Genomic DNA, 53842 nt, shown 5'->3' with positions numbered 1-53842 from the left:
CCGGCTGTTAGTGGCGCCGCCTTGTGGCATCAGCGTAAACACAATTTATAATTTATTCCAACCCAACAGCTTTGAAATTGCTCAGTATTTAACCGGTTAAAATGTTCTCTTTCTCTGGCATTTGTATGATTTCCAGTTTACACATGGGGTGGCACATTGATCATGTTTTTATGTGGCACTGTGTCAAAGTCACAAAATTCATATACGTATATGATGCATACTACAGAAAGGTTGGAACTTGGCAGTGTGGCTCATGCCCCACCCGAGACATAAAAGCTTTCTTGTCTTTCCTGTCACTCCTGTTCGGGGTCTCATAGGAACTGGAGGATGCAATTCTCAGAGAGCAGTTGGGCCCGAGCATAAAAGCCCATCAATAAGGAGCGGGTGACACTGCCACAGCTGGGTAATTTGTCTCTTTGCTCTTCTGCAGCCCATTCGGTGATGATCTATTTGTCCCAGGGAATAGATGATGGCAGGTTTGTCCATATTTTACACTTATGAACCTGCCTGATCCTCTTCGCCTGGCTCTGCCCATCTGTCTTTTTCCCTGCTCCTCTCATTTCACTTCACAGATTGGGCAGTAGGTCTTGGCAATGAGTTATGAAGGTAGATCACATGAGGGCATCTTTGGGAAACGAGGGAGGGAGAAGAAGAAATGGGTCAGCTCCCTGCAGAGAGGGGAGGCTGAACAGGTTCAGGAGAAAGAGATGCCACAGACTCCGTGGTGAGCAGGAAGGGACCTCAGAGAGGAAGGGGAAGGGGAGATCCTAGAACAGAAGACAATGATGCTGGGGAGGCCTGCTCATAGAAGATGGCTTGAAGAGCTGAGTCCAATCCCAATAACTAAGTTGGGCCTAGTGCAGAACATAATTGTGGTAGCCAGCCTCCAAGAATCTCGCGTGTAGATATTCACACCCTTGTAATGTCCCCTCCCACACTGAGCAGGGCTGACAGGTGTAACCAATGGGATATTCAGAAATGACAGAGTGTGATTTCCAAGGCCAATTCATAAAAGTCCTTGGGGGACTTCCCTGGCGGTCCAGTGGTTACGACTCTGTGCTTCCACTGCAGGGGGCACGGGTTTGATCCCTGTTCGGTGGAACTAAGATCCCACATGCTGCACGGCCTGGCCGAATTTAAAAAAAAAAAAAAGTCCTTGAAGTTTCCACCTTACTCTCTCTTGGATCACTTGCGCTTGGGGAAGCCACCTGCCATGGGGTGAAGACACCCAAGCAGCATCTGGAGAAGCACACGTGGCAAGGAACCGAGGCACCTGGCCAACAACCAGCACTGACTTGCCAGGTGTGTGAGCGGCCCATCTTGGAAGCAGATCTCACAGCCTCCGTCAGGCCTTCAGATGACCACAGCCCAAGACAATAACTTGACTGCAAAATTGTGGGAGACCCTGAGCCAGAAACAGCCCAGCTAATCACTCATTCCTGAATTCCTGACCCATTTGGAACCGTATGAGATCATAAATGTTTATTGTTTCAAGCTGCTAAATTTGGGGGTAATTTATTCTGCAGTAATTGGAAATGGTCTAATTATATAACTCCTTATTTGCAGAATTGTCATCCAACATCCATCTGGTTACTGCTCAGAATGCACGGTCCATGGGGCAGGGACCCATTCATACCAGGTGCTCAGTTAACGAGCATTGCATGTCACTGAGTGCCATAAAGACAGCCCCCCTGGGCTTCCCTGGTGGAGCAGTGGTTGAGAGTCTGCCTGCCGATGCAGGGGACACGGGTTCGTGCCCCGGTCCAGGAGGATCCCACATGCCGCGGAGCGGCCGGGCCCGTGAGCCATGGCCGCTGAGCCTGCGCGTCCAGAGCCTGTGCTCCGCAACGGGATGAGGCCACCACGGTGAGAGGCCCGCGTACCGCAAAAAAAAAAAAAAAAAAAAAAAAAAAGACAGCCCCCCTGCCCTGCCACTTCAAACAGGGTAAATGGGGTTAGTTAAGCAAGGAAAAGATTCTGGGGTGGAGTGGATGTGTGTCCTGGGGAGAGGGAAAGGGCCACAGTTAGGATAACCATACATCTCAGTTTGCCCAGGATAGAGGGGTTTCCTGGGATAGGGGACATCTAGTGCCCAAACTGGGAAAGTCTGGGGTAAACTGGAATGAGCTGATCACCCTAGCTGGGGTGGGGGTGGAGATCTCGAAGCTGAGTTTCCAGTGAGCCAGCCGCACTGGTTCACATGGCCTGGGTATGGAGACTCATCTCCCATCTCTCCCGGTCAGGGGTGAGACCGTGCTCCCGGAGGACCTAGTTTGATCCTCCTATCCCACTCGAATAGGGAGAGGTGGGAAGCATCTTAGAAATGCCTAGACCCGTGTGAGGAGGCTGCAGGTCCGCCCTCCCTTGTTTTCTCCAGAAGAGGTGGCTAGAAACACCAAGAATTTGGTGAGGACTCTCACCCTAGACCAGGAGGGCCAGCCCTTCCCTGTCCAGGGGTCCTGGCTTCCTGTGGCTTGATTGCCAAATGCCCTCCACCACATGGCCAATAAGTTGCTGTGCAGCCTCTGTTGGCACAATCCAGTGACAGGTCACCAAGGCTGCCCACTCCATCGTTAGGAAAGTATTCCTTGTACTGAGAGAGAAGATGCCTCCACATCATCTCCACCCTCTGATGACATTCGATGGTGCTGAACAATCCGAACCCATTCCTTCCTGGGGGCCCTTTCGCGTACTGGGCACACATTGCTTCCTCTGCCTGAGTCTCTCCTTGCCCTGCTCCCTTCTGGCCGACTCTCCCTGCTTAGCCTTTAAAGCTTAGGTCTAAAATCAGGCCACCTGTGAGGCCCGATCAAGATGGTCACACCCACCTCTACACGCCTGCCACACCTGGTTTCTCCACCGCATGACACCAGTGTCACGTTACTTGCTACACTTCCATCTACCCATCAGGGCTTTTCCTGAGTGTCTGTGTCTGGGAACCCTCCAATCATGCTGACTTCCAGAATGAGGAGGTCACTCTCTTTTTGTCCCTCTGATAAACCCAAGGAGCAACTGGGCCCAGCTGTGTCTTCTTTGTTAACACAGAGAGCAGGCCCCAGGCTCATGGCCCTCTGCCTTAGCTTCAAGGTACGGGCGATACTGTTATCTGTTGCAGTATCTGTTGCAAATACTTTTGCATTTATTTTGATGGTCCTGCCTGTGTATTAACAGTTGATTTCGGTTTTTTATTTATCATGATGATATACAGTATCCTTTTAAAATAAATCATGCAAAGAATACATGTTCATTGTAGCAACTTTAGAAAACACAAGAAAAAAAAATCATAGTTCAAGCCTCACTTCCTTATAGAAGTTATCATTGACCCTCAAGGTCTATATAGGACCTCGAATTTTCTCTTTCCCACTGCCCATTATAAGTCCTCATAACTCCACATACTTCTTCATGGACTCTATCACAGTTGGCAAAAAATATTTTTGTGCATATTTTTCACTTATTCAGTAAATATTTAGTATGTCAGGCAGGAGAGGGGAGGGGAGGGGTAGGCCTAAGGTCTCTGCCCAGGAGGTTAGTACCAGCTTGATTTTGTCTCCCTGGCCAGGCCTTAAGTTCCAAGAGGGCTGGGGGCTTGTTGCTCTGGCCGCCTTTGGTGTCTCAGAGCTAACCACATGGCCTAGCCACGTGGACTCAATATTTGCTGAAGGAATCACAAAATCAAAGCCTGTCCTCACTCCTCCACCCCAGGCACACCACGGTGACCGTCAGCGTCAGCCTCAGCGGGTGGACATACTTTTAGGCACACATCCAGTCTCTCTGGAAGTTATTAGGCTCCTGGGCCCCCCTGTGGGGTCTGCAGGCCCTCTGCTTCTGCTGAGGTCTGTGACCTGGGGGACTGTGAGCCGAGAGGAGACTAGTTTGGAAGTTAGGCACAAGACCTGGGCAGAGCAGGAGAAGGGCGTGGGGCCCCAGGAGGCCCAGGCATCGATGGTAGGGGGGGATGGAAAGGGAAAAGGAGATGATGGAGAGAAAGTGTCCCTGCAACCCAGAGCCTTGCCCATCTGTCTTAAATTGTTAGGGGGTTTTCCTTTCATAATATGATAAACGCTACCTGTGCCGCCACCCCGCCCCCGCCCCCGCCCCCGCCCCCGCCCAGGAACGCACAGGCGCACATAACTGTATACGATTTCAGGGGGCTTACTCGCCCTCTGCCGCTCATCCTTGAGTGCCCCGTTAAGAACCCCTGGTATTATTATTGTTCAATGCTCCCATTTTACCGGGGTGGACACTGAGGCCCAGGGTGGGCAAAGGGTTTGCTCTAGGTCACAGAGCAAGTCTGTAGCAGGGCTGCAGAGGCTCAGAGGACAAGAATCCGGACTTCTGCCCAGCATCTAAGTTGCTGAATTCACAGGGACTACGCCCACCTGTTTGGGTGGAGAGGGGGCGGGCGACCAGGTGGGGCGGGGCTTACTCACGTTCCGCCTCCGCTGCTGGGTTCGGGGGCGGGGCCTTCCTCCAAGCAGCCGCGCTCCAACATGGCTCCGCGTCTGTGCAGCATCTCTGCGGCGGCTCGGCGGCTGCTGGGGCGCCCGGGGCCCGGAGGCCGGGACGTTGCGGCCGTGGCTGCAGCGCGGTATGAGCCGGGCCGGGCCAGGCGGGGGCGGCGCGCGTAGGGGGTACACGCGTGGGGGCCAGGGTCTGGGCTTGGGGGATGGGCAGAGACTCGGGCTTGTAATCTAGTGGTTAGAGGCGGAGCCATGGGGAGGAGGTCTGGTCAAAGAACGGAGGAGGTGGGAAAGGTATGCGCAGGGTCTTTGTCCTATTGGGTCCCTGGCTCTGGGCTGAGAATGAAGGGTAGGGTGAATGAGAGGGGCAGGTCCAGGGCCCTGGGGAGTGGGAGCTGTCAGAGGGCAGGAGGAGTGGCCCCTTCCGGGGCCTCTGCGGTGATTGTGAGATAGTCCCCCTGGGGGCTTCTAGGAGAGGCAGCACCTCCTTCCAGAAGTTCTGGGGGTAAGAGATATGGGGAGCAATAGGAGATCCCTAAAGGCCGTGGCTGCACAGATCCTTTGCTCCCCAACCCTGAACAGTAGAAGTGGGGCAAAGGAGGCCTGAGAAAGGATGGGAGTTGCCCAAGGTCACTCCCCCTGCCATCCTGTGGCAGCACTGGGTCTGGTCTGGACCCAGGCCTTCTGACACCCCTGTGCTCTTTGCACCACAACTGGTGGCCTCCTGGGAGGCCATGGGCTGGGCCTGGGCTTTTGTTTGGTCCCTGCTCTGGGCTGAGGCAGGGCTGGGCCTCCCTGACTGGCCCTGGGGGACCCCTCCCTTCTCCGTCTCTAGCACCATGTACTTCCCCCATCTCTGCTCTTACCACCCTGTACACACTTGCCTGTCCCTGCCATTAGAGCATCACCTCATATTTCTGTTTCCCCAGCCCCTGGCACAGGTCTCACAACAGTGTATGCTCAAGAACATTGGCCAAAGAAGTGAGGACACCTGTCCCCCCACCTGTGGAAAGGAGGGGTCTGTCCTGCCCAGCAGCGCAGGCATGAAGCTGCAGAGTTCTGTTAGGCTTTGCTGTGAGATGTTCTAGAGCGCTGTGCAGTGGGGGTCAGGGGAGGCTGGGTAAGAGGAGCCAGGCGTGTGCCCCCAACCTGACTGCCCAGTAATTGGGGAGAAAGCTGATAACATGGAGAGAGCCTAGAGTTTGCCCGGCACCAGCACATCTAACTCAGCCTTTTTCAGTGGGGTGACCTTGCATGAGTCATTTGGCCTCTTGAAGTCTCAGATTCCTAATCTGTAAAATGGGGGTGATAAAGTAGGATGTATTTCATAGAGTTGTTGAGGATTAACAAGGCCATGTGTGCGACGTACCCAGCCCCTGATGAATTTGCTGCAAATGTTGCCCCTCGCCCAAACCTGTGTCTCAAGCAATTTCTTCATGAACCCCCAAGATGTCAGGGCTGAAGGGGCTTTGGGGAGGTCACCTCCTGTGAGCCCCTTGTTTTCCAGATAAGGAAATGGAAGCTGGGGGCGGGACCACACTTCCCCAGCGTTACAAAATTGGTTGGTGGTAAAGCCATTTGTGTGGCGAATAGCCAGAGGCCACAAAAGGAGCATATGGGACATTAAGGCAGCCTGCTGCTCCTCACTTATCCACTCCTTAACCTTGGATGGGGCACTGAACCGCTGTGATCCTTGGTTTCCTTCTCTGTAAAGTGGGGATGGGGATCCCTGCCTGGTGTTTTTCGTAGGATTGCTGTGCAGGTACTTGGATTAATACTTATCAAGTCCCTAAAGGACTGCTTCAAAGTTACTTACTCCCTGGCCCCACCTTGGATACCTGGGAATCCTACCGACCCTCCATCTGCCCCGTATCTCTCTGGAGTCACTAGAGGGGCCCTCTGGCCTCTGAGCTTTGGGGGCCACTGGGGTATAGACACAGTGTGGGCTTTGAAATCGGATAGACCTGGATTGGAATCCTCTTGGCCATTGATTAATTGTTCTCGAATAAGGCCTGGTACATCTCTGAGCCTCATATTTCTCTATTTTGTTTTTGAGCCTCATTTTTCTCAAGAACATATTGTGAGGATCAGTTCTCAGCACATAGAAAGTGCTCAGTACACAGCAGTTGCTGCCACTGCATCAGTAATGCTCTCGTTAACAGAACTTTAGTTCTTCCAGTTTGTCTTCTAAAGACACACTTCAGGAACAATAAGCAGAAATGTGGCCCCTTTCTTTTTTTTTTTTTTTTAATTTATTATTTTTGGCTGCATTGGGTCTTCGTTGCTACGCACGGGCTTTCTCTAGTTGTGGCGAGCGGGGGCTGCTCTTCGTTGCAGCGTGCGGACTTCTCATTGCCATGGCTTCTCTTGTGGAGCACAGGCTCTAGGCGCGCGGGCTTCAGTAGTTGCAGCATGTGGGCTCAGTAGTTGTGGTGCACAGGCTCTAGGGCACATGGGCTTCAGTAGTTGTGGCATGCGGGCTCGGTAGTTGTGGTACACAGACTTAGTTGCTCCGCGGCATGTGGAATCTTCCCGGACCAGGGCTCGAACCTGTGTCCCCTGCATTGGCAGGCAGATTCTTTTTTTAAAAAAATTAATTTATTTATTTATTTATTTATTTTTGGCTGTGTTGGGTCTTCGTTGCTGCGTGTGGGCCCTCTCTAGTTGCGGCGAGCAGGGGCTACTCTTCATTGTGGTGCGTGGGCTTCTTATTGCCGTGGCTTCTCTTGTTGTGGAGCACGAGCTCTAGGCACGTGGGCCTCAGTAGTTGTGGCACGTGAGCTCAGTAGTTGTGGCTCTCAGGCTCAGTAGTTATGACTCTCAGGCTCAGTAGTTGTAGCACATGGGCTTAATTGCTCCGTGGCATGTGGGATCTTCCTGGACCAGGGATCGAACCCGTGTCCTCTGCATTGGCAGGAGGGTTCTTAATCACTGCACCACCAGGGAAGCCCCACCCTTGGGGCTTGATATATTCTTTTTTTTTTTTTTTTTTTCTTTTTGCGGTATGCGGGCCTCTCACTGTTGTGGCCTCTCCCGCTGCGGAGCACAGGCTCCGGACGCGCAGGCCCAGCGGCCATGGCTCACGGGCCCAGCCGCTCCGCGGCATATGGGATCCTCCCAGACTGGGGCACGAACCCGTATCCCCTGCATCGGCAGGCAGACTCTCAACCACTGCGCCACCAGGGAGGCCCTTGATATATTCTTAATATAGTTTAGATACCAGAATCTTTGGTGTTTCTGGGATGATTTACTGAGATTACATGAAGAAAAGAAGGAAAGAAAGTAAGTTGGGACTGCCTTAGAGCAGTGATTTTCGGGCCTGAGTGTGCATCAGAATCCCTTGGCAGGCTTGTTAAAACACAGATTACTAGGCCCACCCCCAGAATTTCTGTTGCAGTGGGTCTGGGATGGGGCCTGAAAACTTCTAACATGTTCTCAGGTGTTGCTAACGATAGGGAGTCTTGGCTCTGTGGTCACCAAATTTAAGAGGGAATTGGGGACTTCCCCGGCAGTCCAGTGGTTAAGACTCCGCACTTCCACTGCTGGGGGCATGGGTTCAGTCCCCGGTCGGGGAACGAAGATCCCACGTGCTGCGTGGGGTGGCCAAAAAAATAAATAAATAAAAATTAAAAATTTTAAAAAAAGGAGAATTGACTCTGGAAAGCTTGGCAAAATAGATTAGAGCTAGAATCCCAAGTGGAGACATCCAGCCTTGTTTTATGAGCAGTAGGGATCCATAGAAGATTTTCAAGTGGACGAATAGCATCACAACCATGGTGCATTACAAAATTGATGGGCAGGTTAGGAAAAAAGGGAAAGAATGGGAGCCAGGAGTTCAGTTAGGAAGTTAGGTAGGAAGAGTGATATTAGCTGCACTGCTGTGTCTGTCCCATTCTCTACAGGCGATCCTATTGCTCTTATTTTATGGATGAGGTAAATGAGGCTCAGAGAGATGACGCTGGGCTGGGATTAGTCCTGGATTTGTCCAGAACCTGTGTTCTTAAGCACTAATTCTGCTGGTGGTGGTGGGGATGGAAAGGGCCCCTGAGTCCTGAGTCCACACTCTGAGCCAAGGTCCACACTTTCTCTCCATTCTAACCTCTCAGATTTCATCATTTTCATGCACCTCTGTCTTAGCTTCCCCCACACGCCTGCACTCATTCCCCAAACGTGGTCTGAGCATGTGCCACGTCCCCAGCACTGTTCCAGGCACTGGGGCTACAGCAGGGATACACGAGACAGACAAGATCCCTATCCTCCTGGGGCTCTGCTTCTAGTGGGAGACAATAAACAAGGCACATAATAAACAAAAAAAGTCTATAACGTGTTAGAAGGAGCTACAGAAAAATAGAGAGCAGGGTGAGAAGAGTTGGGGAGTTCAGGGACAGGAGAATGTTGTGATTTCATTGAGAAAGTGAAATTTGAACTCTTGAAAATGTGAACCCTCGGATGCTAGCTTCAAGTTCAGACCCTGCCCTGGGATATTCTTGGGACCTGTAGGGGGCATGGGTAGAAAAGGTCTTTAGAGATAGGCTGCTCTACCCTGCTCTTTTGACATGTGGGGAAACGGAGACCCAGAGGCAGGAAAGATTAGACAGTGGTGGGAGGAGATGGGAGCCCATCAGAGCTCCTGGACCCCCTCACTCCCCAGCCCCCGGGGTCCCAGGCTCTCTCTTCAGGGCTGGCCACTTGGCTGTTTATCTTGGTCAGTGCTGATGTTAATAAATTAGTCAAAGCCCAGTCCTGGAGCAAAGGTCTTGGTTGACAAATAGTAGGAGTGGCTGCCCTCCCTGTCACCACCCCTTCCAGCAGAAGCAGCCTCTCTACATTCAGACCAAAGGTCAGGTCCCTCTGCCAGTGGCTTTGTTAAAAACACCTGGTTCTTCACAGTATCTACCTGATGCTAGTTCCCCAGGTTGCTGCCAGATCTGAGGTGGGGCTGACTTTAGAGGAAAGAGCTCTGGGTTCTTTCCTGAGCTCTCTGCCCCTGATTTGCTATGTGACCTGGGGACAAGTTTCTTAACCCTCCCACCTCCGACCTTCTATTTTCTCATCTTGAAAATGGGGCCATTAATAATATCAACATTATGATATCCTTACATAGATTCAGCGGGATCATGTTAAGCTGATCACAGGTCCCTGGCCCAGAGGATATCCTCAGCCAACGTTAGCCATAGTGAGGCTCCCTTATTCTGGCCCCGAATTTTTCAGACTGCGTCGACCATCTGATGATAACAGTCTGTTTTTTGTTAATGAAACAAATACACACAAAATGATAGAAAGCCTATGAATTTGGAAATACTTTAAACAGTTTTTTTTACCTTTACAAAAAATTATAATGAATAACGAAAAGTTTAACCATCTTCCTCTTGCCTCTCCCAGGTAAGCAGTATTAACAGTTTGGGACTGGGAGTTCCTGGGCAGTTCAGTGGTTGGGACTCGGCACTGTCACTGCTGTGGCCCGGGTTCAGTCCCTGGTTGGGGAACTAGGATCCCACAGGCTGCTTGGCGTGGCCAAAAACCAACCAACCAACCAACCAACAAAAAGCAGTCTGGGACAGATTGTTACTTATCTTTCTCTATGATTATACAAATACTTCACCACTTTAAGATGCTTTTTAAATTTTATCAGTCCCAGTACTTGCTCCATATTTTGGAGAAAAGCAATACTTTGATTTGCAAAACACTTATCCTAGCCACAGAAAAGGCTTGAAAAAAGAGAGGACTTGCTGATGGGGCCCCCACTGCCAGGCTCCTTGGCTAGAAATCATCCAGCGGGAGGCTAGTGTTTCAGGCCTGGCTACAAGCTGCACCACTGCTGTTAAGTAAGATGATTTACCACTTCTGGCAGCCTAAAAGTAATCCCCACCCCTGCTGGGACCTTGTGTGGGGAGTGCAGTTATGATCTGGCAGGACCTGGTGGTTGGTCCCCCTGCTCTGAACAAGGCACGTCATTCATTCATTCATTCTCACAGCAACATAGCAATGTGCACAGGGCAGATATTTGTCAGTTAAGTGTTGGCTGGATGAGTGAATGAATCTTGCCTTGTGATGCCTTTGACCCCCTCTACCTGCCTTTATCTGCCAAATCAGCCCTGGAGATTTGGAGACTGGCCAGATCACCTCCTCTAGAGAGCCAACCCAGACTTCCAGAGGCCAAGTTCAGGCTCACACATCTGGGCTCTCCCAGAGACCTCTGGCTGTAACTGTGTTCCAAGGTCCACTTCTCCCAGCAGACTGTGACCTCCTCAAGGACAAAGTGTGCTTGTCTTGGGCTCTCCATTTGTGGGGCTGGGATTGGGCACAGGCCAGGTGTAGTGTGAGCACTAGGGAGGACGCTGAGTACAGCCCTCCCATCAGAGGGGACAGAAATTGCAAAGAAAGCACAGAGTGAAAGAGCCTGGTGTGTTCAGGGAGAAGCATAGCTGGAGAGCGGGATACACAGGTTGGGGATGGACAGGATGGGAGGCTGCCAAGGTAGGTTGGGCTGTCATGGGCTTTGGACATCAGGCAAGACGGGTGTGGGGTTGATCCTCTTGGCAAGGGATGCAGTTGTGTGGTCCAAGTGGAGGACCTCTTGGAAAGGGTTGAAGTGGAGGCAGGGAGGCTGGAGAGAGAGGCAGGAGGTGGGGCTGCCTCTCCTGGCCTCCTGAGGCTCTGCAGAGCTTCAAGAAGCAAACTGGGCAGCCAGGATGTTTGTAGAAAGGACCAGCTGTGCTCAGCTGGCTCCAATGATATGACATATTCTGGAGCTGCCATGGGATTCCGTGGCTTCATTCCCAGAAATGTGTGTCACTGGCCTTGGGGAGCAAGGCTTCTGAGCAGATGTAAGCAGGTCCCCCCTGAACTCTGTCCCGCAGCTTCTATTCCAAGGACAATGAAGGCAGCTGGTTCCGTTCTCTGTTCGTACACAAGGTGGATCCCCGGAAGGACGCCCACTCCACCCTGCTGTCCAAGAAGGAGACCAGCAACCTCTACAAGATCCAGTGTGAGTGGCTGCTGAGTTGGCCAGCCCTCCCTCCCAGGGCCTCTGGGGGCCTGCAAGGCTCTGGCTGGGACTTGAGAAGGTCTGGGACATCCCGAGCTGTCCTGGAAGCCCAGGCCCTGTGCAGCTACCCCTAGCGCAGCTCCCCACAGACACCCTGCTCCCCCTCGCTTCACCTCCTGCTCTCTGTCCTCTGTTGCAGTTCACAATGTGAAGCCCGAGTGTCTGGATGCCTACAACAGCCTGACGTGAGCTGACCCTAACCCTAACCCTCCTGTCCCAGTCCCTGCTTGGGTGGGGGCCTCTATCCCAGCCCTGTTCTCCGTGCAGAAATCCAGGGGGGTGTAGATTTCAGAGCCACAAGTCCTCTCGTGCCGCCTCTGCATCTTAGAGATGGGGAGACTGAGACCCAACTCTGTGGGCCTGAGTTGGAAGCCTAATCTCAGGGGCTCTGGTGGCTGGTGTGAGCCCTCCCCCTTCTCTGTGCCCCTCCCACAGGGAGGCTGTGCTGCCCAAGCTGCACCTGGATGAGGATTACCCCTGCTCGCTCGTGGGCAACTGGAACACGTGGTACGGGGAGCAGGACCAGGCAGGTGAGCTGCGCACCCCCCAGCGCCACTGCTTCCCAGCCCAGGTGGCTGCCCTCCACTTCCTCTGCAGCGGCACCCAGAGGGGTCTTTCTAAGTGCAGCCTCTGTCAGCTCACTCCCCTGACAAACATCTGTGGCAGCTCCCTCTGCTCTTGGGGTGCCCCACGAGGCTCTCGAGCCCTTCCCTGCCCAGCGTCAAGCCTTGTCTCACCACGTCCTCCTGCTTGCTGCACCATCCCACCCAGGACTTCTTTCTGTTCTTCAGATGGATAGTTTTTCCCTCTAGCTCTTGTTCATGCTGTTTCGTCAGCCTGAAGCATTCTTTCTCCTTTGCCTCCTCTACTTGGCTCACTCCCCTACTCACCTTTTATTTTGGTGTAGACATCACTTCCTCCTGGAGGCCTCCCCTGATTCCCTCCACCGCAGCTGGGTGAGGCACCTCTCCTGGCTCCCCAGCCCCCAGGACTTGCCTCTTCACAGCCCTGATCATGTGCCCTGTTCTGTCTCCCCGTGGAGGTGGTGAGTTCCGGGAGGGCGGGGGCCCTGCCTTTCTTCACCACTGAACCCCCGGTATGCCGTACATATTTGTGGAGTAAAAGGGACTCTTATCCGAGCTGGTTCCTTACAGCTTCCCAGCGGTACCCCAAGCACGCCCCATCCTACCCCAACATGCCCACCTCAGTTGGCACCAGCTGTGAGGACCCACACATGAATTTGGTTCACTCACAACATCCCAGCCACTTACAGGGGCCTTGGCATTTAGATCTGCACTGTCCAGGAAAGTAACCACTAACCACATGTAGCTACTTAAATTTAAATTGGGTAAAGTTAAATAAAATGAAAAATTCAGTTGCTCAGTCACACTAGCCACATTTCAAGTGCCCATTGATAGAAATATGTGGCTCGTGGCTACCATCTTGGATGGCACGGCTGTAGAACTTTTTCGTCATAGTATAAAGTCCTTTTGGACAGTGCTGATTAGACTGCGTACAGCACAGGGAGCTCCTCTGGTGCAGCCCTGATAGAGGGTCCTCTATGCTTCCCTTGAACACTCACAGCTATGGGGAGCTCACTACCACATAAGCCAACTTATCTCATCCTTCAACTGCCCTGATAATTGTATGTGGTTTTTTTGTTTGTTTTTTAAATCTGTGATCTGCAGTTAGGTAGATTCTCTTAATCATTTATTCTGTTTCAGTAACGGTCACTGACACATTAATAGTGGGGTAGGAGAAAAGCTGTCTTCCGTTCCAGCCCCTACAGTTTTCCCATTTTAGGTACAACCTAATCAGTTCCAGCAGTACTTCTTGGATTCTTCTAAGTATCTGCTAATTGAGAAATGAACTTTGAGGAATGGGAGCGTGAATTTTAAAGCATGTCCTATATTTTGTGTATCTTGAGGGGTTGTCCCCTATGTAGAATCATCTGGGGAGCAGATCCACTGAGCCACCTCCTGGGAGTAGGGCTCAAGAATCTACATTTTAATGAATTTGTAGATTTGGGTTTTTTGTAAAAAACCTCCAATCCATCTTCTAGATGGAACACTATCATTGTTAGAAAATTCTTTCTTCTCATGGGCCTTGGATGCCCTCCTTGTACCTTTTACCTCTTGGCCCCTAGAATTAGGCTAATGCCTCTTCCACAGGTCAGCATTCCTGGTCTTAATAGACTGCCATCCATACAGTACTTTTGCTGTTTCCCTTGGGAAAGAGGCCTTTAAACCATAGGGTCAGACCATTTTGCAGATGGGAAAATCAAGGCAGAGATGGAGTCAAAAGGCAGGTGAGCGACCAGCTGGGGATAAGTAACAAGAGTCTGAAATGCCAAGCCACTGGCCAGCCAAATGCTCTCAGCCTTAGCCTGCCCGATTGACCTTTTAGGGACCTTGCTCCCTTGGCCCCAGCCATGCTCCCAAGCATGACAAGACTGTTCCTTCTCTTGCACACAGACTAGGTTTCTTTATTACTGGAAAGTGTATCAGGGTTTTCCTGGGGATGCTGTAAAAAGTACCAACCACTGGTGGGCTTAAAACAACAGAAATCTATTCTCTCAAGTTCTGGAGCCCAGAAGTCTGAAATCAAGGTGTCGGTAGGGGCGTGCTCCCTCCAAAGGCTCTAGGGGAGAATCTTTTCTTGCCTTTTCCAGCTTCTAGTGGTGGCTGGAAATCCTTGGCACTCCTTGGCTCACAGATGCATTGCTCCAATCTCTGCCTCCTTAGTCACATGGTGTTCTCCCCGGGTGTCTGTCTTCACGTGGTGTTGCCCTCTGTGTCCAGGTCTCCCTCTTCTTATAAGGACATCAGTCATTGAATTTAGGGCCCACCCAATATGACCTCACCTTAGCTTGACTACCACTAGAAAGACCCTATTTCAAATAAGGTCACATTCTGAGGTTCTGAGTTGGCATGAATTTGGGGGTGGGGGTGGAGGACACTATTTAACCCAGTACAGAGACTGTGATTAAAAAATGCAAATGGTACAAAGAGTTTGCAATGAAAAGTAAGCCTCTCTCCTGCCTGTGAACCCCAGGCCTCAGTTCTTTGCCCCAAGGGCATCTCCTGTCACAATCTTGATGGTTCTCCATCAAGAGGTGGTGCATAGACCAGCATCTCTGGATATGTTCTTCCCCCTCTCAACACACGTGGTACCATACCTCACATGCTGTTCTGTTCCTTAGTTTTTTCCCTTTAATTCAGTGTTTTGGAGTCATCCATCTCTGCCCATCAGACCTACCCCTTCCTTTGGCCCAGCCTGTCCCTCACAGGCCTGGTGGTCTGCTTTATGCATGCGCAGTTCCTAGGGTACAAGTTCACATCTGATCCTCTTGTTGCTACTTAAAGAAGTTTGGGTGAGAGCGTTATTCTCATTTTCAAGATGAGGACATTGAGGCCTAGAGGGGTCAAAGGCCACCTGGCAGAGCTGCAGCTCAAACCTAGGTCTCCGGGGCTTGTGTCTGGCTTTTTCCCCTGCCTAGAGCTGCCGCCACCAAGGCAGAGGGAACTCAGAGAGTCCTGGTGCTATAGGGAACCAGACTGGAGCCTCCCCTTTTACATACACACCTAACCAGCCTCAGGGTAAGCAGGGCAGGGTCCCCGCAGCCCCCTGACCTGTACCCTCCTCCCTGCCCCCCAACAGTGCACCTGTGGCGATTCTCAGGTGGCTACCCAGCCCTCATGGACTGCATGAACAAGCTCAAAAACAACAAGGTATGTTGGCATACACTCGGCAAACCTCTCCAGATGCTGGTTCTGGCTCAGCCCTGTGCTGGGGGCTGCCTCCGTCACCCTGTGGGACACACCGATGGGGCCGGGGCACTTCCTGGCTGCCGTGCCCAAACCACCATGCCCACAGGAGTACCTGGAGTTCCGAAAGGAGCGGAGCCAGATGCTGCTGTCCAGGAGGAACCAGCTGCTCCTCGAGTTCAGCTTCTGGAATGAGCCACAGCCTAGAGACGGCCCCAACATCTACGAGCTGAGGACGTACAAGCTCAAGGTGCCTCCCCCGCCAGCTCCCCGCCTGTCTCCCACCCATGCTGCAGCAGCGCTTCTTTCCTGGTACCCTGAGGTGGGCGGGCCTGGTGCCCCAGCACCTAGATTGGGGCTTCTGGCCCCAGAACAGAGGTGTGTGTGCATGTGTGCACACGTGCACACCTAGGCGTGAGTCAGGGCCCCGTGAATAAGGTGAAGCGGCCCCAGGAGCTGCAAAGACATGACAGTTTCCCATCCCCACCCAACAGTGATGCTTGAAATACCAGAAGGGGGCTCATTTGCCTCCTCTGCTCTGGTTCTCTTTCAGCCGGGAACCATGATCGAATGGGGGAACAACTGGTGAGTGGTGGTTCTGGGGAGTTGGGTGTACCCTGCCCACCTGCTCCATCAAGGCCCCTGGTGGGCCACCTTTCCCAGGGCCCTGTAACAGGGAACCCGTCATCCTCCATGCCATCTCCAGGAGATGGTGATGATCCAACCAGGGGGGTGAGGATCCTCTAGACCACTGTGGTAGAATACCCAGCCAGCGGCTGCACCTCCATCACCCTGGTCCCTGATCATTTCTGAGAGCCGAGGGCCCTACCTCAGGCTCCTCCCTTGATGTGTAACTGAGAAACCAGCCTGGGAACACCCCGGAGGGGCCCTTTGCACTGGCCCTGGCCTCTGCCCCACACTTTTCTGCCATCCCCAGGGCTCGCGCCATCAAGTACCGGCAGGAGAACCAGGAGGCAGTAGGCGGCTTCTTCTCGCAGATAGGAGAGCTCTACGTTGTGCACCATCTCTGGGGTAGGCTGGGGACCCTCCAGGACCCTCTGTGGCCCCCTTTCTCCACTCTCAGTCCATGTCAACAATGCGAGTATATTAGTGCCCTTGTGGAGCTTACATTCCAGCAGAGGGAGACACCACCTCAGACGTAAAGTAGCAAAAAAGATAATTTTGGATTATTACACATCATAGAGAGGGAGAAATAATGAAGAAACATATGGGAAGCCTCATTGGCTTAGATAGACTAGAACGCCTCTCTAAGGAGGTGAAATGTAAGCTCAGCTAAAGGATGAGGAGTCAGCTGTGAATTGCCAGGGAAGGGTATTCCAAGTAGAGGGAACAACACGTGCAAAGGCCCTGCGGCGAGGAAAGGCCTTCAGGGTTTTGAGGAGTGCAAAGGAGGCCTGTGTGGAGGGAGTGGGGAAGAGAGTGGGAAGATGTGGATCTTCCAGGTTAGTCTGGGTCTTGTAGGCCGTGGGGATGAGATGAGTTGGGATTTATTCTTTTTCTTTTTCTCTTTTTTTTTTTTTCGGCTGCACCGCGAGGCTTGAGGGATCTTAGTTCCCCAACCAGAGATCAAACCCAATGCCCCTGCACTGGAAGTGCAGAGTCCTAACCACTGGACCATCAGGGAATTCCCGGGATTCATTCTAACTTCAGCGAGCAACTGCTGCAGCATTTCAAGCAGCATGAAATGACCTGATTTGTGTTCTAATGGTTCCTCTGGCTGCCATGTGCTTTGTTGGGAGCACTTTGTAGGGGAGCAAGAGAGGATGTGGGGCATCAGGAGATGGTTATAGTAGCTCAGGGGGGAGAGGATCGTGGCCTGGCCTAAGGTGGTGACAGTGAGGATGCTGAGAAGTCCACAGATTCATTGGTCTGGAGGTGGAACCAATGGGACTGGTGGGTAAATTGTCTGTCTACGGTGGGGGAGGGAGAGAGGACCCCAGGACACCAAGACTCCTGTTTGAGCAGCTCTGTATTGCTTACTGAGACCCTCAGAGGAGCAGGTTGGAGAGTCAGGAGTGTACTTTTGGTCCTTAGAAGTGTTACCTTTGAGACACTGACACATCTGAGTGGAAATGTCAAGTGGACACTGGATAGTCGAGTCTAGAGCTCAAGGGAGAGTTCTGGGCTGGAAATACACAAGAAATGTACTGATTGGATGAGATTGTCAAAGCAGACAGTGTTTGCTAACAGTTGGAGGCATCCGGGGAGGAAGAGACAGCAGGGTAGGGTTTGGGGCAACGGGAGGAGGGCCTTGTGCTGGGTACAGGCGCAGATCCTCTGTGCCTCAGGAATGAGCCTATGCCTTCCCCACAGCCTATAAAGACCTGCAGTCTCGGGAGGAGACCAGAAATGCTGCCTGGAGGAAGAGGGGCTGGGATGAAAATGTCTACTACACAGGTGAGCACCTCCTCCGAGGTCATCTGCCAAGAGCCCTATCTGAGGATGGAATCCCCTCTGCAAGTAGATCTGACCTAGTTTGATTACCTCCCGTGATGGAGAACTCACTTTCAGGACAATGAGTTAGTAGGTTCCTGTCCTGGTGGCATGCTCCCCGGGATGCAGGCTGTCCTGGGTGAGTGCTCTCAGGGGCAGTAACACAGCCAGGTGGTCCCTGTCTCAGAGAAGTGTTGTAGTTGAGCACACAGTGTGACCTTGGGCCTGGTTCTTCACCTCACTGATGCTGTTTTCAATCTGTAAGGTGGCACTGGTGAGAATGCCTCCCTCAGAGGGCTGGAGGGAGGGTTCCAGGAGCTAATTTATGAAAAGTGCTTGGCCTAGACTCTGGCGCAGAGGAGGTGCACAGTCAATTTTTTCGAGCAAGTTTTTTGCCTACAGCATTTGCCACTTTGCCGGGACCCCTGGGAACCACCTGGAGTCAGTAGGTGCTGGGTGAGCACTCACTGTGTACCAGGGACTGTGGTGGGTGGGAGTTGGGAGGCAGAGAACGCCCTGCCCTTAAGGAACTTCCAGCTGAGCTTCCACACTTACCAGCTGGTGTGCGGGAGAATGCATCTCCTGAAGGAGTTAGCGGGAGCCTTGCTCTTCCAAGTGTGGTCCCAAATGACAGTGTCAGCATCCCCTGGAAGCTGGTTAGAAATGCCCAATCTCAACCCCCTCCCTCCCCGCACTGAATCAAGATCTGCACTTGAACGAGAACTGTAGGTAATTTTTAAGCACGGTAAAGTTTAACTGCACTGAGCAGGAGGAAGGAGTCTGACCTTCTGGGTGACCTTGGGCTGACCCGCTCTGGGCTGCAGCGTCCCCACCTGTAAAATGAGTCAGTTGAACTAAATCAGTGTTTTTCAAACCTTAGCCCCTTGAGGACACCCTCACAGATTTTGTCCTGCCAGTTTTCTTCTGCTACAATTATTTTCTTCATCTCTTCCTTTAAATCCGCCTGCTTTATTCTTCACCTAGCTTTGTCCTAAGCAATAATATCTGTGAAATCACTTTTAAGCTATGCTGGTTGTTTTTCACATACATAGGAAATAAAGACATAATTATGAAAAATTTTAAAAATAAATTTATTTATTTATTTATGGCTGTGTTGGGTCTTCGTTGCTGCGTGCAGGCTTTCTCTAGTTGTGGCGAGCAGGGGCTACTCTTTGTTGCAGTGCGCGGGCTTCTTATTGCGGTGGCTTCTCTTGTTGTGGAGGACAGGCTGTAGGCATGTGGGCTTCAGCAGTTGCAGCATGCAGGCTCAGTAGTTGTGGTGCACAGGCTTAGTTGCTCCACGGCATGTGGGATCTTCCCGGACCAGGGCTCGAACCCATGTCCCCTGCATTGGCAGGCGGATTCTTAACTACCGCACCACCAGGCAAGTCCCAATTATGAAAAATTTTTAAAGCTGCCTTTCATCACAGCCTAAGTCCCCTCGTATCCCACAGTTTGGGAGATGTGGTGCTCTCCGTGGGCCATTCCAGGAGAGCAGTGGGGTTTCCCTGTCTCAGCATCCCAGGCCTCCTCCTCCTTCAGGGGCTAGTTTTGGGGGGTTGGCTCACCTCAGCCCCCTCGTGACCTCTGCCTCTCTCTCTGCAGTCCCCCTGGTTCGACATATGGAGTCTCGGATCATGATCCCTTTGAAGATCTCACCTCTCCAGTGATGCTGCCGCTGCCTCCACCTCCTCCCACCTCTCCCTCAGGGTAGCCATGGACAGAGGAGATCCCAGCCCTGATGTCTTGGTTTTCTCTCAGACTCTGTGGACTCTGGGGGTAGTGCTCAGCTCAGAGAAGGGGGAGCTGAAGGATGATGGGGTTCTGAGGACTCGCAGCCCTGTCCAGACCCTTCCCACCTTCCCCGCCCACCCGTTCCCCTTGCTGGAAGCAGTTGTTAATTTCTCTGAATGAAGAACAGCAACCTTTTGTGTCTTTTCACATTTTCCCCTAAGATTCCTCATCTCAAGACCACCAGTCCATAATCATCACCATGGAAATCCTCAGCTTTGCTTAAGTTGCACAAAAGGTAGTGTGTCCAGTGGTTAGAGGTGGGGTGGGAAGGGAGGAGGTCAGACCAGGCCAGGCTAGGTCTGGTCTCTAGTGGGCCACCCACTTGCTGGACAGTCTGAGCCAAGTCCCTTCTGCTGGAGAAAAGCCTAGAACTGCCTCAAGAAGCAAAAGGGAAAACCCTCAAGTTAGCTAAGTCAGCAGGACATCCACATATTCCACCCTGAAAGGCTGGGAAAAGGGATGGGAGCTGGGAAAGGCCTGGGGGAGGGAAACAGAATGGAACAGGAACCCAGAAGGTAGAACTTAGAACTCAGAACTTGGGTTTGAATTGAAGAATTTGGAATACAGAATTGGGAAGATAGAACAGAGATGAGAGAAGACCACTTGGGGAGGGGTTCCTAATACAAGACGGTTGGAGAGAGGTGCATCTCTTTCTTCCCACATAATGAGGTTGAGAACTTGAACAAGTTGTTCCAGCCCTTCTGTGCAGGTAGTGTCTTCTGCCCTCCCTACTGCCCTGCAGGCAGAGCTACGGGCTAGGTCCCGTATTTCCCTCACCCCGTATTCCTTTTCTCCCTCTTCACATTCTCTCAGCCCAACCCTCATTCCACTGGGCCATCAGGTGTGTTGAGTGGGGTCAGTGACTTTGGGGACCTCCTCAGTGACCCCCCACACCTCACGAACTTCTGAGTAGCTTGATTCTGCCTCCGTTTCAGGAAAACTGGTGCTGGAGTCACTGATGGAACCAGTTAAATATTTAACCATGGTGTCTTTTCTTCATCTGCAAGGAAATTGGGCAGGTGCCCCAGGCAGGGCCAGCTTCGCAGGTCCACCTGGCTGATCTACCCCACTGGAGGTTATTGCGTTCCCTGAGCTGCTTTTGGGGAGGGCCTCCTTCTACCAGAAGGAAATACACTGCATAACCAGGGATTCAGGACATCAGTGTTTCTACCTTCAGATGAGTAGGATTCACTGAACCTCATCAGTACGATTCGTACCAGGGATAGAAACTACTTGAAGCTGTCAAATGCTGCATTAGATTTGTGACTCTGCCCTAGGGCAAATCGGGCCTAAAATGGGGATGAACTTAGGGGTGGGGGAAGAGGCGGGGTAAGATGGGATTAATGCCCACCTTGAGTTGCTGCTCTCGCTAGAGTGGGATGTTCGGGTGAGTATGACAGTGGTTAAGAATCCAGGTTATGGAAGCAAATTCACAAGTGTCCAAATCATGGCACTACAACATTCTTGCGTTATTTTGGGCTCTCGACAAATTCATTCAACAGATACTTGGCCGAGCACCTACTAGTTGCGCATTGCTTTAGGCGCTGGGGAAAGAATGAACGAGGCACATAGTCTTTGCCCTTGCAACTTCGGTTTCCTGGTTTCAGAGGGCAGCGTGAGGCTGTTGGCCGGCTGGGACCCGCCCAGACAACCCAGGTGCCACCATCTCCTTGTCCCCTCGCAGCCCAGCAGCCGCCCGCACCGCTTTGTTGGCTGCGTCGGGACCCTTCGTACTCCGCTTCCGGCCTCCGCGCCTCACTTCCGATCGGCCGTTCCTTCCTTCCGCTTCTCTATGGTGCGCGAGCCGCGGGGAGTGGCTCGTTGGCTGTTACCGGTCGGGGTGCAGTGTGGTGAGGAGAGGACCGGGGTGGGGCTGGGCGCGCTGGGACTGGTGTGCGGACCTCGCGAGGGCGTCTCCGGGCTGGGGTCTGACCCGGGTTCTCCGTCCTCATTCTCCGGGGACCGCGGCCGCTCGGCGCCGCACTCTCAGTTTCCTCCTGTGGAAAATGGTGGCTGCAGCATCGTCAGGCCTTACAGGGCAGCTTCTAGATAACGACCACCACGGTGGTCACATTTATTATGCGATTGTGTGTGCCAGGCACTGTCTAGTGTCTTGCCAAAGTCAGGATTTCCCACACTTAACGCTTTTCGGGTCCCTCTGTGAAAAATCAACTTATCTTGCACGATTGTTTACTAAAGGCTTTTAATTGAGTCACTTTTAAAATTTAAATTTACTTTAAAAGAAAAATTTAAATCTTTACTATAAATAGAAAACTTTTCTCACTTGTCCTAGGCAGAAGGTAGTGATAAAAATTAATGTATTTAATATGTAAAGGTTATCGTTAATAATTGTGGCTAGATTTCATTGTCTAAGGATCTGAGATAGAGTCCTTTTGTTAACAAAAGGACGTTGTCATTCATAGATGTTAAAGACTAACTAGGGAAATGACACGTTCTCCTTGAAGCAATCAGAAGTTTCTAAAAAGAATTGAAAGGGATAAACTTTCTCCGTAGGTTTTTAACATTATTAACCACTTGTGTACCATCTAAAGCCCTGCTCTCAGATCATCTTCATCGCCTGCCTCAGTGGAGTGCCTCCTGCATTAAATTCCACAGCCACCTCTGAGGTAGGGATGGCTATTTTCATTTGATCTGGGAGGAAGTAGATGCAGAGAAAAGTGAAGTGACTTGTCGCAGGACTCATAGCCATGAAATAGAGAACTGGAGACTCCAGCCTAGGGTTTCTCTGACTCGACTCTGTTGAGGTATTGGCTCCCTCAATAAGTGTTGGTGACAGATTCACTGGGGTAGGGGGTTAGTGCCACCCACCTCAGGGGCTGCTGGTGACAGTCAGTAGAGGTAGCAGAGAGAGGATGCTTTGTGACGCTAGAGGCCCATGAATGTATGTTCTGTTCTTTTAAATTTTTTATTTTCTATTTTATTTTTATTATTTTCTTGGCTGCGTTGGGTCTTCGTTTCTGTGTGCGGGCTTTCTCTAGTTGCAGTGAGCAGGGACTACTCTTCGTGGCTTCTCTTGTTGTGGAGTATGGGCTGTAGGTGCGTGGGCTCAGTAGTTGTGGCTCGTGGGCTCTAGAGCTCAGGCTCAGTAGCTGTAGCACATGGGCTTAGTTGCTGCACGGCATGTGGGATCTTCCCAGACCAGGGCTCAAACCCGTGTCCCCTGCACTGGCAGGCGGATTCTTAACCACTGCACCACCAGGGAAGTCCCTGTTCTGTTCTTTTAAATTTTCGCATCAACCAGGGAGTTGATGGCATCATCAGATGACATGGTGGCAACACTCCAAGATACAGTAATATAGTTGTCAGGAGCACTGCTGTGGCATGAGTTGGACCCTAGCTTTAGCACACTAGCTGTGTGACCTTGGACAAGTCATTCACCTTCCTGACCCTCAGTGTTCTCACCTGTAAAATGGTGCTTGTTCATATCTGAGAGGATCCTTGTTATAAGAACCAAATGAGAACATACCCTTAAAGTGCTTAGATGAAGGTCAGCACACAATGATCAATCAGTAGTGTTGAGAATGGGGTTATGTGCCTGGCTGAGGAGTTTGGTCAGTGGGGTTGTGGTGGTGCCTTTAAAGGAGGTGGAGTTGGGGAAGATGAGTTCATTTTGAACAGGCTGAGGGATGATTCTGCTTTTTTTTTTTTCTGCGGTATGTGGGCCTCTCACTGTTGTGGCCTCTCCCGTTGCGGAGCACAGGCTCCGGATGTGCAGGCTCAGCGGCCATGGCTCACGGGCCCAGCCGCTCCGCAGCATATGGGATCCTCCCGGACCGGGGCACGAACCCGTATCCCCTGCATCGGCAGGCGGACTCTCAACCACTGCGCCACCAGGGAGGCCCAGATTCTGCTTTTTACAGAGGATTAAATTGAGGCTTTGGAGGATTGATGACTTTTCTTGAGTTACCAAGAGTGTAAGCGGGCACAACTGCTAGTTAGACTTCAGTATTCTGACTCCAGGAAAATCTCCAGTTCCAACTCTGGAAAAGCTCAGAAGCTTTCTCCTCTTAACAGGTCTCTGCTGTTTCCTCCTGACTTCACCAAACAACCATGTCATCGGAATCGAGCAAAAAACGAAAGCCCAAAGTGATCCGAAGTGATGGAGCTCCATCTGAAGGGAAGCGTAATCGTTCTGAAACTGAACAGGTGAGATCAGCCAGGGCTGCTGTGCTGCTGAGAAATTGCAGCTTGTGGCCAAGCACCTGGTTGTGGGTTTGCAGCAACCGAGGGTCATAGGCACAACCTCCCAGGTGGCCTCTGTTTGACCAAGTGCTTGGAATTCCCTTGGCTCTTCAAGACCTGAGTATCCACATCAGATTTAGCTGCAGCATCCCAAGAACCAACAAGCCTGTGTTAGATACGATTAGTGCCTGAACAGAGAATGCATTCTAGTATGGTGTGTGTCTCCAGCTTTCCTGATGGTCAGAAGAAGGTAGTCCATCCGCAGCAGGCCACTAAGGCTTTGGAGATGTGACATTCCTGGTCTGCTACTGAGACAGTACCAGAACCATGTAGCTAAAGAACGTCTTCTGAGACCTGAGTGCTCTCGTAGTCAGCAGGTTCTTCTTTTGCTGTTACTCTGTCCTTGAATCTGTCAAGCTAATTTTTGACTTAACTATTTTTTTCTTCTCCATTATGGTTTATTACAGAATCTTGAATATAATAATATGATATATATATATAATATAATAATATAATAAACTCTTCCTCCTTGTGCAATGCAGTAGAACCTTGTTGTTTATTCATTCTATATATAATAGTTTGCATCTGCTAATCCCAAACTCCCAATCCATCCTTCCCCTTGGCAACCACAACTCTGTTCTCTGTGTCTGTGAACCTGTTTTGTAAGTAAGTTCATTTGTGTCATATTTTAGATTCCACATGTAAGTGGTATCATATGATATTTGTCTTTCTCTTTATGACTGACTTCACTTCGTACGTAATCTCTAGGTCCATCCATGTTGCTGCAAATGGTATTATTTCATCTTTCTTATGGCTGAGTGGTATTCCATTGTCTATATATACACCACATCTTCTTTATCCATTCATCTGTCGATGGACAGTTAAGTTGCTTCTATGTCTTGGCTATTGTGAATAGTGCTTCTATGAATGTTGAGGTGCATGTATCTTTCCTAATTAGAGTTTTGTCCGGATATGCCCAGGAATGGGATTGCTGGATCATATGGCAACTCTATTTTTAGTTTTTTGAGGAACCTCCATACTGTTTTACATAGTGTGCACCAGTTTACGTTCCCACCAACAGTGTAGGAAGGTTCCCTTTTCTTCACTCCCTCTCCAGCATTTATTTGTAGACTTTAATGAAGGCCATTCTGACTGGCGTGAGGTGGTACCTCATTGTAGTTTTGATTTGCATTTCTCTAATAATTAGCGATGTGGAGCATCTTTTCATGTGCTTCTTGGCCATATGTATGTCTTCTTTGGAGAAATGTCTATTTACTGTTCTGCCCACTTTTTGATTGGGTTGTTTGGTTTCTTGTTATTGAGTTGTATGAGCTGTTTGTATATTTTGGAAATTAAGCCCTTGTTGGTCGCATCGTTTGCAAATATTTTCTCCCAGTCCATAGGTTGTATGACTTAACTGTGTTGATTTTTTGGTTGGTTGTGGTTTTTGTTTGTTTTTTAACTAGAATAGAGAAACATACCAGCTTCAATTTAAATGGAAGATGATGCTTTCCTCAGATTTAGGAAATTAAAATTAACAAAGAACCTTATCCTTTGGGAGGTATTGATTCTGACTCTTTTTTTTAAAAATTAAATTGAGGTATAATTGGTATATAACATTATATTAATTTCAGGCGTACAACATAATGATTGGTATTTGTTTATTTTGTGAAATGATCACCGAAATAAGTCTAGTTAACATTCGACACGTTACATAGTTGTTACAAAAATTTTTTTCTTGTGATGAGAACTTTTAAGATCCACTCTCTTAGCAACTTTCAAATATGCGATACAATATTTTTAATTGTAACTGACTCTCTCTTAAAGAGATGTGTTTGTTTATTCCAAAGTCTGGGAGACCAATTAGGATATTTTAGTTTCTGCTAAAGCTTGATTTGACCATCTAAACACCCATCAGTAGAAATTTGGTTAAATGAATTCTGGTTCATCTATATGTAGCCATTTTGATGGAGATTTATATTTATTGTGATGGGAAATTGCACTAAATAGCATGAACAATATAATCCCATTTTTTTTTAATGTATTTATCCACAATACTAACAATGGAGTTACTTCAGGCTGGGAGGTGAGATTATAGGCAAGTTTTCATTTTGTTTTTGATACTCCTCACTATGTTCTGAATCTCTGACACCAAGCATGCATTACTTTATAATCAGAAAGAGGAAAAGAGGAATTCTTTTCCATTTTGAAAAGAAGAAAAACATTTGATTTACAGACCAGATCCTTTAGAGACCTGATTTGGGGCTTCATTGTTACTTATCTCAGCCAAGTGTCCCTGTTCCAACAGAGAGACTTTTACTCTCCACCCAAGGCCTGTATCCTTGCCTCCACAGGAAGGTAAATACTACAGCGAGGAGGCTGAGGTGGACCTGCGGGACCCTGGCAGAGACTATGAGCTGTACAAGTACACGTGCCAGGAGTTGCAGAGGCTCATGGCCGAGATCCAGGACCTGAAGAGCAGGGGAGGCAAGGATGTGGTAAGGAGTGGGGCTGGGAGGACACGGACCTGGTGGGTCTGCATGGATGGACCTGTTTCGCACCTATCAGAGCCCTTCTTTGTATTGGTCTTACATCCTGCCATCATCAGGGGGTTAGAGCCTGAGGGCTCCAGAGACCTGCCTATTAATTTATTGTAACATCACCACCCAGTCATCAATTACAGTCATGAAAGTACAGGATAATTAATTTTTTCCATAACTGTAATTTGATAATTCGTCCAAATGATATTTATTAAGTGCTGGGCATGGAGAAATTATGGTACATGTCAATCACCATTGCTATTATAAGGCTAGATATGTACAAATAAATCATAGAGGCCAAAAATTAAAGTATTAATATTAAATGAAAAAAAAGGTTTCAGGGTAGAGAAGCAAAACAGTGTGACTGAAAACTGAATGGGTAAGTTCAAAACAAAACAATCCATATTTATCCAGGAATCTCACTTATTTGTGCTTATACTGGCCAATATTGTTAAGATTATTACATTCTATTTATTTTACTGTAGTCAAGTTTTACAGCTGTAATTCTGCTATTTTCATTTAAATTATTCTGTAATGTTGTTTACAGAGGTCAAGTTGTATGGCATGATGTTGGCGTTGTTAGGATCTCTGTGTACATTGTGTAGAAACAGCTATTGTTTGCATTGGCTGCCTTTGCTCCATCTTTGATTCCTGTTACTTTGGTCCAAGCAGAAATTAGTTTTTTATGCCTGGGAACCTTAAGCATTCCCTTATACAGTCATTCTTCCATTTCCCCCTGACACTTCTTATGGTTCTGAGCTCCTTCCAGTGTCTGTTTCTGGCTCTGGATGAGGATGAGCAGTGAGGGGCTGAAGGAAGCTGAGCCAGCTCCTGTTGTCAAGGTCTTTACCATTTTTTTTGGCCTGCAGGCAGTTGAGATCGAAAATCGGAAGATCCAGAGCTGTGTGCATTTCATGACTCTAAAAAAGCTTAACCGATTAGCCCACATCAGGTTGAAGAAAGGAAGAGATCAGACCCATGAGGTAGGAGCTGAGAGATTTAACCCTCCTCTTCTTCCTTCTCATCCCCCCTTTAATCTCCTTTACCCCTTTTCTGAGTTTGCTGCTGCTCTGCTTTGCCCCACCCCACCCCAACTTGCCCCACTCACCTCTGACCTTGTCCTCCTTTCAGGCCAAGCAGAAAGTGGACGCCTATCACCTGCAGCTCCAGAACCTGTTGTATGAGGTGATGCACCTGCAGAAGGAGATCACCAAATGTCTGGAGTTTAAGTGAGTTTTGGAGCACAGGGCTTTGGCAAGATGGTCTGTTGGTAACTGCTTTTTCCTACATAGCTCAGTGTGAGCCAGTTTCTTTAAAAAGAAGTCAGATGCACTTGGAGACTACAGGATCTGGGGGGAAGGGTGAATAGATCACTTTGAGTGGGAGAATTGGAAGCAGTAGTTCCAGGCTGCACAAAGAACCTCAGAAGCCTGTCTGACCCTTTTGAGTTTTGCGCTCTGAACCTGGTGAAAAACAGTTGTCTCTCCCCAGCAGGCAGAGCCTTTGCGTTACCAGTTTGATTCCTGAGCACCCTGTATGGGAGCAGCTCACTTCCAGTTACATCTTTTTAACCTTTTGGCCCAGCTTTCCTCTCTAAAGTTCCAGCATTCATTTTTGCAAATGGATTTCATTATTAGGAGCCTGAACTTCTTGCTGCCTATCTGCCTTTAGGTGAACAAACTACGGTTTGTCAGTGTCCTTAAACTGTGATGCCTCTTGGCAAATCCAAGCTGAGAGATGTGAAAGAGGAAGGAGTAGATAAAATAAGAGAAGGGAACGTGTTCTTGCCTCGTCAGATCTATTTGTGTAAACTGAAAGGAGTCAGGTTTTATTTGTAATAAACTTGGGATGAGGGGGACCACGTTAGGCATTGGGTCTGGTGTATGCTGATTTTTGAGAGGCATCTTTATCTGCTTCACAAGTCCATCCACATAATAATATTTAAATACTAATAGAAGTGAAATCCACATCAGGTACCTGAGTTAATAGTACTGTACAATTGTCAGTTTCCTAGTTTTGACAATGTATTATGCTTAGATAAGATATTATCATTGGGGGAACCTGGGAGAAGGGTTCATGGAGGAAATAAACTCTCAGTTTAAGACTTACAAGAAGTTTCAAAAATAGTACTATTTAAAAAGAAGAAAGATAGGATGCTCCACCTGAAACCGTTGTTCAGATGAAAGCCAGCAAACCCTGTAGCGAGGCAGGTGGCCATGTGGAAGGATCAGGGGCTCTGGAATCAGACAGCCTGGGTTCAAATCCCAGCTCTGCCTCGCCCTAGCTGTGTGATGTTGGGCAAGCTGCTTACTGATGGAAGCCTCTATCTCATTTGAAAAATGGAGATAAAAATCCCCATCTCAGTTATTGTGTGTCACTGTACATCAACAGAGCTTCTAGATCTTTTCACATCTGGTCATACTATGTTGGATCTTCCCCATGCTATATTTAGGCAGCTAATAGTTTGAACTTAAGTGTAGACTCTTCTGTTTATTCCTGTTAAATGGCATTTCTTGGTTTCAACCTGACAGTCTAGACCTAGACCATGGTGTTTTTATTTGATTCTTCAAGCTCTTAGCTCTCTTGCACAGCTTGGAGAGGTCTGTAAATTTCATAAGTGTATTTTTAGGTCTTCAGCTAAACCATGGATATAAGCTTGGGCAACATGGATAAGGATCCTGTGGCATGTCACCAACTACCTCTCTTCACATTGAAACACCTGCTAATGAGCATTTGCTGAGAAGACTGGATTCTAGGTTCCTGGGTAGCTGTAGACCAGGGCTGAGTTGACGTACATGGGGTGGAACTCTGGGCCTGTTTAAGCCACAGTTTGGGTTTCTGAGGGCAGCAGCTTGACATTGAGGGTTTTTTGGGTTTTTTTTTTTGCGGTACGTGGACCTCTCACTGTTGTGGCCTCTCCCGTTGCGGAGCACAGGCTCCGGACGCACAGGCTCAGCGGCCATGGCTCACGGGCCTAGCCGCTCCGCGGCATGTGGGATCTTCCCGGACCGGGGCACAAACCCGTGTCCCCTGCATTGGCAGGCGGACTCTCAACCACTGCACCACCAGGGAAGCCCTGACATTGAGTTTTTTTGACTGCAGATCAAAGCACGAAGAAATCGATCTGGTCAGCTTAGAGGAGTTTTATAAGGAGGCTCCTCCAGATATCAGCAAGGTGGAAGTCACCATGGGAGACCCTCACCAGCAAACCCTTGCACGTTTGGACTGGGAGCTGGAGCAGCGGAAAAGGTAGCGTTTCCTCCTTCCTGACCTTGTTCACCTGTGCAGACACGGACCTTTATCCATGAGGGACAGTGCTTTGTCCTGACCCAGGATCAGATAGCAAAGTACTATGGAACCAGCAGAATAGTCTCTAAGACCAAATCCTGTTTTGTGATTAATTCACACTTAGCAGTTCACACTTGACCAACTGTATCATAAGTGGGGTTGGGATTGCTTAACGCCGTTATGAGAAAGAGTAACCTTTCCTTTAAAATTTTAATGCCTAAGACCTAAATACCTTTTGTATTATTAATCTGATTTTTTTTTTGCCTTTTCCCCCACCTGTAAGCATATTTGTGTGGTATTGCAAAGCTTTGTAAACATTATTTTAGAAGGTTGTACAACATTCCAGGGTAAATTGTAAATCACATAATTGTTCCCATATTGAATTGGACTTTTAGGTTGTTTGCATTGTTTTGGTATCATAAATAATGCTTTGAAGCACACCTTTACATATAAAACTTTTTGTACTAATAAAGAGCTTTTATTTATTAACCGTAAGTAGAACGTCTATACTGTGTAATTTAATCTAGATCTTCCTTAGAACATGGTATGTATATTTTTTTCATCCTGAACTTTTTATGGTTGCATCCCTTCCATCATGGTGACCTTTTTCCCTTTCATGTTTGTACATGAGTTCCAGGGCTTTTGGTTGGCACATTTGTTCTGTTTTCTGTCAGAGAAGCTGCTGTTTTTAATTCCTTGCCTTTTTCTGTTGTTGAGTATATTTTGTGCCTTTGGTCTACATAACGAATTTAATAAGTACTGAGTCTGGATCTTAGGGACTTGGTGTCAGTTTTTTAGCAGATGGGGCTGGCTTGTCACACCCCTGTCCAGTAGGTCACTTGCCCTTGGCTAAGCCATAAGTGTTCCATTCCTGTGGCTCTGGTCTGGAGTCTATCCCCACTCTGCCCCACTCAGGTCCATGGGCCTCATTTGTGTCCTATAGCTTCTGAGTCCATATATTTGTGAAAGTTCTGGGTCTAGCCTCTGAGGCAAGAAATGGAGCAGTAGGTGATACCAGTGGTCATGGGCATAGCCTCTGGGGCAGACAGGCATGGGTTCAGAGCCCAGCTCTGTGCTTGCTCTTACTGGATGACCTTGGGCAAGTTATCTACCTCCCTGAGCCTTCGTTTCCTCCTTCGGGGATAAAAAAAGTCCCTATCTTCCAGGGTTTTTATAAGCATTAAATGCCATAATGCTTGTAAACCATTTTCCAAAGTGCCTGGCACATAGTAAGTGCTAGGTAAACATTAGCAGATAATCGTGACTGCTGTCATTAGGTAGAGTCTGATAGTGAACAGGTGTGTTGGGGTGTCCCTGGAGAGCATCAGACGACAGTGCTCTGTCTTCCCCCAACAGGCTGGCGGAGAAGTACCGAGAGTGCCTGTCCAACAAGGAGAAGATCCTTAAGGAGATTGAAGTAAAGAAGGAGTACCTGAGTAGCCTCCAGCCTCGTCTCAACAGCATCATGCAGGTGAGGGTCTCCCCACACCCGGCCACCTCCTCGGCTCTTGCTTTGCCTTCACCACTCAGTGACACATTGCTGACCTGAGACCACCAGCAGCCACATCACCCTGTGGGTTTTGTCGGGTCTGTTACCCTAATCAGTGTTAGAGCACAGTGCAAGGATGGTCCCGTCTGCATGCCCACAGCAGGTGTGATAAGGTTGTGTCCTGTGTGGAGGAATTGCTGGCAGGATTGGCTCTGGAACGTATACACACACGTACCTCGGCATTTTCTTTTCACCCAGCGCCTATTCCAGGTAAAACGCTTTCACAAACTGTAAGTTTAGTTTACACCTTGCATGATCTCCACCAGCCCACAGTCCCCGGGTATCTAAGCATGCTTCCACAGATGTCTATTAGATCCCCCTGACTGCACCTCAGGGGCCAGCTGCTCAGCAAATCTACTCGCTCTGAAAAGAACTTTACTCATATTTGAAAACCGTTAGGTACCTTAGGAGGAAAAGTCCCCACTTTACCTGTAAAATGTAATTTCTTTCTATATAGGTGACCTGATTTTTGTTTGCTTTGTGAAGCCAGATTTGATCTAAATCTTTATAGTTTTATAAAGCAGGGTAAATGGCTAATATGGAGGAACTTTGTAAAAGGACCCTAGTGAAATTGAAAATTCGCTTTTGTAGGATCTGGCAAGATCTACATTTCTTCTCTTCAACTCTAGGCATAGAATTAGAGTTAACAAATATGCTCAGTAACACTTCATATAGGACAAAAATCAGAAACTAAAAATTTTGGTTGTACTTAAATTTTTCCTGTTAACTGGAAACACTGAATGCTCCTAAATAGGGTACAGGTTAAATAAATAGGGTACAGGTTAAATAAATTCTTGTGTGGTTCAGTCTTACACCTATAATGGAAGTATGGAGCATCCTGTTACTGACAGAATAACTGGATAGAAAGATCTGTTAAATTATGAAATCAAAAACTGCAAGTTGTAGAACATGTAGTATAATCCCATTTGTATACCTTCATTTACAAAGTATTCGAATGGCTGTATATATATGCAAGTCATGTATGTGCTTAGAAAAGTATGTTTTCACACCAAACCATTAACAGTTACCTTTGGTGGTTGGGAACTGGGAATTTTTGCCTTATAAACTCGAATACAACTTTAAAAAAAATGTACATATACTACTTAAAAAAATAATTTTATATAAAGAAAAGCATACAACTCGTAAGCATACTCAGAGTTCAGTGGATATTCACTGTGTACACATTTGTGAACACATTTGTGTAATCAGCACCCAAATCAACATTAGCAATTTTCCAGAAGTTACTTTATTCCCCTCTCAGTCACTGTCCCCCCACCCCATAACCATTAATCATGACTTCTAACATCACAGGTTAGCTTGGCCTGTTTTTGTTGGTTTGTTTGTTTTGTTTTATTTTGACTGCTACGGGTCTTCGTTGCTGCGCATGGGCTTTCTCTAGTTGCAGCGAGCAGGGGCTACTCTGTTGTGGTGTGCGGGCTTCTCATTGTGGTGGCTTGTTGTGGAGCACGGGCTCTAGGCACACGGGCTTCAGTAGTTGTGGCACGTGGGCTCAGTAGTTGTGGCTCACGGGCTCTAGAGCGCAGGCTCAGTAGTTGAGGCGCACGGGCTTAGTTGCTGCATGGCATGTGGGACCTTCCCAGACCAGCACTCGAATCCATGTCCCCTGCATTGGCAGGCGGATTCTTAACCACTGCGCCACCAGGGAGGGAAGTCCTGGCCTGTTTTTTAACTTATATAGATGGAATGATATAGTACATATTCTTTTGTGTCTGGCTTCTTTGATTCAACAGTTTGTTTGTGAGATTTATCTAGGTTGTTGTGAGTACCAGGAGTTCATTTATTCTCACTGATGTTTAGTGTTTGATTTGGAGTGTTTCCAGTTTGGGGCTGTTGTGAATAATGCCACTAGGAGCCTTACACGTGTCCTTTGATGTACATGTGTACACATTTCTTTTGAATATATACCCAGGAATGAAATTGTTGGATCATAGTATGCTATGCGTATATTTAGCTTTGGTATTCAGTGAAACAATTCTCTAAAGTGATTGTACTGATTTTTGAAATTCCCACCATCACCATGTGAAAGTTCTAATTTTCCACCTCCTTGATGTTGTCATTTTTCTTGATTATAGCCATTCTGGAGGGTATCTTTTTTTTTTTTTTTTTTTTTTTTTTTTCCCTGTACGCGGGCCTCTCACTGTTGGGGTCTCTCCCGTTGCGGAGCACAGGCTCCAGACGCGCAGACTCAGCAGCCATGGCTCACGGGCCTAGCCGCTTCGCGGCATGTGGGATCTTCCCGGACCAGGGCACGAACCCGTGTCCCCTGCATCGGCAGGAGGACTCGCAACCACTGCGCCACCAGGGAAGCCCCTGGAGGGTATCTTTTATGGTTTAAATTTCCATTTCCCTGGGGACCAGTGACGTTGAGCACAGCACGTTACTAATTGGCTTTTGGAGTACCTCATTTGTGAAGGGCCTATTAAAGTCTTTTGCTCATTTTTCTGTTGGGTTGCCTGGAATTCTTTATATTTTCTGGAGATGAGTCTTCTGCAGGTATCTTTCCTTTTCACTTTCATAATAGTATTCTTTAATGAGCAGATGTTCTTAATTTTTTTTTTTTTTTTTTTTTTTTTTTTTTTCTTTTTGCGGTATGCGGGCCTCTCACTGTCGTGGCCTCTCCCGTTGCGGAGCACAGGCTCCGGATGCGCAGGCCCAGCGGCCATGGCTCACGGGCCCAGCCGCTCCGCGGCATATGGGATCCTCCCAGATCGGGGCACGAACCCGTATCCCCTGCATCGGCAGGCGGACTCTCAACCACTGCGCCACCAGGGAGGCCCAGATGTTCTTAATTTTAATACGATCTAGTTATCAGTCTTTTCCTTTCTCTGTCCCAAGGTCATGGAAATATTCTTGTATTTCCTTATAGAGCCCTATTGTTTAACCTTCCACATTCAAATCTATGGTCTTCCTGGAAGTGAATTTTGTATATAGTGTGAGGTGAAGGTCAGATTCTTTCCCCACATAGGTATTCAGCTGATTCATTTATTGAAAAGACCATTCTTTCCCCCACTGTTCTGCAGTGCCTTTTTTGTCATAAATCAGATATCTGTATATGTTTGGGTTTGTGTGTGCGTGATCTAGTTGTCTGTGCACCAATATCACACTGACTTATTACTCTAGCTCTATCAGAAGTCTTGATGCTCAATAATGTAAGTCCTCCAACTTAATTTTTCAGGATTATCTTTGTTATTCTTGGCCTTTTTTATCTACATATAAGTTTTAGAATCAGCTAGTCTATTTTCATCTGCTGGGACTTAGATTGGATTGCATTGAATCCATAGATACTTTCGGGAGAATTGACATCTGGGCAGTATTAAGCCTTGGAGGCCATTAACATGGCATATATCTCCATTCATTTAGCTCTTTCATTTCTCAGGTGTTTATGTAGAGGTTGACACACTTTTGACATTTAGGTATTTGATGTTTTCTTGATGCTAGGCAAAATGGTATCTTTTTTTAAAGTTCATTTTCTCACTGTTTTTTGCTGCTATCACTTTCAGAAATAAAAAACTATATACTAAGTAACTAAGAAGCCACATGTTCCTGTGTGGACTGCCTATAAAAGAAAAACAAAATCCCTTCTTCCTTGCTCGCAGGCTTCCCTACCAGTGCAGGAGTATCTGTTTATGCCCTTCGACCAAGCTCACAAGCAGTATGAGACAGCCCGACACCTACCACCTCCCCTCTATGTCCTCTTTGTCCAGGCCACTGCGTATGGGCAAGCCTGTGGTAAGTATAGGGGCTGGGCAGGGAGGGGCTGTGAGAGCAGCAGCTGTGGCCAGTTGAGTCATTTGGAAGCACCTCCTGCTGAGGAAAGCTCCCTGGCCCTACTCAGAAGCCCTCAGGTGATAGATGCTGCCTCCCCTCTGCACTGCCGGGCATGGCTGCTTTGACCAGCTGGCCTGAGGCTGGACTAACCTGATGGGCATTGCAGAATGGATGGCTTTGAATCTTTGATGAGCCTGACTGGTCGGCTATTGTGTTCAGTGCCCAGGCAGCCTATCTGGCCTCCCAAGCACTCACCCCATCAAGGCACACTTGGCAGATGGATCAGTGCCTCCTGCTCACTTCAGAGAGAGGGTTTGGTGAACACAGGTCCCAGCCAGCTGTCTCAGGCTTTCACCAAGCCCTGGAACAGGCTGCATGTCGTAACAGTGAATTACGGAAGGAGAGGAGGTGTCCTCATTAAGCTTGAAGGCAGCCCATGACTTCACTAGGATTTTGAGAAGCTTTTAGAGATCCTACTTTTTGCCCTACTGCAAGCTTTCACCTAGCACCTAAATTTTTCTTCCCTACGCCCACCCCACTGCATCAGACAGACACACATTGCACCAGTGCATGCCTCTCCTCCCAGCCGTGGGCATCAACACATTACTGTCTCTCTTCTTGTGTCTTCCTGGTCCTTTTGATCCTCTCCCTCCCCTTTCTTCTCCCTCCTGTTTTCATCATCAGCTCATATGAAATCCTCCCAGCCCCCTAGACAGGGTGAGTAGTTTTCTTTTGTTTTGTGTTTAAAACCCAGCCTGTTTCCATTCCCATTTTACTATAGAATTCCAGGAATAAACTAGTCAAAAGAACAGTCTAGCATTTGCCAGTGTTAAAGGGGGCAGCCAGCTTGTTTGGGATGAGGTGTGATGGTTCATGAGGGTTGTCAGAGATAAGCAGTGGTCAGCCACTTAGGAATATCTCAGGGGCCTGCCACCTGGGGGAAGTTTGTCATCCCTCTTTATGCACTTGAACAAACCCTTTCAGGCTCCTGTGACTATCTGCGTCTCTGTATACCCTTTTGAATGGAGAAGGAAGGGTGATGGCCTATCTGATCTCTCAGCGCTAGACCCACGGAGTTGCACAGAGGCAGGCCCAGGCATTGCTTATTGAGGTGTCAGGCCTGGTGCAGGGAGCAGGCCACTTAGCTTTGTGTTTGAGACACCAAGCTCAAGTTGAATAGACTTGGTCTTGAATCCTAGCTTATTTACCTCTTGGCTGTTGTATCTAACTTCCCCGAGCCTTAATTTTCTCATCTGTAAATGGCTAGAGTAATAGTATTGCTCCTATAGGATTGCTGTGAGGATTAAAAATTAATTTTTAAAAGTAATTTTGTAGTTAAAATTCAGTCCTCCTAACCCAACTGGGCAGCCACCATTTGTCAAGTCCCTGTTTCATAGGTGCAGAAACTGAGGCTCAGAGCAGTGACATAACTTTCCAGGTTGTAAGTTTGGGAGTTGGTTGAGCAGAGACTCAGGCCGGGACTGGACTGCAGGGTCCAGGTTCCTACCCACTGTCCTGCTGCCTCCCAGTTAAACATTCCGGTACCGGGCAGGTGCTCGGTGCTGGGTGTAGTGCAGAACAGAGAAAAAGAACTGAGGGGAGAGCTGTCGTTTCCAGAATGTGGACAGTTACAGGTTCTGGATGAGAACCTTTAAGACAGTTGGTAGAATTGTGCCGTGTGGCTTTCGGCCATCGATTTGGATTTCTGTGCCTTGGTGTAAGCCTGAAAAGAGAGGCATTCACCCCTAGTCTCAGGTGATGTTTGGCCAGGAATCTGCATTTTGGGTTCCTTGTTTTCAGTAAACGATGGGAAAAAGACGTAGGTTTCTCACTTTGCTCCTCTTCATCTGGAGAAAGAACTTTTGCCCTCCAACCCCGGTCAGTAAGAAGGTGTGACAGAGGCAGAAGAAGTGCAGCCCCAGGGCGGGCCTGCTCGTGTAGTTTAGCTCCATCTCTCAGCAGCTTTCACAGGAAGCTGTTTCTTGCTCCTAGATAAGACGTTGTCTGTGGCTATTGAAGGCAGTGTGGATGAGGCCAAGGCTCTGTTCAAGCCTCCCGAGGACTCCCAAGGTAAGTGGTGGTCAGGATCCTCCCCGACGTCTACCGTAGCTGGTTCCAGAGATGCCAGGTCACCACCGAGGGCCAGTGCTGGTCCTTTGGTAATTAGCCGTACTGGTTCTGTGTGGCAGGGAGCTTAGCTTTAATGTCTTAGTGCTCGGGGTAGACAGAGAAAAGCACTGCCTTTGGATTTCAACCTGCCTCTCACTAGCTCACTGATCCTAAGTTCTTTAACTTAGTTCTTTAACGTTTCAGAGCCTCAGTACTCTCCTGTCAAAACAAGATAGTAATACCTCATGTAGAATTACTATGTGGATTAAATGAGGTCATGCATGCAGAGCCCTTAGCATCGTCCTCAGCACACAGTAACCCCTCAAATTATATGAGCTTCTGTTATTGTTGTTTATACTACTGTTATTACTGCCGCCACCACCACCAGTGGAGGAGCTTGTGGTCCACAGGATGACATTAAAAATCACTGAAAAAACCAGGGGTGATGGGATTGTAGGTCATTTTTCTTTTCCTTGCATCACTCTGTTTTCTATACTGAATAAGAAGCAGCAAATTTATTATTTATTCTAAAGAAACCCATTTACAAAAGCCTGGGCCCTATTATGCGCCCTGGGTTGAGGTGCTCTCAGGAGAATTGGGAGCCTTCTCACCTCGAGCTGCCTTCTCTCTGTCGCTGCAGATGACGAGAGTGACTCGGATGCTGAGGAGGAGCAGACCACGGTGAGAGTGTGGGGAGTGCCGAGCGGCTGCCCTAGGGGCCCACTAGTTGGTGGGTGCCATCCCCCCTTAGAAGCAGAAGAAAGAGGTTTGAAAGAAAGGGAGGCTGAGATCCTGGCAGCTGGAGAGCTGAAGCACGGGTCTCAGTAGTGAGGCCCTGGCCAGCAGGAAGGGGGGGACGGGGGAGATTCCCGTGAGCAGTGCTTACCGGCTCCACCCTTTCCTTTGTCCAGAAACGCCGGCGACCCACACTGGGAGTTCAGCTGGACGACAAGCGCAAGGAGATGCTGAAGAGGCACCCGCTGTCCGTCATGCTGGACCTGAAGTGCAAAGGTCTGGCTCCCCTTGGTCTGGGGGATCTCATAGCACCTAGGAGTGCAGCCAGCTGCCGCTCTGCGGGGCCCAGCAAGCTGATGCCTCCTTGCCCAGGAAAAGATTCTGGTTTCATATTTCTGTTTTCCTTTGTTGTTCTTCATGGAGTTTGATTTTTTTCCCCCTCCTAAGCCATAACTTTGAAAACATAGCAAAAACATCAGACACATTAGGGATGCTTGATGGAACTACACCTCTTTCTGAACTTGACAGGTTAGATACACAGAACAAGTTGCCAAGAGTATGCAGGCTTTGAGTAATATGACCAACCTGCTTAATTTAATAAATAAAATAGAACTTCGTATTTTGCGGAGACGATGGGTTTTGAAACTGGCTTCATATGGGTAAAGGAGCACATGGTAAAGCATCCCAGCAGGATAAGAGTTAGCAGTCAGATGTAAGTTTCCTTCTCACCCCAGACTTCCAGACCCTGGTCCTGGTCATTACCTCCAAGGGCAACCATTGTGACAGTTTCCTATGTATTTTCAAGAAATAAACTATGCATTTAGAAGCTTTTACACAAGTATATACTTATCCCCTTCACCTTTTATTTTTTACATAAATGGAAACACCCTACACACTTGTCCTCTCTTTGCCTTTTTATAAAAAAAATTCTGAGATAATTTTAGACTCAGAAGAGTTTCAGTGATGATACAAAGATTTCTCACCTGCTCTTCACCCCAATATCAACATCTTACTTAACCCCAGTACAGTTATCAAAATCAGTGTCAGTTTCATTGGTACAATACTATTAACTACCAAACTTATTCACATTCCCCTGATTTTTCCACCAGTGCCCTTTTTCTCTTCCAGGATCCAATCCAGGATCTCATGTTGCATTTAGTCGTCATGCCTCTTAGTCTCCTCCAGTCTTTGCTTATCTTTCATGACCTTGACACTTTGGAAGATGAGGTTTATGTATTATGTAGAAAGACTCTCAATTTGGGCTTGTCTGTTGTTTTCTCCTGATTAGACTGAGGTTGTGGGTTTTGGGGAAGGAATACCACAGATGGCAGTGTTCACCGTCACGTCTTATCAGGGATCGGAGGTGTCACTTCGTCTTTGTTACTAGTGATGTTAACCCAGATCACTTGGTGATCCCTTGATCGCTTGCTTTCCATGTTGTATTAGTTAGAAGCAGAGTCTCTAAGTCCAGTCCACACTCAAGGGAGGGAAATGAAGCTCCACCTCTTGGAGGGAGGAATAGCAAAGAATTTGTAGAGACTCTTTTTTTACTCAATGTTAAGTTGCCATCAAGTTGTTTTTATAGTGAAAGATCTTAAAAGTCTTGTTGACTTTCCTTTCTATAATACTGTTGACGCTCTTCTAGTGTTTAACTCATAAATGATGTCTTCTTTTCCTCCTCCCCTCCAGATGACAGTGTACTGCACCTGACTTTCTACTACCTCATGAACCTCAACATCATGACGGTAAAAGCCAAAGTGACAACCGCCACAGAACTGATCACCCCCATCAGTGCAGGGTATTGGACAGGTGCTGCGGGGGGTGGGGCGTGGGAGGGGGGTGTGGTGGGAGCCTCGGTGCTGGGCTCCTCTCGGATCCTCCCTCATCTGGCTCTGAGTGGAGTTCACGGCCACACTGGCTTCTGTTGTCACGCCCACACAGCCCCGAAGTCCTGGTACATCACAGGTATTTAGAAAGCACTTACTGACTTGAATTGGTGAAGTCCTCTCACTACACAGCAGATGCTAGAAGTGACTACAGCCTGTTGTAAATTGACTGGGCAGGGCACCACCTTTTATACCAGTGGAAAGAGTGTGAATGTGAAAGTGAGATTTGGCAGACCTTACCAGGTTGACAAATTTAGGCCTCTTTTTCTTGTCTCTTTCTGTCCCAAGGTGCTGGGATTTCACTTTGCAGCTCAGCTCAATCCCAGGTTGTCCTTACCTGGGCAGCGGGAGGAAGACTGGCGGGTCCCTGTGGGGGTTTTGAGTAGGGTGAGCAGAGGCACGTAGTGGCGGCCACAGGTGGAGCATCCCCAGAAAGGCCCTGACCGTGGCTGCTTGTTCCACAGCCAGCGCGGGAGGAAGGGAGGAGAACCGAGAGGGCCTGGGGCTGAAATAGGCTCACCTGGCCTTGCACGCCTCCTGACCCTGCCCCACCTGCTTCCAGTGAGTCCTCATGTCAAGTGTAGAAAGATCAGCGAGGGAGGCGTGGATCTGGTGCCTGGTGGGGTGGGACTCTTTCCAGGCCTGCCTGATGGTGGCGTTTCCCCTGGGTTTTCGACCCTGCACTTAGAGTCCACACCCCCTTCAGGCTACATCCTTGCTCCCTGTGCTTGAGAGTGTTGCTGGACCACCCCGAGCACTCTGGATGGAGTTGACCTTGTTCCCACCTCACCCCAGCAGAGGGAGCCCAGGGCTGGCTTCTTCAGAGTACCCAGTTGCAGTGCTGGTCCAGTGAGCAGCTTGAGGGCCCTATGACGGCCCTGGCCACAGTGGAGCTCTTTGTCGTGATCGTTCTGCCTGCTCACTTCTCAGATGTCCTATCTGCTAAGTCACGGGGCTGCAGGCTGGCCCCAGTGTACACTGAAGCCCACTCCCCTGCAGGGCGCTGCACATACAGTGATAGGGGCAGGACTGCAGACTGGCTGTGAGCTCTGCGAGTGCCGGGTCTCCCCTCACAGCTGTGTGTGCACCTTTAGCCAGATTACCTGGCCTCTGAGTCTGTTTCCTCACTCTGGTCATTAATTAGATCCCCTCCCAGGGTGCCTGTGTGAGTCAGATAAAATGCTTAACATAGGTGAAACACTTGGTAAATGACAGCTATGTTTGTCATCATCAGATTTAACTCTCACAGTAGCTCTACAGGGTGAAGAAACTGAGGCTCTGCAGAGTTAAGAGGCTGTCCCAAGGTCACGGGTAGTGCATGGAGAGTGATGATTCAAAGCCAGCCGGGCCTGTACCATGGTACTACACTACTGTCATTGCCCTGGTCCCCAAAGAGGGAGGAAACCCAAAAGGAAACACCACCCTGAAGCCAGGATTAGCTCTTTAAGGGCCTTCAGGTGTTGTCTAGCTCATCCCCCTATTTTACAGATGGAGAAACTGAGTTCAGGGGCATATGTCCAATTATGGAAGTGCTGGGCCTAGACTTCAAACTCCTAGCCTAGAGGCCTTTGCTCAAGGCTGCTTTGGCCCCATGGAGACACCATGGTGTGTGGTTTTATTTATTTATCAACTAAAACAGGGATACTTTTTAAAAATTTCAATTTAATCACAGTATGACACTAATTCCTTAATATCAATTATCTAGTCAGAGTTCAGATTTCCCTGATTTTCTCATAAATGTTCTTTGTTAGTTTTGTTCTTACAGTTTGGGTTTTGAATCTGGATCTTTTTAAGGTCCATGTGTTGCAGTTGGATGAAGCTTCTTTCAAGTGTCTTTCCATCTGAATGTCCTGCCATCTTTTATTTGTTGAGGAAAGTAGGTTGTTTGCTCTGTAGGTTTCCCCCAGGCTGCATTTTGATGATTGCATCCCTGCAGTACAATTGAACGTGTTGCTCCCTCCCCCTGTATTTCCTGTAAATTGTAGGTAGAGTTAGAGACCTGATCAGATTCCATTTTTAGCGGGGGAGGTGGGTGTGCAGCACTGTGTCAGAGACATTGCGTGATTTTATCAGGAGGCACAGGCTGCCTCTATTCTTGAGATGTTAGCAGCATTGACAACTGATGCCAAGATCTCTTAATTCATTAGGAAATTCATGTTTTTATTATAAACATTTTATTCAGAATTGTATGAACCTTGCTGAATTTTCCTCAAGAAATTGTTTTCCAGAATGATCTCCATTAGGCCACTTTAATTCATTAATCAGTTTTTCATTAAGGCATTGAATTATTTTCAATTATTTTCCATTTCCACTTTACAAAGATTTTTAAAATCTCTTCTTTTAAAACTTTATAACAAAGATTTGAGTAACTGAATAGTTTTTTGAATAGTCATATTTTTATGAGTGTATAGCCTTCGGGCCTCTCACTGTTATGGCCTCTCCCGTTGCGGAGCACAGGCTCCGGACAGGCAGGCTCAGCGGCCATGGCTCACGGGCCCAGCCGCTCCGCAGCATGTGGGATCCTCCTGGACCAGGGCACGAACCCGCGTCCCCTGCATCGGCAGGCGGACTCTCAACCGCTGCGCCACCAGGGAAGCCCTAGCCTTCTCTTTAATGGCCATTATTTTTACCAAATTCAGTTGTCCTGAGCCACATATTGCAGATGGAAATTTTGTCGAGAAGATTTGATTCTTCCATCAGGTTTCATCAATTTAAAATCCTTATCTTGTGCATTTTTAGCTGTTCTGTTTCATTTTGGCTGATTCTGTCTATTAGTAACAGTCACTAAATATTGGCTAAAAGACTGACAATTATTCATTTTCTAGCCGGTTCTCTGTGTGAAGCAGCAAAGGGGACAGAGACCCTTGGGGATTGTGGTGGTGCAGGGAGACACTGTCAGGAGAGAGAGCAGGGCAGAGCCAGAAGCTGCCACCCTCCCGGTGCTAAGTTCCTGGAGGCCTGCTGGCTCAGAGCAGCAGTTCCACCTGAGTCACTCCTGATGCTGTCCCTGGAAGGCGAAGGGGAGCTCCCGTTGGTGAAGGGAAAGAACGGGCCTCATTGACCTTTGTGATCAAATTACTGCATTCTCTCCCCATCTCTTCTCTGATTGTCATGTTTAATTACATGTTTAACCATTGTGAGTAGGTGGCTGTGGCATCACCGTGTCTCTCTGCTTTACAGCACTAGGTCGCCTTGTCTCCAGTCTATGTGATATATCTTTTTCCGGGAATTTGAAAGGGGACCTGTTTCTGTGATAGCATGAGATTTGGTAAAAAGTGAGATAAGCACAATATCAAAGCTTCACACTGGATCTCTCGGGGGTAGAAGGAATCTGTTTTGCTCCTATGAAAATTCTGATTATTCCTATTGTGTCACAGGGCTTTGCTCCCCTGAGGAAAAGGCTCTGGTCACCATGTAACTCTTGAAGGGATAGGTTTCTTAAAAAATTGATGGTTAAGAGTATTACTGTCTTTGATGGAATAGAGTAAATCCTGGCTCCAGCACTTACTATAGCAGTGTGATCTTGGACAAGCCATATCTTTTAAAGCCTTGATCTTCTCCTCTATAGAATGGAAATGATGATACTTCCTACCTCATAGGGTTATGAGTATCTGATGGCCTCAGGCATATAAAGGGTCTGGCTTTGATCATCTGTGAGAGGTGGCGTTACCACCGCCAAATGCCCACGTCTGCATGGAAGCAATGGGTTGGCCGGCGTTCTCACTGCAGTCTTTTCCCTCTTCCAGTGACTTGCTGTCTCCTGACTCAGTCCTGAGCTGTTTGTATCCTGGGGATCATGGAAAGAAAACTCCAAATCCAGCCAATCAGTATCAGTTTGATAAAGTTGGGTGAGTCAGCAGCATTTCCTCCTCTCCCAGCCTCTCTGCTTCTGAGTTCCTCCTGTGGCTCAAACCCAAAGCTGGAGACCTGTTAGGGCCAGAGTCCTCCCAGGGGGCAGGGGAGGTGGTGGGGCAGGAGGGAGTGCTCTGTCCAGAGAAGGGAACACATGCCTTTTCCTGCTTATGAGGCCATGGAGGGTGGGTAAGGGTGGAAGGATCAAAACTCTGGGAACGTGATAATAGATGTGTTTAACGTTTTAATTCTCTGAGGATTAAAATTTTTAAAATATTTTATAAATTGGTGGACTGATGAAGAGATCAAGTACACTGCCTTTTTATTGAGATTTACTAATGAGTTGAAGGCTGCCAAGGGAAAAAGAGAAAAGTGACTAGGAGAGATGAAATTCACAGTAGGGAACTGATGAAGTTAAGAGGCTTTGCTGGCAGCCTGGCCGTGGGTGCAGCTGAGCCTGTGGGACCGTTCTGTTTTGGGGGGATGAGAAGGTGGGAGGAGGGATATATCCGGGGACCACTGCAGAAATGACTTATAGAATCATTTCATTCTGTGTTCTTTTCTGCAGCATCCTGACTCTGAGGGACTACGTACTTGACTTAGGGCATCCCTATTTGTGGGTGCAGAAGCTGGGTGGCCTCCACTTCCCCAAAGAGCAGCCCCAGGTGTGTCTACTGATCTGGTCCCCTTGGCTGAGGACCTCTATTCCTCTCCTCCCATACAGACTCCAGAAGGGCTTTGGGACTTTGAACTAGCAGAATACTATCCCTCTGGGCTATGATCTATCTTCCCTCCACTCGGGATGCTAAAATGTCCAAGGCCTACAAGTGTTTAGGTACCTTTTGCCTTTGCCATGAGCCTGTTAGCCCTCTAGGTCAAAGTAACTTGGATCCTTGCCCTGTGTGCAGTGCAGCTCCAGGTGCTGCTACCCCTTGGTCTTATGTACAAAGGTGCCAGAAATGAACCCTAGGGGACCTGGCACCTTAGCAGAAGCCTTCCTTTTCCACAGCCTCTCAAGATCTCAGCAGCTTGTATCATTCCTGTTGGGACTCAACCTCTGGCCTGTCACAGCAGGAAAACCCTGCTGTCCCCAGAAGGCATCTCAGGACGTGGGTGGTCCAGGCTGCCACAGGCAGGCAGGTCCTAGGAGAGAGGGGTGCCTGGAGGAAGGGATAGGGAGCTACTAACGTGTGCCACTCGCTGTCCTCCACAGCCCACTGTGATCGCTGACCACTCGCTGAGCGCCAGCCACATGGAGACCACCATGAAACTGCTGAAGACCAGGGTGCAGTCCCGCCTGGCCCTCCACAAGCAGTTTGCCTCCCTGGGTAAGCTGGTGCTAGTTAGGGCTGTGGCCTGAGAGCCACTCAGACAACACAGGGACAAAGACAACGGAGCCCTGCACTCAGATTTCTTGAATCCTGATGACAAATCAAAGCGGGCTGGCTTTCTGGCTCTTGTTGAGCAGAGGTGTTAGCTGGGCCACTGGGGAGAGCTGTAGGCCGCCAAGCAGAGGTCTGAGCTCTCCTCAGGGCCATCAGGGCTGTCGCAGCCCAAAGCCTTTTGGGGGCCCAAGTTAGCAGATTGGTCAGGAGCATCATGCTAGGTCAGTGCACGTCAGACTTTGATGTGCGTTTTATTTTTTTTTTTTAAATTTTGATTTATTTATTTATTTATTTTTGGCTGTGTTGGGTCTTCGTTGCTACATGCGGGCTTTCTCTAGTTGTGGCAAGCGGGAGCTACTCTTTGTTGCAGTGCATGGGCTTCTCATTGCAGTGGCTTCTCGTTGCGGAACACGGGCTCTAGGCACGCGGGCTTCGGTAGTTGTGGCTCACGGGCTCTAGAGCACAGGCTCAATAGTTGTGGCACACGGGCTTCGTTCCTCTGTGGCATGTAGGATCTTCCTAGACCAGGGTTCGAACCCGTGTCTTCTGCATTGGCAGGCAGATTCTTTTTTATATATATAAATTTATTCTATTTTATTATTATTTATTTATTTATTTATTATTTTTGGCTACATTGGGTCTTTGTTGCCGCGCACGGGCTTTCTCTAGTTGCAGTGAGCAGGGGCTACTCTTTTGTTGCAGTGTGCAGGCTTCTCATTGCGGTGCCTTCTCTTGTGGAGCACGGGCTCTAGGCACGCGGGCTTCAGTAGTTGTGGCACACGAGCTCAGTAGTTGTGGCTCGCGGGCTCTAGATCACAGGCTCAGTAGTTGTGGTGCACGGGCTTAGTTGCTCCACGGCATGTGAGATCTTCCCGGACCAGGGCTCGAACCCGTGTCCCCTGCGCTGGCAGGCGGATTCTCAACCACTGCATCACCAGGGAAGCCCCAGCAGGCAGATTCTTAACCACCGTGCCACCAGGGAAGTCCTGATGTGCGTTTTAATAGGAGCCTAATTCATTCCAGGCAGCCAGAATCGTGCTGGGAGAAGAGCCATGAGCACAAGACAGAGCCCTGCTTTTGTGGAGCTTACGCTCAGCTTACTTGAATACAGCTGTCCAGGGATCCATGCCTCATCCCTCCCCTGACACCTGAACTGACATCCTCCAGGGTGGGGCTGAGCCCCTGTGTTTTACATAAGGTCCCAGGTGATTCTGATGAGCCCTTGACCAAGATGGTGGCCATGTGGGGCTTTTCATTTGTTCATTCTGTGAATAACTTGTAACAGCCTACCATGTACAAGGGACTTGTAAGGAGTGAGGGTTAAGATCTTTCTGATCTAAGAGAGCCACTGTCAGGAAAGGCTTTGAGTTCCCAGGACCCGTCTGGGGGCCTCACGTGGACCCTATTTTCTCCAGAGCAGCACTGCTTGCTCCCCATCAGCATTGCTTAGTTTGTTTTGTCCCAGGGTTGGGTGATCGTCATCCTGGACAGTGTTTACCGTGTTGGCACATTTGCTTATTGAAACGCCAGCAGGAATTCACCCTGGAGCAGTCGTCCTGCTCTTTTCCCTTAGAGGAACCAACACAGAACACTTCACTCCTTTCTCCATCAAGGTCAGCTCTGAGAACAGCCCTCTTGGCTATTTGGTCTAATTAACAGTCACTGCTGCAGAGACACTGTACATCTGATTCTGGCTTCAGGGTTTTTTTTTTTTGTTTGGCAGGCCATCATTTGCATTAAGGATAAAGTGCTGTGAATGCTGGTGCTGGGTCTGGCCTCAAGCACAAGCACTGGGTAAAGGTCAGGTTGGTGTGCCTTCGTTTCTGACACGTGTTGACCTGGACAGCTGAGTACTGAGTGTACCTGGACAGCTGGCAGGGCCATCTGAGCCCTGTACAAGATGCTAGTTACCCAGCTGTGACAGCTGATTTCTACCTGTGCCACCACCTGTCCTGCTCTCTTTTAGAACACGGCATTGTGCCAGTTACCAGTGACTGCCAGTATCTCTTCCCTGCAAAGGTTGTCTCTCGCCTGGTGAAGTGGGTGACGATTGCCCATGAGGATTATACGGTAGGTGGAAGGGTGACAGGCCACTGTTGCTGTCCTGGGGTCTGCAGGCCCACGTCACCTTTCAGCTCCTGCTCCTCCACCAGAAGGGCAGGGGATGTGACTAGAGGAGCCAGCAGTTCACCCCTTGTCCTTGGTGACTTCTAGGAGCTGCATTTTACCAAAGACATCATGGAGGCGGGACTGGCTGGGGACACCAATCTCTACTATATGGCACTCGTGGAAAGGGGCACAGGTAATTGCTCTGCTGATCACAGTTGCTGTAGGCAAGGGGAGCCGCTGAGAATAAAACATTCCTGGGAGTTGCCCAAAGGAAGTGAAAGATCCTGGAATCCTGCAGTGGGGACTTAGCAAACAGTCATGGTTGTGAGAGGCAGCATTCAGGCAGGACTTGTTCTGCAACAGTCATGTCCGTGATTTATCAGCTAATCCTCAGGACAGTCCTGGGGCTGGTGATATTCCTGCTTTGTAGGTGAGGAAAGTAGGGCTTAGTCACAAACCCAGTCTGACCTCTGAGCCTGAGCTCTTAGCCCCTTTGTTGCATTGCATTTTAGAATCAGATGCCTGCTCTTCCCCCTCTTCAGGGAAGGGCTGTCACTCTCAGGATGTGAAGTGTAGGACCCTCCTCCCTCTCTGAAGTCCCTGCACTCACTTGGGAGGCATCAAGAGCTGTGATTCCTCACAGCTGTCCTGGCATCTGATCGGCCAGGGCTTCCTGCTGGAGCCACCCCGATGCTGCCTGTGGTGCTGTCATCTGGCCCCAGCCTTGGCAGGTCTGGCACAGCCTGCAGGATCCCACCCCAGGGGCTCAGTGCTGAGGCCACAGGGCAGAGGAAGTTGTCTGTAGTTCCAAGACAGTACGAGACATGTCAGGAAAGCTTGCACTCTTTGATGTTCAAGTTTCTCTATTTCTTCCCTTCTCCTTTTCTTTTCTTTACATGTTTTTAGAAATATTCTGAGGAAATTAAATAATTTCGGATACAGTTGAGGCTCCTTGATCCCACTTCATTCTCACCCTGACAATAGGTGACTGCTATTAGGAATTTTGCATTTGCTTTTCATCCTCTCCCCTTTTAAAAAATACTTTAACCTCATCCCTAAACAACAGAGTGCTATTTTGAAAGAGCACAAAATATGCATCCAGTAATTTACAAAGCCCCAAGGGTGGGAAGTCATTGGAGGACATCACTTCTGCTTCCTGGTTGAGCGGAAGAAAGCTTGGAAAGATGATAAGTATTCTAGATTCGTACATGGAATGAATGTGATCATTTAAACTTTCATTAGATGCATTATAGAATTTGAAAAATTAAGAGTGAAATTTAAATGAATAAGTGAACAACAATTACATGGTATGGGTTAAAAACAAAAAATTAGTGAACAGAGATAAACCCCGAAATATGTGCAAACTGTTATGTCAGAAACAACAGGAAAGTGTCACTTTTTAATAAATGTTGTTGTGACTGGGAAGGATTGTTTTAACCTACACTCTCTTGTTCTCTTATTTATTTGAATTACTGGTGGGTCAGAGAGTTCCTTTTTTCCTCCATAAATAATGAAAAAGGAGTGGCTAAATGCTTAGCCCATTGATGGAGAGGATAAATGTCATCCTATTGAAAAAGGCAAAGGCTATCACCAGAGAAAAAATGAAAACGTTTAAAAATGCAAATATTTCATTTAATGATTATGAGCACAGCTTTGGCATCAGGTAGTTCTGATTAAACTCAGCATTGCTGCTTTGCAACTGCTTGATGATCTTAAGGAAGTTTCTGTCAGAGCCTCAGTTTTTTTGTATGTAAAATGGGATGATAATAATGGTACCCACCTCAGAATCGTTATTAGGATGAAATAAAATGTGTGCAAAGGGCTTAGCACAGTGCTTGGAAAACAGTAGGTAGTCATTAAATGTTAGCTATGAAAAAGCTGCACATAACAAAATAGATAAAAATGAAGAACAGAATAGAAAAAATATATTTGACTAATATAACAGCTAATACCCAATATTGTTGAAAAGGAAAAACAGATAGGAAACCTTCACGTGGGAAAATCCTTAACTTGCTGGCAAATAAATGCCAGTGAAAACAAACTTCTGTCAAAGGAGTAAATAGAACTCTTGGGCAAACTCATTGTGGACCAGACTCTGGGGAGTCCACACAGCTCTGTGTCCTTGGAGGGACCAGAGTCACAGGACCTCACATTCTGCAACCTGGCAGTTCCACTTGGGAGATTCTAGAACAAAAGTAAAAGTCAGTTAGTACCAGAATGTGCTCTGAGCACTTGGATTAATGTGAGACCCAGAGCTAGCCTCAGGGGTCCAGCGGGGAGGGTGCCTCGGCTAACAAGCCAGGTCTCAGAACTGAGTTTTCCTCCTTTCCCGTCCCTTCCCAGCTAAGCTCCAGGCTGCCGTGGTGCTGAACCCCGGCTACCCCTCCATCCCACCCATTTTCCAGCTCTGTCTGAACTGGAAAGGGGAGAAAACCAACAACAACGATGACAATATTCGGGTAAGGACCTGCTGGGGGTGGTGGGAGGAGCAGGGAGAGCCTCCTTGGGGAGGTGGGCAGTGGCAGAACCTGCCGCAGCTGAGGGCTTGGGCACTGGCACAATTCCCGGGGCAGAGGGGCCTGCCGGGATTTGTAGAATTTACTGGAGGGTGCATGCCATAGTAGCAGAAAGAGCTCAGACCCACCTCAACCCCTTATCTAGCTTGGGGTCCACAGGTTCACCCTGTTTATGAAATAGGGATAATATAAATACCTGCTGCGAAAGGTTGTTGTTTGGGCTTCTGTGGAAATGAGAATAAACTCAGATACACAGAAAGTGCTGGAATGAGATGATGTCCGAGATCATTGCATCTGTTAGTTATTGTTATACCTGTGGATTTGATTCAATAGTCATGGAGCACGTTTTTAACCCTAACACCTGATTTGGATCTTATCTTGAGATTCCTCTTCTACACATCTTCGTCTCTGTCTGTCTGTGGATGTGCAAGGCAGGGAAAGTTCTGAGTCAGGATCAGGAAGACCCCATTGTCTTGAGGAGAGGGAGCTTCAGGACAAGTCGGTCCGGCTTGATCTGCAGAGGCCCAGCTCCTGTGGAGGCCCGGGTGCAGTTCTTGTGAAACCATCAGACCCAGCTGGCCTGAAAGTGGTGCTGAGTTTCTGGTTTTTCCACCCATAGGCCATGGAGAGTGAGGTCAATGTGTGCTACAAGGAGCTGTGCGGCCCCCGGCCCGGCCACCAGCTCTTGACGAACCAGCTGCAGCGCCTGTGCGTGCTGCTGGACGTCTACCTGGAGACGGAGAGCCACGACGACAGCGTGGAGGGGCCCAAGGAATTTCCCCAGGAGAAAATGTGTCTGCGGCTTTTCAGGTGAGGTGAGGGGAGGGGCGGGGGTGCCGGGCCCAGGGACCTCCAGCCCTGCCTCTCACAGGGACCTGGGGCAGAGGTGAGCCTGGCATGGAAGGCACACACATTTCCCAGTGCACTAGTCTCCATTCACCATGGAAATTAAAATCCTGCTGCCAGATTTCCTCGGGAGAGCTTGCTCCCATCTTCCTAAAACTTTCCCTGTGGCTCCCATCCTACCAGCCTGGTCCAGTTGTTCATCATGAACACCCCCCAGAGGTGGGTCACATGCCAAGTGAGCAAGAGGATTTGACTGAACTTTCCTTTCTCTACTTTCTTTTTTTTTTTTTTTCTTTTTCCTTTCTCTACTTTCTGTGGAAAACAGTAGGTTTGCTTTTCATGGTCCAAATGAACTTTTTAAACTATATGCATCCCACCAGTCCCCAGAGTCTGCTGTACTTCCTAAGGTACTCACACATCTCAGGGGATCGCAGCTATAGGCAGTCAGGAGTCACAGAAGGAACCAGCTTTGAAGTAATACAAACACAAGTGCAGATCTCTGCTTTCCTGCTCACCAGCTGTGTGACTTTGGAAGAGTCACTTCAGCTCAGCTCTGAACCTTTCCCAAAGGTGTTACCTTCTAACTCATGATGAAGAAGAGAGAGTTCATGTAAAGCTTCCAGAATGGATCCTGGCACAGGCAGAGGCTCAGAAAATGCCAGCAGGTCCTGACAGCTTGGTATTTAGCGTGTCTGCACGCACAGCACTGCTAGCTGCTTTTCCTTTTGCCTTGGTGTTGGGTCCTTTCTTTCCCTTTCATCCCTTAACTAGTGTTCTTAGAGCCAGTTTCAGAACTCTAGAGTCCACACTGCTCAGGCATCCCTTCCCTTTTGGGCAAGGGGTTGGGGAGGAATGGTGTCTGCGAAGGGCTAGCATCTGTATCTAATCAGGACATCCCTTTGTTCTCTGTCAGTCTAAAAGGTGCCTTACCTGCCCCTTACCTTCTTCTCACACAGCCAGCTTCAGCTCCTAGAAGCTGCCCCAGCATCCTCCCACCTCCGTCTGGCACCTCCACCTGGCCTGGTTTGTCATGCTAGCTGATAATAACCAGCGGCAGCCCCGGAGTGGCTGCTGACAGGCAGAGCTGGCGGCTAGATGTTGGTGCCTTCTAGGACTTGCTTTCCCTGGTGTGTCTGCGTGAGAACTCAGCTCTTACCCCCACTCCCAGCCTGCTGTAGCACATTTCCAGGGTGGGAGTTCTCACACGGCCAGTGTTTATATTCTGTTATCTAATGGTTCCCGAAGGACCCATTTTCTGAAGTGGTTGGTATGTCTCCCAGGCTGAGCTCCTCTGGCAGGACATTCTGGGAAGGTGCTCCTTTGGCTACTCAGATCCAATTAATTCCATGACTGATGAGATGTGGGATGTGTGGTTCTTGGCCTGGAATTCAGCTGACCACTGGGATCAGGCCAAGGGGCTGGGCTGCAAAGGGCTGGCCTGGGCCGCAGGAAACGCAAGGTCTGGCTCTTCCCGTGGCCGAGTACCTTCAGGCTATGGGGTCTCCATCAGCTATGTGCCTAGACTTACCTGGATGACTGCACCCTTCTGATGTTGGGGAGGTACATGACGTCATGGCTAGGAGCAAAGGCTTTGGGGGACTTGCCCTGGTGGTCCAGTGGTTAAGAGTCTGTGCTTCTGACGCAGGGGGCTCGGGTTCGTTCCCTGGTCAGGGAACTAAGATCCCACATGCTGTGTGGCATGGTCGGAAAAAAAAAGAGCAAAGCCTTTGGGGCCAGAAAGGCCTAGGTTCAAATGGCAGCTCCAGCCTATGTGATTAGGGTCTGTACTTAACCCCTCTGAGATTCAGATTCCTCATCCCTAAAATGACATCCACTTCAGGTGTTGTTGGGAGGATGAAATTAAACCAGGCGGAGCATGTAAAGTGCCAAGCACAGTGCAGGCAGAGTAAGCCCTCCCTTAAGTAAGTGATTGCACACCCCTACACACACACACACCACACACTGCCTCTCACCCTCCCTCAGACCAAGATCCAAGGTGTCACCTCCTGGTTACCATTGAATGTCAGTCATAGGCAGATAAATGAGAGGCCCTTTAGCTGGATGTCATTCACTGTGGAGTTGTATGGAAAAGAACCCTGTGTGAAGTTTTGCTTGGGGGGCTCAGGATCGGAGCTGAAGCACCTAAGCTTCGCAGGATCCAGGCTTTGGCTGTGATTGTCAGCCTGCCTGTGGCCAGCAGGCTTTGGCATCAGACCTGGTTTTGAATTTGTGTGTGCTGTGCTGCTTTCTGACCACATAATGTTGGGCAGACAGTTTACGTCCCTAAGCCTGTTTCTTCATCTTTAAAATCTATAAAATGATAGAAATAGCGTCTAAGAAGTAGTGAGTATAAAGCACGTGGCTCTTGGCAGGAACTTTATACAGATTCTTTTCACACCCAGACTCCTACCTGCATGGGAATCTCCCTGCAAAGGAGGTTTTTCTTTAATCATAGAAATAAAACATGTTTGTTGTTAAATATAACAAACAACAATAAGCAGTTTTGTAAAAACACTAAAAAGTGAGGGTGCCCAAGCCCTGTCCCCCAAAGTGCACGTCGTCAGTGAGGGCCCTTCCAGGTTTGTGTTCATGGCTTTGCAGGCACATAAAGACATTTTTTCAGAAGTGCGTCACACCTTTCATATTGTTCTGCAGTCTGCTTTTCTTACATTCCTTTTTTTTTTCCTTAACAGCTAATAGTAGTCCCTTGTGTGGATGAATTGTAATTTATTTTATCAGCCCGAAGCGTATGGTATTAACACTATTCTCCCTTCTCCTGTTTCTCTAGGGGCCCCAGCAGGATGAAGCCGTTTAAATATAACCATCCTCAAGGATTCTTCAGCCATCGCTGACCTCCCACTCGGCCTGTTGTTCCCCCCGCAGACCCAACTGCTGCGCCTCTGCTTTCTGCTCTGGCGCACATGTGGCTCCTGTTTTTGTTTTTTTTTGTGTGGATGAATTTTTTTTTAAATTTTTTTTAAATTATGTTTCTGCTTTATAACAGAGTGAATCAGTTATATATATATACATCTGTTCCCATATCCCTTCCCTCTTGGGTTTCCCTCCCTCCCACCCTCCCTATCCTACCCCTCCAGGTGGTCACAAAGCACCAAGCTGATCTCCCTGGCACTTGTTTTCTATTTCTAGCCTATTAAAGTGTCACCTGACCATGTGGCCTTTGTCTGTGTCTCCTTAGGGAAGAAGGGGTGGCTTTGCAGTCTGGATGGGCAGGTGGGAGCCGAGGCACAATGTGAAAGAGCATGTGTGGATAGGCTTTCCCTATCCTTTTCCCAAGAAAAGCAGAGAACAATTCACCTTGCTTTGGCAGGTCCTCATTATCTTGGTATTTGTTATGCTAAGTCCCTGCTGTTAGCAGGTGGCAGGGGAAGCCAAAGTCGCATAGCACAAAAAGCAAAAGCTCTTTTTCCCCCTTCCCCTCACTCTTTCCACTAGACCTTGTCACTGTCTCTGATGGCCAAATTCTCCTGATTGGTGGCTGTTACAATCATCTG

At 48.6% G+C, this 53842-nt stretch overlaps 2 protein-coding genes across 5 annotated transcripts; both read left to right on the top strand.

Annotated features, from left to right (window-relative positions):
- The first annotated feature begins 4460 nt into the window (after window positions 1-4460).
- On the top strand, window positions 4461-19670 carry NIPSNAP1 (nipsnap homolog 1). The gene is made up of 10 exons (XM_060118872.1): window positions 4461-4588; window positions 11321-11448; window positions 11648-11693; window positions 11944-12038; window positions 15169-15239; window positions 15385-15525; window positions 15829-15860; window positions 16213-16307; window positions 17610-17693; window positions 19335-19670. Exons 1-10 carry the CDS (start codon window positions 4491-4493, stop codon window positions 19397-19399), a joined length of 855 nt encoding a protein of 284 aa, XP_059974855.1. The 5' UTR covers window positions 4461-4490; the 3' UTR covers window positions 19400-19670.
- Window positions 19671-21290: 1620 nt separating this feature from the next.
- Window positions 21291-53502, top strand: THOC5 (THO complex subunit 5). 4 transcript variants are annotated; one of them, XM_060119038.1, is made up of 22 exons: window positions 21291-21373; window positions 22076-22150; window positions 23559-23690; window positions 26081-26224; window positions 27136-27249; window positions 27398-27495; window positions 29369-29515; window positions 30911-31025; window positions 34721-34853; window positions 35577-35609; window positions 36885-36962; window positions 37642-37682; window positions 37913-38012; window positions 39426-39534; window positions 43369-43470; window positions 44043-44139; window positions 44688-44802; window positions 46826-46929; window positions 47074-47161; window positions 49312-49427; window positions 50104-50294; window positions 53119-53502. In XM_060119038.1, the coding sequence occupies exons 3-22, from the start codon at window positions 23595-23597 to the stop codon at window positions 53180-53182; spliced, it is 2085 nt and encodes a 694-aa protein (XP_059975021.1). In that variant the 5' UTR covers window positions 21291-21373; window positions 22076-22150; window positions 23559-23594; the 3' UTR covers window positions 53183-53502. The 4 variants fall into 4 exon arrangements, with proteins under 4 accessions (XP_059975021.1, XP_059975024.1, XP_059975022.1 ...); XM_060119040.1 differs by lacking the exon at window positions 21291-21373 and adding an exon at window positions 21419-21532; XM_060119041.1 differs by lacking the exon at window positions 35577-35609.
- Window positions 53503-53842: the final 340 nt, after the last annotated feature.

The sequence above is a fragment of the Mesoplodon densirostris genome, chromosome 15, assembly GCF_025265405.1.
Source record: "Mesoplodon densirostris isolate mMesDen1 chromosome 15, mMesDen1 primary haplotype, whole genome shotgun sequence".
Classification (NCBI taxonomy): Eukaryota; Metazoa; Chordata; class Mammalia; order Artiodactyla; family Ziphiidae; genus Mesoplodon; species Mesoplodon densirostris.
This window is presented reverse-complemented; position numbering and strand designations above follow the sequence as displayed.

What these genes read in the sequence shown, in the direction of transcription:
- NIPSNAP1 (XM_060118872.1), top strand. Translation starts at nt 4,491, where the DNA reads ATGGCTCCGCGTCTGTGCAGCATCTCTGCGGCGGCTCGGCGGCTGCTG. An exon ending in ATCGAATGGGGGAACAACTG is followed by an intron (nt 15,861 to 16,212) that starts GTGAGTGGTGGT and finishes TGCCATCCCCAG; the next exon opens with GGCTCGCGCCATCAAGTACC. An exon ending in CGTTGTGCACCATCTCTGGG is followed by an intron (nt 16,308 to 17,609) that starts GTAGGCTGGGGA and finishes CCTTCCCCACAG; the next exon opens with CCTATAAAGACCTGCAGTCT.
- THOC5 (XM_060119038.1), top strand. Translation starts at nt 23,595, where the DNA reads ATGTCATCGGAATCGAGCAAAAAACGAAAGCCCAAAGTGATCCGAAGT. An exon ending in ACTCGTGGAAAGGGGCACAG is followed by an intron (nt 47,162 to 49,311) that starts GTAATTGCTCTG and finishes GTCCCTTCCCAG; the next exon opens with CTAAGCTCCAGGCTGCCGTG. An exon ending in ACAACGATGACAATATTCGG is followed by an intron (nt 49,428 to 50,103) that starts GTAAGGACCTGC and finishes TTCCACCCATAG; the next exon opens with GCCATGGAGAGTGAGGTCAA.